We start from the raw sequence: 72,089 nt of genomic DNA, 5'->3' as shown, positions 1-72,089 counted from the left end.
CACACACACACACACACACACACAAAGTTTTACAGTCACCATGTCTGGGATTAGAACTCCTACCTAACTAGTACATCACACTACAGCATTACACAGTTATAGCACACACCACAGAGCTTACCGGCCTACTCCTTCCTCAAAGCTGTATTTCAAAGTGAATGACATCAGCAGGCTTGCCAAGGTTGGGCAATAGAAAGTGTAGGTCATAGGTTCATAGGTTTATAGGTTGGTTCTAGGCTATCGGCCCTACGGCCTATACATGCTAGCCATGACAATTCCCTGGCTATGTCTTCCCACAATATTTACTTCCCTGGACCCCTGTCTAGCAGGGCAACTGACGTGATCCCTGGGGTCAATTTCCTATCTCCCATCCAATTGTCAAGGCTCCTTTTGAAGAGGGCCAAAGTGGCACTCTGCTTGACATGTATGGGCAGTCTATTCCAGAATCTGGGGAGTCTCTGGGTCAGCAACATATCCCTCCAGCATCTTTTATTCATTGTGATGACAAGGTTTAGATCACTGGAGAGTGTGGCTGTGAGGGATTTGGATTTCATTAAGTGTAACATGTCCAACAGCTCTGGGTTTGGCATAGCATTGTATGTTAGGCAGTGATTGCCTCTGAGTACAGAATATGTGACAGAGTATAGCTGGAAGATTTTCAGAAGGTCAACGTAGAGCATCTGGTTTAGGCCTGTGATTCTTTTAGTGAGGTATGTCTGCAGCCTTTCTAGTTGCTGCAGATGTGTTGTGAGGAACATACCAAATGGGGTGCTGTCTGTACTGGGTCTACTGAGAGATGACTACAGTGGGACAATGACCTCCTTTTTCCTGGATGAAAAGCCCTTAATGATGAGGTGTACCACATAAGGTGGATTTCCTAACTGTTGTGGCGATGTGGTTATCAAAGGTAAGACCACTGTCCACCTGTGTCCCTAAGTCTCTTATCATACTTTAGGTGTTTAGTGTACTGCCACTTCATGGGTACATGTCCCTTCCAAAAGGGGATAACTAAAAATTTTTTGGCATTGAGCTTAAGGCCATGGCTCAGGCACTAAGCATATATTTCTGTTCGGTCCTTCTGTAGAATATCCACATCATGTGAGGATTCAATATTGTCTTCCAGTTTGCAGTCATCTGCGACCTTTGCTACCCAGAGTCCCTTAGTGTTGCCTGTACTTCAGAGCAGTAGATGACAAACAAGAGTGGTCCCAGGACTGAAACCTGAGGTACTCCAAATGTCACTTGTCTGGGGCTGGATTTGGAATCACCTACTTTTATAGTGTGGGTTCTGTCAGTACAGCAGTTGACAACCCATTGGGTGATGTAGAGATTAATGGCCAGCTTTGTACATTTATTTATGATTCCAGACTGGGTGATAGTGTTGAAGGCCTTGACAAGGTCTGAATAGGCTGTGTGAACTGCCTTTCCCTCATCCACAGCTCTGGAGACCGATTCAAAGATGTCATTCAGTTTCAGGAGACATGATCAGCCCTTCACAAACCCAACCTGGGTGGGATCCAATGTTTAAGGTTGCCAATGTCTTTGTTTATAAGTTCCATGATAATACATTCCATAGCCTTGCAGATCAGGCACGTCATACTGCTGGGGTGGTAGTTCCCAGGATCCAAGGTGGATCTTCCCTTGTGGACTGGGATAAATGTATCTGTGTGCCATGCAGTGGGCATGAAGCCTGAGGTGTGGCTATGATTAGATATGGCATTTAGGTGAGGTGCCAGTTCATTTTGCAGTCCTACGGATTCTGTTTTCTTAGCTCTGGAGAGTGTGGTATTTACCTGTGTGGCCATTATTATCAGAATCTGGCAATCTTTCAGTATTGAGATTGGTCCTTTAGAGGGTGGAAGGGGGTTGCAGTTAGCACTGAATCAATCTGCCAGGATATTGGCAATATCCTTGGAATCAGTATATTTAATGCTATCCTCTTGTAGCTCAGAGCAGATCTGAGCATTGCCATTTAGATTCCTGACATAGCTATGGAACGGCTTGCAGTTGTTGTCTTTGGCATCTTTGGCTATATTATGTTTGTAACTAGCTTTGGAGGATTTTATGAGGGATCTCAGCTTCTCACTGAAACTATTATGTTTGTAACTAGCTTTGGAGGATTTTATTAGGGATCTCAGCTTCTCACTGAGGCTGGTAAGGGTGTATTTTGCATCCTGGAAATTCCCTTATTTCTGCAACAGTTTTTTCTTTTTGTTGTACAGTTTGTTTATGGCAGGGGACCACCACATTGGCTTCCTTTTCTTGGTGGGGTGCATCTTGGTTCTATTTGGGATGGCCCAATTCATGCATGAGTGGATGTGCTCGTACAGTGCCTTAGTGTAGGATTCAGCAGTCATCCCTTTAGTTTCCTTCTGCAAGGGTGTCATGACGTTAGTCATGTCTGACATATGTAGCATGAAGTTGGCTTTGGAGATGTGTGTTATGGAGGTTTCCTTACTGGGGTGTGGGGGAGTGATGTGGATGTTAAGGGTGATTAGCTTATGGGCAGACCTGACCACTGATTAGATGACCATAGGTGTGGAGCATTGATTTCTCATGTTGGTAATGACCAGGTCTAGGATATTGGAGCCCCTGGTGGGACTATGGGTTTCTTGATCCAGTGTATTGGGAATTATGATTTCCAATAACCGTTGGGCACACGTGTTGGTACACAAGTAGTTTTCCTAGTTAATGGCAGGGTGGTGTAAGTCACCCAGTATTAGGGTGTTTGGTTGTATCATAATATTTTCCAATATGTTTAGAAAGGTGTAGTGGGAATCTTGGGACATGGTGGGGGATTTGTAGGAAGCTAATCAATTTGGATTGCAGTCTTACCTAGTGTTAGTTGCACTGGGGGTATTTCAGATGCATTCTGTTGGGCAAGTAGCCTGGTGGTGTGAATATCTTTGGTGAATATGGACACTTCTTCACCTTTAGTGTTTTGGTCCTGGTTTGGTGGCTAACAGGTGTGGTAAGAGCTATACCTGGTATTGCAGGGGTGCTCTCTGGAGCTTTGGATCACGTCTCATTTACTGCACAGATATCAATGTTCTCCATTTTTAGGTATTCCTAGTGACTGTGAATGGCCACAAAAGCATTGATCCCTACACACACACAACCAAACACACACACACACACACACACACACACACACACACACACACACACACACACACACACACACACACACACACACACAGAGTTTCACAGATGCCATGTCTGGGATTAAAACTCCTAACTAGTATATCACACTACAGCAATACACAGTTATAGCACACGCCATGGAGATTACTGGGCTACTCCTTCCCCAAAGGTGTATTTCAAGGTGAATAACATCAGCAGGCTTGTCATAGTAGGGAAATGGAGAGTGCTGTGTGTGTGCATGGGCCATAAACCATTCATCTGGTAGCAGACACACAGCACTCAGGCACACATAGGTTTATATTTTACAGGTACATGTATACAACTGCTAGATGAATACTGACTTGCTCAGTCATGTTACACAGATATCACAAGCACCACAGACACTATAGTGCTGAAGGATACCAGAGGCAAATGTTTACAGTGATTAATATTTGCACATCATGTGGTTTTAGCCAATTGGATGTCTGGTGGGTGGGACAAGCCTCAAGATGGGAGGCTGTTTGTCACAGTCTGTCACTTTCTTCCCCACATCTATGTATGTGTAATGTTGACCTGTTATAGTGTGTTGTCCTTGGATATGTGTGTGTATTCCTATCCAATGTGTGTGTGCAAAACATGACTGATGTGCAATGTGGAGTGTGTGCACAAACATCTGTGACTGTCAGATATGTATAGTCCACTGTTGTTGCCAGACATGGGCTTCATTTGGGAGCATGCTCAGTATGACCTTTCAGTATTTTGCTGTCAGACATAGGCTTCATTTCTCTAAGTGTGAGGGCATGCCCAGTATGACCTTCTGTATTGAATGTGTGAATCCATTCCAGGTAAGTTGTACTCCAGTGCAGGCTTTTGTGTTCTACACCTACAGCTAGCAACCTGTTTCTGTGGGATTGGTTGACAATATGGGGTCAAAATGGGCAAAGGATAGTAGGTTACTGTAGGTAATTGTGTATGTGCTGCTTCTGCTTCAAGATTTTGGTATTAGCAGAGATAGTCAGACATATGTACTGTTTTACACTGTGATGTTTTATGTCAACTACTGTCAGGTATACATATTTGCTTGCAGTAATTTCCTGGGGAGCACAACATGAATGCAGCTATTGTCATCTGCAGCCTACATATTCTTGCACAATCATGCCATTCTGGAGGGAAAGCTGCAGACACTTGCTGATGGGTCTGTGTAAATGGTTCAGCACCTTGGTGCAGTGGTGGCTGAAGATCCCATGCTTGTACATCCATCGATGTGACAGTATGGCCATATCCTGCTGTGGCCTTACCTCACAGCTGTACAGATTCACACAGGTTACCCAGAGGCAGGGGACATATTTCTGGTTATTACCCCTTCAAATTGTGGTGTGCAAGCAGGTTTGTAGCCACCCATTCCTGTGTTTTGCAGGCAGGGATACTATGTGCACATGGCTGAATTTCAGACTTCACATACTCCCATGCTCCTACCTCCCTCTCCCTTATTCTAGCCTCTTCCAAACAATATGCAAAAATTATCTGATAATTTCCCTATAGTGATCACTTCATCCCAGCCATAATTTGGTATTGGTCCACAGTTCATGCAGTAGAACATGGTGGACATGTTACTGGGATTTGTCGACATGGCCTTGCATTTGGGTTCTGTGGACTGTGTTATGTTGTTATTTGGGTGTCCATGACATAACATAAATTGGCAGTATGGGTGAGACACAGGCCTTTGGCAGGGAACTGTAGAGCATTTGGTAGTGATGCAGGCCAGCTGTAGCAGGCTGTTGAATTGTGTCACTCCTACAGTCCCAGACTGCAAGCCACTATATTCCCCTGGGGTGACAGGGTAGGTGTGCAAGGTGTTAATGTCAATAGTTTCTGTCATTATTGATCCAGTGGTGTGGATGCTGGCAGGGTGCTGCTTACAGCTAGGGGCAAACCTGCATGGGATACCTCTTCAGCATGCTGCATTCTGTGGCTATTTCCATACAGAGGTTGGGGTTATATTGTACTAATTCCCAACAGCAGGGATAAGACCTGTGAGGTACCTGTGGGTGATGGTGTGGTGAGCTTGGTGCATGTGTGCTATGGATGCTACTTGCATCTGATTCACAGATATATGTGGGGCATTCCACTTATGCTGGCTTGTGCAGGGACATCAGCAGTTTCTCAATACTTCTTACCTGTGACCTTTGTGGTCTGCCAGTGTTTGGCCAGATGACATTGGTATTCCATACTACAAATCCAGCTAATGTGCTGCTAACCTGTATGTACAATTCCAAAGGTGTGCCCATTTAACAGTAACATATTATACACTGTCTGTCTGGGGTGCTTCCACCTGTGTATTCTTTGTATGTCTGTGCCCACATTTATGCCATGTCCATCTTTCAGATGGTGGCAGATATTACATCCAAGCAATTACTCGGCTTACTGCTGGAATGTGTTTTGCTGGGATGCATTGTGTTTGGCACTGCAGTTGTGAGAACTTGGCCCTGTCATTGGCAGTACTGGCCAATGGCCACCAGGACAAACCTCTCCATGCCTACATGCTGACCACTCTCACACAATATACAACACACACCAACCTAACACACATAGCCCTGCATATTGTGCACGTGCTACAATCTATCCTGATACTTTGGCTGGCTCTGGTAATCTGTGCTTCACTGTTATCATACCTACAAAAACATGTTACTACATTTCTACATAGGATTGTGTGTGTGTGTGGGGGGGCACACCTGACAACTGTGCACATTTGCTATGACTGTACTGGTATCTCAGGTACTCCATTTCATTCAGTATTCTGACCTATCATGCAGACTAGAGGCATATCCATGTATTGCAGTTCTTGGTTTTATTGACCTACATTTCAGTTTCAGACTTTTTACCGTTCAGAACTAACATCCCACTGCCTGACCTATTGTAGTCTGTCTGTGTAGGTCTGGAGGGGGGCTGTTCTCCATAGCCATCAATCAGAGGCCTTAGCACAGCCTTTCTTTGTGTTAGTCTATGCATGTCCTGCTGGCTGAGACTGTTGTTGGGTATGTGAGCCTCCCTGACTAGCATGTGTGTGACCTCTGGACACACATTTGGCCAACCACATTTCCTGCAGTGGGTTTTGTCACCTTCTCTAGTACTGGCTACTATGGTGACATCAGTATTTGTTACAGATTTCATGCTGCCACTATAGGTGTCTACTATCTGCTGATATCCCATTCAGCCACCCAATTCCCTTGTATGCTTACATCCATACCATAGATACAAGTAACAAAACACATTACTCCATTCAGCAATTGATAGGGAGAGTGACTTACCTTGTGGCTGTGCCAGTATTGAGAATGGTGCTGGAGGGCTGACTATGTTGGATGCACATAGTACACTCCCTATACATGGTTAAATACAGGTAGTGTCATGTTTGGCATCCCTTTTACTGTGTGTGTGAGTCAGAGAGAGGTGTCATTCCCTGGGTTCCTAACGTGTCAGTGTATGTGCTATGTGTTACTTCTTTGCCAAGGCCTGGGCATACTGGACATGCCTCCTTCTGCCTACTGGGGCAAGCTCAGGTTATGCCTCCTCTGAGTCACTCTGTGCCTGTGCAAACCTTGTAAACGGTGGGGGCTGTGTGGCCCAGCCCTGTGCTGTTCCTGCTGCAGCTGTTTCTGCAGGATCATATTGTGTAGCATGGCACATACAATGACAATTTGGGCACATGTAGCTGGTGAGTACTGCAAGGCTCCACTGGATATGTCCAGGTACTGGAACCATGACTTGATCATCCCAAACACATGCTCTATTATGATTCTGGTCTGTTCTTGTGCCACATTATGGAGTTCTTGTTCGAGAATGTGTGCATTTATGATGGATGTCATCAGACACGGCTCCAGTGCATAATCAGCATCCCCCACTAAGTGGCCATAAGTGATGTCCCCATTGACAAATCTCTGGTACAGCTGTGTCATATGCCAGATGTGGGAGTTGTGATAACTTCCAGGGCAGCCAGCAAACACATTCATAATAATGCCCTGGGCATTGCACACAACCTAGCAGTTGATGGAGGGGAAGCCCTTGTGGTTGATGTAGACCCTACCCCGCTCACCGGGTGGTGCTTTGATGTGTATGTGCATGCAGTCTATAGCACCCACAACCTCAGGGTATTCTACTATTTGGTGGAAGAGACACATATTGCTGGTCAATGCCTCACAGGTGTTGTGGAAATATACGTGGTCACCAGCATGTGCTGACATGGCATCCAGGAACTGGTGCAGTACCCTGGATGCTGATGCCTGTGAGATCCCCAAGATATCCCCATTTGGCCTTTGGAAGGTACCTGTGGCTAGTATTCTTAGGCCTACACATACCTTGGTATCCACTGGGATGGGTTCCCCTCTGTTAGTTCTGTGTGTGAGGCGTGGCCTGCACAGCTCAACAATTTGCTGTAGGAGATCCCTGTCCACCCAATAGTGCTCCACTATCTCCAGTTCATGTAGCCCCTGGTAGGTTACCCTGGGTCTGTACACTCTTCTCCTTCTCCTCACTGTGGGTTGGTCATCAGCATTTTCATCCTCACCACCCTCAGCCTCTTCCACATGTTGATTTATGAGAGCTAATGCAGCCCCTATCATTTTGTTGCTTTTGTTAGGTAAAATTTCCCTGCTTGTGTACACCAGTGGTGTAAAGTTTGTGGGAAAACACAGAAGGAAAGGTGTTTGCATAGTTTATAGTAGTGTGCTTGGCTGGTTTGCTGCCTCTGTAATTGGCTGATACTGATACATTTTACCTGCCAGCTATGCTAGTTCTCCTTGATTACCTTCCTACTGCTGTTTTCTCTTCACATTGCCTTCCTGTTTAACTCCAGGGGTGTGCCATGCAAACAGAGTTCTCTGATGTGAACAGAGCTGCTATTTCCTGGTTTACTTTTTTTTTTTCATTTAAAACACAGTGCACGGTGCGCACACCCACTTAGGCAATGTAAAGAGTGCTTGGCACCTTCAGACACACTCCCTTGCTTAGCTCTGCTAAGCTAAGGGCAAACCCAAGCCACAGAGCTCCAATAAGCTCACAGTATGCCTGACACACCCCTCTATGATGTCAGCTAGCTCTTAGGCTTGCACCATGGTCTTCCTGCATCTACACGGTTAGGTGCAAGCTAGCCATGATGGGAAATCTGTGAATTCAGTATAATTCCCTCATTTGCATAGGATTGCCTGCTAATGCCTAGTCTCAAACTGAGCCTTCCCCCTTTGCAGCCACTATTCACTAGCCTTGTTGTCTTCTGCTTGCCATCGACTTTAATGGAAAAATTGTGATTTTGCAGGAAGGCTTTTTTCAGGGTTTTTCTGTTATTTTCTAGCCAATCCCATTTGTGCACCACTGCCCGACACTTAAACAGCCAAAATCGACCAAAAAAAGTTTTTTTTTTTTTTGCAGCTGTTTTCCATGCCACTGGCCATATATTTGGCCACTGGCATGCTTTACACATTACATATACCCTTTATCTGGATCTGTCATGGCTCCGTTTTGTAGTTTTCAGAAATGTACTCTGTTACTAACCAAGTACTTTTCTGCAGATTATACTAGTCCTGCACAGTCGGCTGCCAGCCTGCTGGATCACAAATTCACCCTCATTTGTGTGGTTTTCCACTCAAAATGGGGTAATTTGCATACAGGAGCAGTATCCATGCAGGAATAGTGCAGGAGCACTCGTGCACTTCCCGAGAGCTTGTTCCTGGATCTCTTGGCAACCATATTGCCTCCAGCAGCTCCTGCACTATTCCTGCATGCCATGCAGACTTGCTGAATCCCGGGGAATGTCTATGTTACATAGAAAGACAGGTTTGTTTTATTTCTTCTCTTGTATTTTTCCATTGAATTTTACTTACATCTTTATTCCCAAATTGTATAACTAACCCAGGAATTTCATTCATTGGAAAATATATACCCGCTATCTTTATTACATCATCTTAACCTTTACTTTTCCCTTTATTTAAAACCATTCCTATCACCTTTATACCCTAATTTGCGCAAATTATTATTTCTTTTATCTAAATTTTATTTTTTTTTAAACTATTATAATGTCATCTGCAGATGTTAACAGAACTGGAGTTCTTAACCCTTCAGATGTTTATATACCCTGCCTCCTAAATTTTATAATTTATTTCATGTACTATAATAAATGCAAAGAGTATGTAAGTCATTGGGCATCCCTGTTTTATACCACTCTTCATATGCACCTCTTGGCTTAACCAGCCATTTACAAGTATTTTTGCTTTATTATTATCTTATTCTGGCATATATAATTTCCTAACTTTCTCACTTTTATTCTTTCAGTATTACCTATACTAGTTCATGTCCAGTTGTAGCAAATGTCTTATTAAGGTTTGATATCAAGACTTTTGCTTTTTCTTTTCTATTTATATCCATAATTTCTCTGAATATTATTAATAATTCTTGACAACCTTTCCCCTTTATACTATATATACTATCTTCCATAATATTCCCCATTTTTGTTTCAAATCTCTTTGGCATTATTTTCATAAAGATCTTATAAGTATTATTATTCAATATCATTGAACTCACTGATCTCAAGTTTTAATTAGCATTATTATTCAATACTATTGAACTCATTGAACTCCAGTTTTTAATTGTCTTCTATCTTCCTTCTTCCATTTGAATTAAAGTATTCAATTGCACAATTCTTTACGCATAAAACCTTCATTTAACCATTCATTCAAAATCTTTATTTTTTTTTCCATTTCCTTACATTTGTATATATTTCATACACTATTCCATCTGGTCTGGCAGCCATATCTATATTTACTTGTTTTAGTACTTTATCTAGCTCATATTAAGAAATCTCCTTTTTGAACTTCTTGTTCTCCTTTTCTGTTAGCTTTTTTAATTTCCATGTTTTTTCATTATCTACATTTTTCTTTAATCATTTCTTGTACATATTATACTACATTATTCATATTTTTCCTGACTTCTTTCTATTTCTCCTTTTACATTTTTATTTCTATATTTCTCTCATTATACTACCATCTTCCTTTACTAATTTGCACAAGTAACTCAATACTTCTCTTTTTCCTTGAAAAAATATCTTTGCTTAAATAACAATTATTGTATTTTTTTGCTTTCTTTCATAGAATTATTTTTCTTTATCAAAGTACTTTTCTATCATTATGTTATAAATATTCCAATGCATTGTTATAAGTTCTATATTTTTATTTCTCTACTTTTTTCACATCACATTACCACTATAAAAATTATATTTTTTCCATAAATATCATCTATCATTCAAACCAAGTTTATAAAATGTTCTCATAATAATATGATTTTTGTTTTCATAATAATATGATCTTTCCATAACTATATTACTAATCGCTTTCCTTCTTCATTTCATGCTTTCTCATTAATCATTTTTATTCCTTTGCCTATTTTTATATATTTTTGCTTTTCTTTATCTGTTGTCATATTGCAAGATGATCAGAAAATCCTGTTTCAACTGCCTCCCCTTCTCCTATAACTAAACATTTTGAAACTATAAAATAGTCTATTTCAGTTCTATACATACCCCTTTTTAAATCCATGAATTTTTGTCCAATAGTTTTTAACTTATCACAACTTATCACTTCTAGTATTATTCTCATATAATTTTCTTTCTTTTTATGCTTGCCCTGTAAATCATAATTATGCTATTATAATATTCATATTTCTCACTACATCATCTCAAATCATATTAAATAAGCTTTCTATTTCTTTACAATTAGTATAAACATATAATGTTATAATTCTATATACTTGTTCTTTCCATTTTAAATCTACAATGGTTAGACTTCCCATTTTTGCTAAAGTTATATGAAATATCTTTATTGTATTTCTACAGAATATGGCTATTCCAAAACATCTCTAATTTTCCATATTCCAGATTATCTTTCCTCCCCATAATTTCTCTGTTTGCAATCTTTCTTAATTTGTTAAAACTCTTGTGTCTTCTAATATAATTACATTGATTATGTGCATCACACCTCCCCAGAATCCCTATTTTTCTTACTGTATTCTTAATAATATTCACATTTACAGAAAGCTAGCTGCCTTAATTGGTCATTCTAAGCCTACCCGGTTTTCATTCCCAAAAGGTGAGAATCAATAACTGTATCTTGTGTCTGTGAGTCAAACCCTTAACCATTATATCAACACCCAATCATTAGCTGTATATATTCATTTGCATCCATTTCATTTCTGTTTTTCTTTTATACTTGTATCTTTAAAGTTTCTTTTTCTGTATTTTCCCCTTTATCAACAGGAATCTTTTTTTTTCCTTTTACTATTTTCCAATTTATGTCTCCTTCATCCCTTATTTCAGAGCCTTCTTCTTTGTCGTCTTTATTTTTTTCCTCATCTATTTTTTTCTATTTATAGTGCTTTTATTTCTTCTCTTTGTTCATTTTCTTCTCTTTCTTTTACTTTTTCATTACTCTTATTTTCATCTTTACAATCCATCCATAAATGTCCAATTTTGTTACATCTATATCATTTCAATTTTATTTTTTTTCATCATGTCCCATTTCCCCACACATAAAACATTTTCTATTATCACAGTTACTTGTCAAACATCCTTTTCCACAAAACAAATGTTGTTCTGGGTTGTTTCCAGTATTTTACAACACCCTTATTCCCTCCATATTTATCATGCTTGGTATATGCATATTTTCTTTCTCTTTCTGTTTTTAACACAATATTACAATTCCCATCTGCCAGTCTTCAAACTCCTTTTTATTTATTTATTTATTTATTTATTTACATTTGTTGACTGGGAGTGTCCAACTGGACTGGACAAACTCCTTTTGTCATAAACTTTTTCAGTACCCAGTACTTCTTTATATAAAGTTTTCACATGTCTTTTGAAAGTCTCTTTCTACTTCTGTTCAAAATTGTACATATTTTTCTGTGTTAAATGCTTTTACCACATACAGATTCCATGAGTTACAGTCCTTCTTTTTTTCATATTCTCCAAGAAAATTTTCTGCTGAAAACAAAAAAAAAAACATCTCAAATATGTCACAAAATGTATTTTTGTTAATAAAAATAAATACTCTTACATCATGTGGTTTTACACCCAAAGAAGCTATTAAATTGTCCTACACTTCATACCTTCCCATTTCTTTGTCTGTTTGACTTTGAATCCTTATCACATTCATCTATTTTACATTTTTTTCTTTTTTTTTTGTTTTTATGCTACTTCTCTTTTGCCTTCTTTTCATATGTTATCTTTTCCATCTGATCATTATTCTTCAGGATTGTCTCTATAACCTTCGTTTGTATTTTTTCCCATAATATCCCCCAAGAAACATCTCTTTCATTTTTCTTGCTCACTCTGCATCATCATTTCTTTAAATAAATCCCCCTCCTGATTGAAGGGTTGCAAATATATTTTTATCACTTGTAAACTCATCTCCATCAAACAGTTTTTTTTAAAACATCTCCTCAGAATCCTGCGTGCATTCTCTGGTCTTGCTATTGGATTTCTTCTCCATTTCTCTCACCACTCCATTATCTCCTTCTGCATCCATCTGCCTCCTTGTTTCTCTAGGATGCATCTGCTGGAAGAGTTCATGCAAAATGGGTCCCATTCACAACAATGATGAGTAAGGAAAGTTCCCTGATGGCTGGCCAACGTTTCCCTAGTAAAAAAATACCACCTCTGGTCTTCTGTGAAAAGAGGCTATTAGCTTAGTAGGATTAACCCAGTCAACAAAGGAGAAAGAAAGAAAGAAAGAAAGAAAGAAAGAAAGAAAGAAAGAAAGAAAGGTAGGTTTCTCCTGAAAAACTTAAGCCTGTGAATTATTGCATACATTTATAAATACTTTTTCAGTCAGGCAAACTATACACAGTGGACCAAATGTTATAACTGCTACTGCTATTAACTCATTTTCTACAACTTATTAACTCTTATTCAGCATAAACTATACCCTCTCAAAAGTAAATAATAAATAAAATAAAAAAATAAAATAAAATAAAATAAACTAAGACTGCAAGACAGAAACACTTTGTGACTTACTGGTGCTATCAGACAACTTATAAAGCAAAAGAATCATGCATGGCTTGAATAGAAAAACATTCCAGCTGCTACTCCTAAATGTACTGTCTATCATCAACTAATGCAAGTCACTAGAAAGTGTATTAATCTGGCTAAAACTGAATATTGAATGGAGCTTTAAACCACTCACTTAAGCAATGAGAAACAATGCTGAAAAGCAGTAAAACAACTAGGCACTATACAACTTCTTCCAAAATCCAGTGATGGAAAGTATCTCAGTTGCACATTAAATGACAAACTAAAAGAAAAAAGTACAAAGTCTCTGTTCAACAGTTCCCCCAATTATAAAGCGTACCACCCTGCTTTACAAATTCCTTCAATACATGATTTTATTTCAAAGCAATTTAACAAGGTAGAACATTTTCTTAAAGACACACAGAATAAATACAACTGTAACTTCCTTGGTATCCTTCCTAAGATATTGAAATTAGGCAGCAGGATTACCTGCAAGCTTCTAGTGTGCCTTTTTAATCTCACTGTACAACCAATAGTTTACCACCCAGTTTCCAACAAGTGATCAGCTTACCTCTGCCAAAAGTATCTCTCCCTACCACTGCAAACAGCTTTCACCCAACTGATAGCCTTTGTCCTCAAACAAAATTTTGAGGAAAATTATCTATGCACGTATACTAAAATACACAGTAAAATACTGTTTACTTGGATGCAGACAACATGTTTTCCCCAACTATAGCATCCTCTCAGTTATCTGAAACTTGACTGAACATATCTATACTCACATGGAGCAAGGTACTCTTACTGGTGCAGTCTTTCTGGACCACAAAAAAAGGCTTTCAATCAGTTAACCACTCCATGTTCCTCCAAAATTTAGCTGACCTTGGGCTCTGTAATTATGTTAAACAATGGTTGAAGAGCTACCTTTCTGACCATGCTTTAAGATTATTCAGCCCTGACAAATGCTTTTAAATGACCTCCCTAGGGATCTGACCATATGTGTTCTCTATGCTAATGATACCCTCATTACAAAGGCACCTCTTCTGTATGCCCTGATCTATAGGATGACTTTAAAGCTATATAAAACTGGATTCAGACAAGCAAACTCATATTCAATAGAAGCAAAACTACTGTGATAGTTTGGTAAATTTAAGAAATGTATTAGTGTCCTAGTATCATTATTAAAGATCCTCCAGAAAACACTGAGGCATCATACTGGAACTGAATCTGCCATTTACGATTCACACAAAGTCTCTAGGGAATAAAGTTTTAAATCAACTAAAACTGTCTTTAAAAATCTCAAACATACAGCAAATGCCAGATGTACTTTATCAAACAAAAAAAATCCTTCTGCCAAGGCTAGAATCATCATCTTCTTTTGGCTGTTCCCATTAGGGGTCGCCACAGCAGATCACCTGTTTCCATTTCTTCCTGTCCTCTGTATCTTGCTCTGTCACACCAACCACCTGCATGTCCTCTCTCACCACATCCATAAACCTTATCTTAGGCCTTCCTCTTTTCCTGTTACCTGGTAGCTTCATCCTTAGCATCTTTATCCCAATATACTCAGCATCCCTCCTCAGCACATGTCCAAACCAATGTAATCATGCCTCTCTGGCTTTGTCTCCAAACCTTCTAACCTGGGCTGACCCTCTAATATACTTATTCCTAATCCTGTCCACCCTCGTCACACCCAGTGCAAATCTTAACATCTTTAATTCTGCCACATCCAGCTCAAACTCCTGCCTTTTTGTCAATGCCACTGTCTCCAACCCATATAACATAGATGGTCTCACTACCCTCTTGCAGACCTTCCCTTTCACTCTTACAGGTACTCGTCTGTCACAAATCACTCCTGACACTCTTCTCCACCCACTCCTTCCTGCCTATACTCTCTTCTTCACCTCTCTTCCACACTCACCGTTACTCTGAAATATTGACCCCAAGTATTTAAACTCATCCACCTTTTCCACCTCTACTCCTTGCATCCTCACCATTCCTCTATCCTCCCTCTCATTCACACACATATATTCTGTCTTAGTCCTGCTGACCTTCATTCCTCTTCTCTCTAGAGCATAGCTCCATCTCTCCAGGGTCTCCTCCATCTGTTCCCTACTCTCACTACAGATCACAATGTCATCTGCAAACATCATAGTCCACGGGGACTCCTGCCTGATCTCATCTGTCAACCTGTCCATCACCATTGCAAATAAGAAAGGGCTCAGAGCTGATCCTTGATGTAACCCCACCTCCACCTTAAATGCATCCGTCACTCCCACCGCAGACCTCACCGCTGTCACACTACCCTCGTACATATCCTGTACCACTCTTACATACTTTTCTGACACTCCTGACTTCCTCATACAATACCACAACTCCTCTCTAGGCACCCTGTCATATGCTTTCTCTAAGTCTACAAAACACAATGCAACTCCTTCTGACTTTCTCTGTACTTCTCCATCAACACTCTCAGAGCAAAGATCGCATCTGTAGTGCTCTTTCCTGGCATGAAACCATACTGCTGATCACTAATCATCACGTCCCTTCTTAATCTTGCTTCCACTACTCTTTCCCATAACTTCATGCTGTGATTGATCAATTTTATCCCTCTGTAGTTACTACAGCTCTGCACATCACCCTTATTCTTAAAAATCGGTACCAAAACACTTTTTCTCCATTCCTCAGGCATCCTCTCACTTTCCAAGATTTCATTAAACAATCTGGTTAAAAACTCGACTGCCATTTCACCTAAACACCTCCATGCTTCCACAGGTATGTCATCTGGGCCAACAGCCTTTCCATTCTTCATTCTCTTCATAGCTATCCTTACTTCCTCCTTGCTAATCCATTGCACTTCATGATTTACTATCCCTACATCATCCAACCTTCTCTCCTTCTCATTCTCTTCATTCATCAACCCCTCACAAGTTTCAAAATACTGACCTCGGCTCAGCCCAAAATACCTTAGTGCTTCAATCTGCTGTAAACATAATTCTCAAATTTGTAAATCTAGTTACCAAGACACCAGAAATTAAACTTATTCTCTTAGGAATATGAAATCTAATCAGATAGTAAGCCTATCATTTTAAAGGACATTCTCCAAAATAGTACATGCTAGCTGGAATAAAATCATTTATCAGTTTAGGAAAATCAGTTAATTTCAATCACACAGATTAGTAGATTCAGTTACTATCAATCAATCAAAAAGTGTCTAATGTCTGTCCTTATAAAAGAAAGCAGATGAAACTGCTTTAGAGACACTGCCTGAGAGCTATATTGACTGTACCAGTCACACTCGCCAATGTCTAATATACTCTACTGCAACACGGAAGACTAAAAAAACATTAGCAATCATAGCAGTGAAACTTGCAAACAGAAAATAATAGAAAATAATTTTCAGTCTGTATAATATCAGCAAATACAAGCCCACCTATAATTTGTGAGGAGGAAACCAACGGTTTGGTTCAACAACTTATCATTTTACAAGCCTATACCATATTTAACTTTAACAGTGTATTCTGTAAGTCTTTGGGTTAAGTATGGATAAAAAGTGAGAACAGATAGGGAGAAAAGTTATTTCTGATGTTTATGTCTTATTAACTTACTGCCATTTCCATTAAAAAACAAAGTACAGATACACCTCTAATATTCTGTTTTTAGTCCTATGACTTATGTCTACAATTAGGGAGAAAGGAGAAAAAAAGCAATCACTGATACAAACACCAGTAAAGGGAGTGAAGTAGTTATTCAGGAAGTTGGTAGACTAAAGCAATCTGAATTAACATGCATTTAGTGGAAATAATCTCCTGAAATTATATTTGTCACTATTTGTCCACGGTAATCCTACTTTTTATTGCAGTATTGCATATTTTAAGATGGTTTAGAAATATTTTGAGGAAAAAAAAAAACTACATAGTCCTTAAAATCACAGAGACTTGAAAGATTTATACATCTGGATGGTCCAAAGGACTTTCATTGAGTAGGTGTGTGGATGAAGAAGCATGAATATTTTTACAGTGCTCAAAAATTAGGATGCCTTTTTTAAGAGTTTTGCCAAGAGTCTGTGTGCTTTTGATAAAAACGTATTTTTACGAGTAATTACAGGTATGGACTTTTACCTGTGACCTGAGAAATGGATCAGCAAATATCACATTCAAATGTTGCCTTCATTCCAAGAAATCTAGCAACAGCAGCTGACTTCAGCTCTGCAGTCTCAGAATCTGAGGAGAAGAAATGTATAGAGACAATGAATCTAGATTTACTTATGTGACTACACTAACTACATTGATCTTAATGTTACCTAGTATGGCAGGTTCTTGTGCCTTTTACAAAACTGGTGATCGACCTTGATGATTTTTCTTTTAATCTTCATTGGCATACGGTGTGAAAATGACTGATCAGTTTATGCTGGTAAGGGTAACAGCACAACAGATCTCAATTTCAATGCTTAAAGGTGTATCCACAAGATTTTAATATCATAAGCTATCTCATCCTGTAAAGTAGTAGTCCATGAAGAGAAGACAAAAGTTGCATTGCTTATTGAAATTGCTACAACCAGTGATTACAGTGTCTTATGTACAGAGAGACCCAAAGTCATAAAATATCAGGATCTGCAGGTAGAAATGAGGGCAGTGTGGAGGAAGGATACCCAGACAGTTCCAACAGTAGTAGGAGTAAAGGGTCTGATAAAAATTAATTTACAAAGACATGCATGAAAGGGCGTACCTTCGTTGAAGATTGTGTGTCAGGGCTGGTAACTCGGCACATAAAAATCAACTACCAATCATTAGCGGACCGGAGTTCCACTCTGGCAACCCCTAACCAGGAAAAGCCGAAAGAAACAACAACAACTTAGATATGTTACCAATGCATATAACTCCATATTAATTGCAGAAGGAGTCAATACTGGGCACATTGCGGGTGCTGTGAAGAGCAGTTCCGGCTGACATCAAAAACTGAAACAATACTAATTTCATGAACTTTAATCATACTTTGACTTAGGAATGGAGTCCATTCTTATTATGTATTAGACACCCAAAAGACTTGGAGAAATTAAAAAGAGAGTAATAAGCATGGAAAGCTGAGCTGCATAAATTTGATGTCAACAAGCTTAATTGAACTGATCATATGACTGCATGCTTCTGGTACATTTTCAGTGGATTGTTCAGAGCTCATGCTCAGTGGTTACTACATGCTTTACGAGATGTGGCATCTGGTTTACATAAAATTACTTTTTCCCTTTCCTCTAAAATCTTCTACTTTTGCAGATACTAAAGCAGACCATGTTCCAAGAATTATTGTACAAGTTATAAAGTAAAATCGGGTTTATTAATATACTGAGACTGCCAATCAATTTGTACTCATTAGTTAAAATCTTTATTAAAACTTTGATTTAATAGGTTGCTGCCATGATGATGTCCTCTGTCACTAGTGAATCATACGCTGTCCTTTCCAAAATGGTGATACCCATTAAAACATGGTGAAAAAGTGACAGTATTACAGAGGACTAGGGTGTAATACCTTCTTACTGGAGATAAAGCTGTGAAGAAGAATTATGCACATGCTTGAAAAGGAGCAAACTCGGGGGAAGCTGCTGCTGAAATTTATAATCAAGTCAATCAAACTAACCAGCTATGTAAACTCAGTGCAGAAAACCATTTACCTGTAAACATTGTGCTGCTGCTTTTTGTATGTAACCTGCTCTTTGATTAAAAATCACCCTAAAATCGTAACAGTCCCATGAATATATGGAGTACACAGCAAGCAAACAAGAGTAATGCCATCAAAAATAAACCAGAATACTGTTTACTGCCAGTAACTTGTGGAGATTGAATTAATTAAAAAAGTGCAGGTTTGACCCCCACTGAAATGGCATCCTTTAGAAACAAACTATCTTTTGCTCTGAGTATCATCATTACAGGCATGCATTCAGTGAGTACTTTAGATTAATAGTCAAAACACAGTGCATGCTGGTACACACTGAAAATATTGCTTAAGGACCCAAACTGTCTTGCTGTCAATGATACTCTCATGGACATGGATTCACTGACCATTTCAGATTAACACCCGCATCACAGTTTATGCCTTTTCACACTGAAATCACAGCTTTGAGACACAAATTAATTTTTACTCTCTCGTATTAGCTCAATCAGAAAAGAAGGCAGTTTTTGATATGGATATGACTGGGGAAAAGGCATTTTCACTGTGACTGCAATTAAGTTGTAATGCAGCTCATAGATAATGGGATGAACGTTGATGTCTTTAATGCAGTACAAAAGCCCCATGACTTACTGATGTGTGGCTATAAAATACCATTTATACTCAGAAATGACACTGATAAAATCACCAATCTGATAAAATGCGTGCCTGTCAGCACATATCAAGCTGTATCCTCTTACCAGTACCCTTATAAGTGTTTGCCCCCATTATTACTACTTACAATTTCAAATGAATGGGCTTTCCTCAAAAAATAGCTTTTATTTTTTTTGAACTGCTCAGTCCTTTGCCCATGCTTTTCTAAATGGAGTTATTCTCAATGAATATGATGTGTTACAAGTATAACTTCAGTTAGATTTATATTTAACTACATGGATTAAAAAACACCATTACCATCAAAGTAAACTGGGCAATGTTTCAGTACATTATTTACCAGTATTGTTAAAACTGTATCCATGAACTGTCCTTCACATATGACATAAACTGTCACATTTCCCTGGTCAACCTTCACAGTCCTATTTTTTATAAAAATTGAGCAATAAGCACAGAAATCGGTTCAGTACAGAACGGTGTCTGACCAATTAACTCCTTCTTCATCACTAACTGTAGGTGACAATGTCATGGTAGACACCTTAAAATCCTACCATCCACCACCATATAATGAGATGAGCAGCATCAGTATGGCTCTGTATCCACACCACTGCAAAATGTGTTAATATGTGAAGGGTAATTGGACTTATGTTTATGGTAAATATACAGTGTTGCCTCAGATAACACAACACTTGCCACACCCAAAGAAGCTTTACACAATCAGCTGCAAATCAAAATAATAAATCCTTAATTCTCTAGGATTTCACCCACCATAAACTGAACTCAATGCCTTCTAGCACAGAGTTACCAAAAGCAACTGAAACATATCCAGAATCATGGTGCACACATGCTGACACACACACACACACTTTTATCTGCTCTTTTGCATATAATACTGTATTTAATTTATTTATTTGTGTTTTTCACTGAATATTAACTCAACTGAAGTTGTGGCTGTCTCTCAGCAGAGTACTTTTTACAATTTCTGTATAGCCATTGATAGCAGTGGAGGGTAGTTTCACCTCATCACTGACATTCTGTCTTGCCTTATATAAGTGGTACATTTTGAGTTATCTCTGCTTAATATCAGAGCTTGGGCCGGGTAACATCTACCTGAAATCAGCTGGATGTATAAGTGAATTTAATAGGTTCATAGGTTCATATAGGTAGTTCAGGGTTCTAGGTTCATAGGTTGCTATCTGCCCGAGGGCATTTACAAGCCTAGCCCATAGTTTTAATGGCTTAGCCCCCCCCTTAGTATGGGGACTATATTCATTATTTTGCTGTGCCTCTGTTGAGAGCAGACACTGAAGGTAATCCTGGGGGTATATCCGATCATCCATCCATTGGTTTATATTTATCTTGAACAAACAAGGTGCTGCTCCTCCTCTATACGGGATTTTATTCATCCACAGCATCAGCATGGGTGATTGATCTATCTATCCCTCCAGTCCTATTAATAGCCCTATAAGTCGTGGTTAGTCTCCCCGCCCTGTGACTCCTGCAGAATCAGATTTTTTTTTTTTGAAGCATATTCATCAAATCTGGGTCATCAATGTATGTATGTTAGGCAAAAGCAACCTCTGCAGCGGTGGCGACTGAACTGAATAGAGCTGGAGTTCTTTTCTTTCAGCGCATAGGCATAGGGGAGCAGAGACCCTTTTTTTTTTGTTTTTTTTTTTTGGTGGCCTCTCCAGCTGCTGCCTGCTGGTCAGGGGTCAGATACGAATAATGGGGCATTGTCAATCATGGTGGTGGTGTGATGAGTGATGTGGAGACTATGACCTCTCCCAGTCTAGAGATAGAATCCCTTCATGATAAGGTGGGCAATGTAGAAGGTCTTCCTAACTACTTTAGCTACATGGGTGTCGAATGACAGACTTAAGTACACTTTTATCTGCTCTTTTGCATATAGTACTGTATTTAATTTATTTACTTGTATTTTTCACAGAATATTAACTCAGCTGAAGTTGTGGCTGTCTCTCTACAGTTAGTTCCCCACCCACCTTCCCTGTTTTAGTTTTGGTGTTAATGTTGGTGGCTTTGAAATTGCCAGCCCCTCTTGTAGATTTGTATTTGGATACTCCTTCTGGGCCCATCTCATTTGCTCACTCAACTGAGTGCAGTGAGATCATATTCTGATTTTAGGCACTCCTACTGTGTACAAAGAAAGCATTTGGGAAGGACAAACCCTGAAGCCTCTTAATCCTGCTCTGTTCCCTCCCTCAATAAAAAAAAAAATATATATATATATATATATATATATATATATTTTTTTTTTTATTCAGGTCTATATTAGAACATCGAAGTTTCAAAACTTCGAATGTTCTAATATCAACCCCTATTCAGTGAAAGCTGAAAAAATCGAACATACAGAATAGCAAATTTGTTCCTATGGAAAAGATTTGCTGTTCCAAAACACATACACACAACACAAGCACACCAAACAAACAGCAATCCACACACATACACCAAAAATCTTACACCTAACCCTACACTAAACTATACACACACCACTAACTATCCACTTACCTTAACCCAAACCCTAACCCTAAGGCCCGTCACTATCACACACTCACCTCACCTGTGCCCTACCCCTCATGTCCACACAATCGCACACATACCTAACCCGCACCCTAACCCTAACTAAACTAACCCGCAAACTCTGTCGCACACTTACCTGAACCCGACCGGTAACTTTCCATCACAGTGCTGAAAATACTGAAGCAAATGAAATGGACAACCGAATACTTTCCCTAGGAAAAAACTCATTTTTCTGTTGCTTTGATATTTTCAGCTTTTGCTGAATAGGGGTCGATATTAGAACATTCGAAGTTTTGAAACTTCGATATTCTAATATAGACCTATTTATTCAGCTGCTCTTACTGTAACTGTCTTAGTTGCTCTTCTGCGTGCTATCATCTGTTCAGTCGTTACTGCTTGTTAGTAGCCTTCTAATTTACTGCCTTCTGCACTTGTGTTTTAGACATTTGTTAATTTAATTGCATTTATTTGAACTGTATTTGCCGTAGTGTTGCTACACACCTGGGTATGCTGGCCTGCACTACAATTTGAATTTACTGCTGTTTTGGCTGCTTTTCTGTAACAAAAAAAAAATTCTAAGCTTGTTTCCTGCCTTTCCTGTAACTAGTCAAGTCTAGATACAGACTTGCTGTATCCAGGGCTGTTGGTAAGCTTCTGAGACCCCAAGCCTTTCTGTGTTAGAGGGAAGCCTTCTAGCTTATCAGTGGGAGTGGTAAGCACTAGGTAGTCTATCTACCAATGGAAAAGTGGGTTTTGGCCCTGAAACTGTAGTTCATTGGCCGTTTGGGCAGTTTTTCCATCTCTTTCTACTTTCTGGTTAAAAGCCGTTTTGCGTTTGGTCTCTGCCTTTCTTGTAACTAGTCTAGTCCAGGTACAGATTTGCTGTATCCAGTACTGTTGGTAAGTGTCTGTGTCCCCCAAACCTTTCTGTGTTGGAGGGAAGCCTTCTAGCTTATCAGTGGGAGTGGTAAGCATCAGGTAGCCTATCTACCACAAGAGGAGTGGTCCCCGGCCCAGAAATTGTAGCTATTGGCTGTTTGAGCAGTTTTTTCCCATCTCTTTCAACGTTCTGGTTTGAAAGCCACACTTGTGCCTGTTTCCCACCTTTCCTATAACTAGCCTAGACCGGTTACAGAGTTGCTGCATCCAGAATTGTTAGTAAGCTTCTGAGCCCCCCCCCCCAAGCCTTTCTGTGTTGGAAGAAAGCATTCTAGCTTATCAGTGGGAGTGGTAAGCACTAGGTAGCCTATCCTCCATGGGAAGAGTGAGTTTTGTCTCAGAAATTGTAGTTTATTTGGCTGTTTGGGCAGTTTTCCATCTCTTTCAACTTGCTGGCTTAAAAGCCTACGTTTGTACTTGTTCCCCACCTTTCCTGTAACTAGTCTAGTCCAGGTACAGATTTGCTGTATCCAGGACTCTTTGTAAGCTTCTGAGCCCCCAAGCCTTTCTGTGTTGGAGGGAAGCCTTCTAGCTTATCAGTGGGAGTGGTAAGCAATAGGTAGCCTATCTACCACAAGAGAAGTGGTTCCTGGACCAGAAATTGTAGCTATTGGCCATTTGGGCAGTTTTTTCATCTCTTTCAATGTTCTGGTTTAAAAGCCACACTTGCGCTTGTTTCCCACCTTTCCTGTAACTAGCCTAGTCCAGATACAGAGTTGCTGTAGCCAGGACTGTTGGTAAACTTCTGAGCCCCGCAAGCCTTTCTGTGTTGGAGGAAAGCTAACTAGCTTATCAGTGGGAGTGGTAAGCACTAGGTAGCCTGTCTACCATGAGAGGAGAGGTTCTTGGCCCAGAAATTGTAGTTTATTGACCATTTGGACAGTCTGTCTGTCTCTTTCAACTTTCTTGTTTAAAAGACCACATCTGCGCTTGTTTCCCATAACTAACCTACTAGGTAGCACTATAAAGCCTTAAACTGATACAAGCCTTCTAGCTCAGAAGAGAGACTTTGGAGTGATTAAGTATCAGTTTTTTGTACTTTCTTGCTGTACTTAACTGTTTCCACCTAAACACAGATTTTCCAGTGTTTATTGTAATTTAAAAGCTTGTTTTTTTCACATATTGTACTTATTTGACTGCCTGCACTTTTAAAAAGTTTTTTTTGTTTAAATAATTTAACTGTAGTAGGCTACACACTAAAGAGTGATAGCCTTTTCTGATCATTTGTAGTAATTTAAAGCTGTTTTAAGTGTATTTTTTACTGTTTTTGCCTTATCTTTTAAAAAAAAAAAACAAAAAAAAATCCTTGTTTCCTGCCTTTCTAAGCTAGTATAGTCCAGTTTTCAGGTTAGTGCTGAATTCACGGCTGTGATGCTAGTTTCTGAGTTGCCCAAACCTTACTTGGATAGAAGGAAGTTTCTCTGTTCACCTGTGAGAGAGGGGAGCTTTGAGCAACCTATCTGTCCCAACTGCCTCATGTGCACAGACAACCCTCTCCTCCTACCACAAAACACTAACATATGCGAGAGATGCAATTATACAACCAAACTGGAAGCTAAGCTGTCTCCATCCAAGACTGGAACAGACAGTCAAGAGGAGAAGGTTAACACTTGCACCACAACTCCAGCCACACACAGACCTACTAAAACAGCACTGGCAAAAAATACACATAAATACACAAAATCATACTCGGAGGCTCTAAATAAAAACCTGCAAAATCATCAGAGACCTCCAAAGCAGACAACCAAACAACCTACACTTCCCGTCACAAACCAGACAACACATAAAACACAAAATCTGTGTGCCACACAATCACAGCCCTTAAGGTGAAATAACATACCTAAAACACTAGTAATAGGTGACTATAGTCAGGCACACTGACACCCCACTCGATAGGCTGGACAAGCAGAAGGTTACTGTTAGCTGCCTGTCGGGAGACAGAATCCACCACATAACACAAGCACTCAAGTCACTCCAGAACAAGTACAAATATGACTCTGTCATTGTTCATGTTGGTGTGAATGACCTGAGGCGTAACTCCCTGGACTACATGAAAAGAGACATGGAAGAGCTCTCTGATCATGTAGCCCAGGCTGGTATGACCCTGACCCTGAGTAGTATCCTGCCCTCACCAAGAATGGTACCTCAGTATAAAGAAAAAATGATCAAGTTCAACAATTGGCTAAGCTTCTGGTGTCATTGAAAGGGGATCCAGTGTCTGCCAGCCTGGAATGACATGCTCGACAAGCCACGTTGCTTCACAAGAGATGGCTTTCACCTGTCACCCTTAGGCTTTTGAATACTGGCCAAGGCTCTTGCTGCCCCCATAGTGCCTTTTTCAGACAAGGATCAAAAGTCAAACCCACCTCTGTAAACAGCACAATTAACAAAAAAACCGAGGGTTATGCTACTCAATGCCAGGAGTTTAAATCTCAAGATGCAGGCATTCGAAGCACTCCTCAGTATGGAGAACGTTGACATCTGTGCAGTAACTGAAACCTGGTTCAAGGCTCCAGACAGCACCCCAGCACTACTGGGATACAACTCATACCACACGTTTCAGCCACAGAACATGGACCGAAACAGAAAAGGAGAGGGTGTATACATATTCAGCAAGGATACCTACCCCTCCAGGTTAGTGGTGCAGCATGATACCTCTGAGATCATCCATGTGCAACTAACATTAGGCAAATCTGCAATGCAAATTGTGGCCTGCTACAGATCACCCTCCATGACCCAGGACCACCACTCCTCCTTTCTGGAGATACTGGAAAACATGAAGGTCCTACTGAACACCCTGATATTGGGTGATTTCAATTACCCTACCATTCACTGGGAAAACTACTCGAGTACAAATTCCCAAATCCAGCGCTTCCTGGAATTCATCAACTCAAATGCCCTGGATCAGCTGGAAAACTCCCCTACCAGAGGTAAAAACATATCGGACCTGGTCATCACCAACATCGGCAACAGGTGTTCCACACCGGAGGTCAACCTGCCACTGGTTAGATCAGACCATAACCTAATCACTCTGGATGTCCACACCCCACCACCACCCCAACTAAGGAAACCACAGTAAAAACCTTTCTAAAGCAAACTTCACCTTACTTAAAACAGATGTGTAAGTTTCACAGCCCGCACGGTAAAGGATAACACTGCCCAAGATGCAGAAACCTTTACAAATGCACTCTATGAGTACCTACAAGGATGCATGGATCATGCCATCCTTAGCAAAACCAAGACTCACTCCTCTAAGAGAAGGAAACCAGTTTAGTGGACCCCTGCAATAAACAGACTATACAATAAAAGGAGGAAACTAGTTGAGAAAAAAAGCAAATCCCAAGAAGGAAAGACATCCCTGATCAGTATCAGTAAGAAACTAAGGTCCCTCATGAAATCATCCAAGGCTAACTTCGAAAGAAAAATAGCCAAGGATTCAAAAGATAACCACAAAGCCTTCTTTAGCTATGTTAAGAATCTAAGTGGCAACTCACAGATATGCACTGAACTAATGCAAAATAGCACAAAATATACTGAACCTACTGATATTGCCAACATCCTGGCAGAGAGATTCAGTGCAAACTTCACACCCCTCTCACCTCCAAAAGGGCCCACAACAATACTGGAAAAGTGTAGTGTCCCAAAAATCACAGACACGCAGGTGAAAACAGCCCTTTCAAAAGCCAAAAACACAACATCATTGGGACCAGATGGTGTCCTAGGCTGCGTCTTGCATGAACTACTGAACAAACTCACCCCCACCTAAACACGCTGTTCAACCTCAGCCTTTCCCCAGGCTACATGCCCATAGAATGGTGCACAGCAACGGTTATTCCTCTCAACAAAGGAGGAGCCACAACTGACCCTGGTAACTATCATCCCATAAGTCTGACTAGCCTGGTCTGCAAGGCTATGGAGTGTATCATCATGGAACTCATTAACAAAGACATTAGGAACCTCCAAACACTTGACTCAACCCAGTTCGGCTTTGTTAAGGGCAGATCATTCCTACTAAACCTGGTTGACTTCTTCGAGACAGTCACTAAGGCCATAGATGAGGGAAAGGTGGTTCACACAGCCTACCTTGACCTCACCAAGGCTTTTGACACCATTCCCCACTCAGGTATTACAGAAAACCTCACCAGCCTTAACATAAACCCCTATGTCATGAGATGGGTTGCCAACTGGCTTACAGACAGAACTCACACGGTAAGAATAGCGGACTCCAGGTCCGACTCTAAACCATTCACAAGTGGTGTCCCACAAGGCTTGGTCCTGGGACCCCTACTGCTCGGCATATACTTCTTAGAAGTACAGACAAACACAGGAGGACTATGGCTAACCAAGTTCACTGATGACTGCAAACTGGGAGCCATAATTGACTCTCCGGCTGACAAGGACATCCTCCAAAAGGGCCTTACTGAGATGGACACCTGGTGTCAAAGTCATGTTCTCAAGCTAAATGCCAAAAAATGCATAGTCATCCCATTTGGGAAAAACAAAACACCCACAAATTACCACATAGGTGGCAGCCCCCTTAATACAGAAGAGGTAATAAGAGATCTGGGGACCCAGGTAGATAGTAATCTCTCCTTTGACAATCATATTGCCAAAGTAGTTAGGAAATCCTTCTATTGGCCCATCTAATTACTAAAGGGTTTGCATCTAGAAATAAAGAGGTTATAGTGCCCCTCTACTCATCATTCATTAGACCCATCATAGAGTACAATGCCCCATTTGGGATGTACCTCACAAGACACTTCCAAGAACTGGAAAGACCACAAAAGTACCTCACCAAGAGGATTACTGGTCTCAAGCATATGTCCTATGCAGCCTGACTGAAAAAACTCTGGCTGTACTCAGTGGCATATCGCTTACTCAGAGGTGATCTCTGCCTGACTTACAAAGCCATGTCCAACTCAGAATTGATGGACATGCTCCACCTAAAGAACTCCAAGTCACTGCAAGCCACGCTCTAGTGAGCTAAACCTCACCACAGAAATAAATAGAACATGCTGGAGGGATAGATTCCTGTCACAGAGACTCCCTGTGCTTTGGAACAAAATTCCAAATTACATCAGGCAGAGCCCTTCACTAACACTCTTCAAGAGAAACCTTGATGAGTGGATGGGTAACAGAAAATACACCCCTGGGATCACTTCATTGGCTCTGCTTGACAGAGGATCAGTTAATTAATCAATGGGGCAGTGAAAGCCGACACACTCTGGTTATGCTTATAAATGCCCTCGGGCAGATAGCCTAGTACCTACCTATGTACCTATGAACCTATATACCTTTAAGAAGACACACTTAAAAGTCCATGTCTCCCCTTTCAAGTACTTAATAGTGCTCACCTCCCAAATCGAGCAGGGATAACCATGACAATCCTTCTGTAAATGTATGTCTACTCATCCAATCATCAAGACTAAAGAAACTCAAAGTAGTAGGGTGAAGATTATTGTAATGGTTAAGGTCTTTACCTTAGAGATACACGGTACAGGGTTTGATTCTGCCCACTGGTTATTGGGTAGGCTTGTAATAGTGGGCAGGTAGATAGCCTAGTATTTACCCATGAACCTATAAACTGGGAATATGTTGAGTTAGGAACCTATCTCTCAAGTCAGTCTTGTTAATTTGTTGGTGCAGATTTAAGTCCCTAGTGCAGGTATTTATAGAGCCACTAGTTTTGCAAAGAAAATAAAAGTCATATAAGGTTGGATCTTCCATGGCTCAAAAAACAAGACCCAGGTCACCTTGGAGCAGCCTTTAGACTATTGAGTATAATGAGATCTGTACTAATCTGTAGGAATTGTTAAAATATTTAAGGCCTTTGAATTTCTTAGTAAGTATCTTTTGGGCCTTTCTAGTTGAGCAATATACTTTAAATTTATTTATACCAAAGAGAACATTATATTCGATGATGGTTCTGATAAGGGACGAGTACAGTGACAGGATGATGTCTTTGGATCTGAAAGGCATTCTCTTGGAAATTAAGTGGTCTCAAAACAAGGATTTCTTGACTATGGTTAAAACATGATGATCAAATGAGAGATGGTTGCCCATATAAGTACTCAAGTCTCTTTATAAATGTGTCAGTCTGAAGGGGAGTAGCATTTAGAATATATGATACAGGAACATTTTTTTTTACCGAATGCTTTTTCACTCCACTTTTTTGCATTTAAATTGTGACCATTATTTTTGTACCAGACTATGTGCATATTCCAGCCTATGCTATAGGTGTTTAGTATCAATGGATGAGTGGATAGAAAGGCCAGCTTGCAGTTGTCAGCAATAAATGACAAACAGAAGATATTTCAGCAGTGAGCCCTGTGGTGCCCCACTAGTTACAATTTTATGTAAAGAGAAGGTATCAGCAACTTTCACAACCTGAAATCTGTCAGATAGCCAATTTGCAATCCAATGGACAACATAGCGGTCTAAATTAAGTTTTTTAAATATTTCAACAATACCAGCATGGGGGATAGTGTCAAAAGCCTTGGACAGATTGAGATAAAATTTGTTTACTGACAGAAATTATATTTCACAGGAACACGTGCATTTAATTGAAAGCTTCAGTGTACATCCAATAATTATTTCAGATCATGCACCAGTAGCAACTAGGATAAAATGCAGGTTAATGCAGTAGAAATGAGACAGTGGTGCATCCCTACCTATATGTTAAAAATCAGAGGAAATTAAGGAATGGGTACTGGACATTATTTGAGCATTATTAGGAAAGAAGGATTTTTTTCGGAAGTTATAGCTAGTGAGTGGGATAAAATGAAGCTGGAGTTTAAAAACAGGGAAAAAATAAAGGGAGAGGAGATATGGTTAAGAAGTAAGAAGAATTATTTAGAAGGGCTGATAATGGTTGAAGTATTACAGAATAAGGGGGGCATCACAGAACAAGAAGAGGTGCAATTGCAGAGTGTTAAATAGAAAACAAGAGAGTATCTGAATAATATACATGAATTTAGAAAGATTGTTGCTAAGCATCTGTTTTTTGAAAATAACTCCAGAGCACAAAAACTTTTATCACCCTCACTTAGGCGACAGAAAGTAGAAAGGGTTGTTGCCAAACTATGGGAGCCTATAAGAAGAAAAATAACTAGAGATCCTGTAGAGGAATTAGAGATATTTCAGAAATTTTATGAAAATTTGTATAAAGCAGCGGAACATGTAAATCAAAAAAAGCACTAACACAAGTATTTATTGAAGACTTAGGTAAGTCAATGTTAGAGATGGATAAGGCTCAGAAATTAACAGCTAAGATAGGAGGAGATGAGATAAAAACAATGACATTCAATTAATATGATGGAAAGTTCCCAGGAACAGATGGTATTCCTGTAGAAGTCTAGAAGCTAGGAGGGAAGAAGCTGATAAGGATCTGGAAGATTTTGTTTAACAGTATTTTAAAAGGAGGAGAAGCACCAACATCCTGGAAGAAAGTTGTGGTGGCTGTAATACCTAAAGATGATATAGACCATCAGATCTAGTTTCATATAGACCCATTTAAATTTTTAATCATAATTATAAAGTGTTTATGTTTATAATAGCTAAAAGATTGTAAAGTGTTGCCAAACTCAAAGATATGGATTAATGTGTTGGATCAATGATGGTGTAGAAGGAAGCAGAATCTAAGAAAATACTGCTGTTGTTGGTAGATCTTAAGGAAACCACAGTAAAACATTTCTCCAAAGCCAACTTCATGCTTCTTAAGACAGAAGTGGTGAACTTCATGACATCCATGCAGATGGACAATACAGTTACAACTGCTGAATCCTACACAAATGCACTCTATAAGCACTTACACAAGTGCATGAATCATGCTATCCCAAACAGAACCAAGATGCTATCCTCCAAAAATAGCAGCCAATCTGGTGGTCCCCTGCCATAAACAAACTGTACAACAGAAGGAAGAAACTGTTGCAAAAGAGAGTAAAATCCCATGAGTGGAGGAGCTCCCTGGTCAGCCTCAGTAAGAAGCTGACATCCCTTATAAGATCCTCCAAAGTTAGCCACGAAAACAAAATTGCCACTAAATCGAAGGACAACCACAAAGCATTCTATAGCTATGTCAAGAATCTAGATGGCAACACCCAGATCTGCTCTGAGTTACAGCACAAAGGCACAGAAATTACAGAACCAACTGATATTGCCAACATCCTGGCAGATAGGTTCAGTGCTAACTTTACCTCCCTCTCACTCCCTAAAGGGCCCATATGTATACAGGAAGAATGCAGTGTCCCTGTAATCACAACTAAGCAGGTAAAAGCTGCACTCTCTAAAGTCAAAAACACAGCATCAATGGGACCGGACAACATTCCAGGCTGCGCTTTACACGAATTTCAGAATGAACTGGCTCCCCACTTAAGCACCAAGTTCAATAATAGCCTCGCATCAGGCTTTGTGCCCACTGAATGTCACACAGCAATAGTTATCCCACTCCACAAAGGGGGAGCCACCACTGATCCCGGGAACTATCGACCTATTAGCCTGATGAGCCTGGTCTGCAAGGCCATGGAACGTATCATCATGGAACTCATAAACAAAGACATTGGTAACCTCCAAACTCTGGATCTCACCAAGATTGGGATTGTGAAAGGCAGATCATGCCTCCTGAACTTGAATGACTTCTTTGAGGCAGTAACCAAAGCCGTGGATGGTGGTAAGGTGGTTCACACAGCCTATCTTGACCTCACCAAGGCTTTCAACACCATCCCCCATTCTGGAATTATAGCTAAACTCACTAAACTAGGTATAAATCCCTACGTCACAAGATGGGTTGCCAATTGGCTCACTGAGAGAACCCACACTGTGACTTCAAAGATGGTTGCCGTTCTATAAGCACTGCAGTATTTCAGCTCTTCAAATACCTGAGAAAAAAATCAACCCTGTGGAGTTATACTTAGAGTTAAGATACTAATTGACAGCAATTACTAATCTACCAGAAGTCACTTTTGTTTCTGAGGAAGGAAAATCAGAAAAAATATTTGCTAATAGCAGGATTGGATCTGATTGTCAGGTTGACTCTGAACAGAGCACTGAACAAAGGACTGACTTATCTCACTGATGTAACTTTTCCTTGGGAAATAAATCTACTTGCAGAATTTCGAAATGTCAAAAGAGGACAAAAATATGGAAACTACAACTACCAAAACTAAGTTGTCAGCTTTGCAATCGCCAGAGAAAGAATCTTTCTATAAGAGACAGAAAACTTTTAAACAAGAAGAGACTGCAAAAACAGGAGCAGCAACAAAATCTGATCAACAGGTCACAATGGAAGAAATCAAATCAGCATTGCTACCTATACAGGATGCTTTAAATGAGCTAACAGCTCAAACGCTTACATTTAGTGACACATCCAACCGGATTCTCGAAAGAATGGAGAAAGCAGAAACTAGAATAGCTGCAAATGAAGACAACATAATAATGCTTACTAAAAGAACAGAGATGCATGGGGCAGACATTCAATCGATGCAAAACAAAATTCTGGACTTGGAAGCAAGATCTAGACGCAACAATATAATAATCAAAGGGATTCCTGAATCCATTCAATATAATGATCTGATCACTTCTATTACACAAATAGTCGAAATTCTGCTCAAGGACTCTGAAGAGGTTAAACAGATGGTCATAGAAAGGGCTCATAGAGCATACAGAGAATCTCAAGCTTCAAATATACCCAGACCTGTTTATGTTAAAATATTGAACTACCAAGACGTAAGCAAAATACTGTTAACTATAAAAAAAACTGGTGGATTTATAATGTGGCAAAACAATAAAATCTCCATATCACAGGATTTACCAACACAAATAAGGCAATCTAGACAAATGCTGGCTCCATATTGTAAGTTTCTGATTGACAAAAATATCAGATTTCAAATGAAATATCCCAATAACTTAATTTTTACTGTGGATGGCATTAAATACTCTGTAAGCACAAAAAAAGAAGCAAAACCTACTTTTTTGAAGCTTTTTAAGGCTCTGCCATCTTCAGAAATGTAAACAGTCCATCTGGCTTTCTGCAACATCAGGGAGAATGGGATTCTCCATTTACGACGATCCGAGGCTTCAAAATCCTTTGTCTGCTCTGTTTCTTGTACCAGGCCTGATGATTCATCTTCTTATCTTCTTATTTCGTAGTTCCAGTTGCAACACGAAGTTCCCACGAAGTTTTATGGCTGTAGTGAGTGCTTGTAATCCACGAGGCAACAGGAAATGCATTGGAGGAAGCAGAGGGACCGTTTTTACTGTGGCACAACCAGGAGGTCCGTTCGTGAATTCAGTACCCCGTCGCGAGCGCGAAGGAAAGGACTTAGACTGTTTTTACAGTTTTACTACCTGGGAAGAAAGAAGATCTGCTGGAAAGGCTAAACGAAACCTTTTGGACTTAATTTGAAGAAAAAAGGACTGTAAGATATTGGGTGAAGTTAGAGTGTTGCAGGTAAATGCTGTGGAAATGTACTGAGTATTAGAGAAGGAGACTGTAATGTGTAATGGCAGAATAAGGTACTGTGGTTTCTTATTTTTTTCTTTTTTTTTTCTTTCCTTTTTTCTCTTTCTGTCTCCCTTTTCTTTTATCTCTTTCCTCTTTTCTCTTAGATAGGGAATATCATTTCTAAATGTAAAATGGTATAAAAATGATTAGATTAACAGGTTAAAACAATGTGCAGTTAATAATAAAAGATTATATAGGTAGTTGCTTTTAAATGTGTAATATAAAGCATTTTCCTTTCTTGTTCTCCTTTCTGCTATGCTCCTTTTATGCTTTCTTTTTCAACCCTTTTGTTCCTCTCTCTTATATAAATGCTTACCACAAGTGAAAATGTCATTTTTGCTTTACTGTGAACTGCATTGAATTTTATTATTAACATGTTAGTATGTGAGTTGGCATGGGAAGAACAAAGTAGATTAAAATAGTTAGATCATTTAATTCAGTAGATGCAGGGTGTTGAGAAATGTTAAATAATTATGTGCTTTCTATGTTAACTAATATTTAATTCTGTTTAGATCAACAAAACAAAATGTTATATGATATTGCTGCTTATAAAGTTAGAGTGAACTGAAGTACATTAGAATTTCATGGTGCAATTAGTTCATTTGAATATCCAAAATATGATCAGAGCTGTAGTTACTTATAGTAGTGTTTAGTAGGGAATGTCAGAATTAGACGTAGTTGTAGTTGTTGTAGGTTTTTTGCATGGGGTTTCATTGTTAAATAATAGAATTAGTACGTTAGTTACTCAGATGGTTTCCAGTAATGTGAAAAACCTATGTTCATCCTGGTCAAGAGGAATAGTGGTTAGGCACTGGGTAGGGATGGGATGGCAGTTTTGCTTCCAAACATTTGTCGATATGCCAACTTATGTTATTCTAAGGTTGCTTAAAAAGATTAGACATCGATGTACATTTCTAAGGAATTTTAAATGTGGATAATAGAATCTTGGAATGTCAAAGGACTCCAGAACATGAAAAAAAGAAAGCTGTTCTTTCATTTGTTCCTCAAATCATCAGCAGGTTGTATTTTATTACAAGAAACACATATGACTAATGACCAGTGGGAGTCAGTGAAAGATAAGAAATGGGTTAGGAAGATTGTGACGGCGGAAGGAACAACGAACAGTGCAGGAGTGGCAATTATAATTAAGAATCACTTTCAGGGAGATATTTTGGATATAAAAACGGATCAGGAGGGTAGATGGTGTTTGGTACTTCTCACATCCAAATGGTATGATAAACCTATAGTACTAGTTTGTATATATGCCCCCAGTGTTAACCAGCATCATTTCATAACTTCAATTTATTCCATTTTACAGTCATATAATAATTGCTATATAGTGATGGGTGGTGACTGGAACTCTTATCAAGATCCGAAATTAGACAAGTTAGGTGCTTCTAAAGCGTTCAATAAACAGGCAATGGTAGCATTGAACGAATTGAAAATTGATTTCAAACTGTTTGACCCTTTTAAACACAAACACTCACAAGGGAAAGCAGAAAATTTTACGTTTTACTCAACCTGCCATAAAATGTGGTCGAGAATTGACTTTTTCCTAATTTCAGAGGTACTGATCTCAGCTGACCCTAGTGTTTCTAATCAAGTCAGACAACTCTCAGACCATTCAAAGATAACCTTAACCTTAACCAGCAATAATATGAATACTAAGAGGCTTCAAGGGTATAATTGGTCCTTGAATCCATACTTATTAACCAAGGAGGATATATTAATGGAAGTTAAGGAGATTCTTAAACAATTACTATACAATACTTCCCAAAACAGACACCCGATAGATATAGAATGGGTTACAATTAAAACGCAGCTAAGAGGACTATTTATTCAAAAAGCTACTTATTATAAAAAATTGCAAAATAAGTCTCAATTGGATTTAGAAACTAAAATTCAAGTATTGGATCAAGATCTGATGAGGAACTATAATGAACAGACAGAAACTGAGTTATTAAGGTGTCAGAAAGAACTGTTTCTACTTCATAATAGAAAACTGTCACTTTATGAACAAAGAAATTTAGTAAAATATGCAAATCATATTCAACCCCCTTCGAAAGCTTTAGCTCGTATTATCAACCAGACAAAATCAACACGGTTAATTTCTGAAATACTCTATAACAATACTACATATACTGACAAGGCAGATATCATGAAGACCTTTGAAAAAATGTTTAATCAGATTTACGGAGAGCAGCAGATGCTCTTGCAAGATATAGAAAGGAAAGATTTTCTACAGAAAATCACTTTCCCTAATATTGATAAGGATTTCCATAGAGATTTAATCAAACCGATTGAAGTCGAGGAGGTGTTAGAGACAATCAAGAAATTAAAGCCTCATAAAGCCCCAGGGCCAGATGGTTTAACATCGGAATTTTACAAATCCTTTAGTGAGATTCTGAGCAATGTATTGTCACAGACTTTTAATTATATTATGCGAAATGGAATTAATGATCCTCATTTTAATGCCTCAAGGACAGTTCTCATATTGAAGGAGAAAGGTGATCCCAAAAATCCTGATAATTACAGGCCCATATCTCTTTTGAATATCGACATGAAAATCATGACATCCATTCTGGCGAGTAGACTGAAAAAGTTAATGAATTTAATAATATCAGAGGAACAGGCGGGGTTTATGGATGGGAGACAGACCACGGACAATACCTTAACGCTTCATACCTTAATCTCTTATGCGAAACACAAAAACCTGAATTTGTATGCCCTAATAATTGATGCTCAGAAGGCATTTGATAGGGTTAATTTGGTTTATTTATTTGATATATTACCATATTTTAATATACCCCAGGAGTTTGTTTCAATGTTAAGGATACTATACAATAATGCATATACAAATTTATTTATAAATTGCGAATGCGCGAATAGGATACAAATCAAAAATGGTACCCGTCAGGGCTGCCCATTATCTCCCATCTTATTTAATCTGTACTTGGAGCCCTTATTTTTACACCTTAAGCAAAATGTATTTTATAATTCTCCAGTTCTGTATGGGATAAAGGTTGGATTGGCTGCCTTTGCAGATGATTTAAACATATATTGCACCACACCTGTTTCCGATACTGAAAAAATATTAGCTGCAATAGGAATCTTTGAGAGAATTTCCAACTACAAGCTAAATTTAAAAAAATCTAAAATATTCCCGTTAAAGACACCCACACCTTTTTCAATGCTACCATTGATAGGACAAGTAACGACGGAAGAAAGGATAAAATATCTGGGGATTGCATTCTCAACGGAAAATAGCCCCCTCACAACTAATACTGATGGTAAATCTCCACTTGCCTTTAAACTTCATCCAATATCCACCTCCTATATTTGCTCCCTATTAAAGAAACTTAAACCATTCAGCTTATCGGCCGATAGACTCCCAGCTGAATACCTACAAATAGCATCAGATGCTATAGCCTATCCTATCTCCATTCTGATAAATAGAAGCATTACAGAGTCTAAAATCCCCACTATGTGGAAAATATCATATGTCATCCCACTTCACAAGGGTGGCGCCTCCACGGAAATATCAAATTTTAGACCTATAGCAATAATGTCCCCAATAGCAAAAATTATGGAAAGATGTGTTCATAAGCAACTCCTCCACTATCTAACTCTAAATAATCTTTTGTCTAACACGCTTCGCCCCCATCACAGTACAACCACTGCCCTCCTCTCCTTTGTTGACTCAGTCAACTGCAACCGAAATAATAAACTAATTACCTCTGCTCTCTTTCTGGACTTGTCAAAAGCTTTTGACATGGTTAATCACCAAGCACTGCTCCACACCCTGAAAACTTTTCACCTAGACTACTCAGCCCTAAGCTGGTTTGATGCCTATCTGTCAGGGAGACAACAAGCTGTTCAGTGGCAAAGCAAGCTATCTCAATTATTACCAAACACCATAGGAGTTCCCCAAGGCTCTATACTCGGTCCCCTTCTCTTTTCTGTATTTATAAATGATCTCTATTCAGTAATCCCTAATGCAACCTGCATTCAATATGCAGATGACTCCACTCTGATCTGCTCCGATGCCTCCCTCCATAATCTCCAAGTAATTACCCAAAACTGCTTTGCTGCAGTTGAAACATGGTTCATTGAGAAGAAACTTATCTTGAATCCAACAAAAACCAAGCTACTACTAATTTTCCCCACCTCAGCCTCTTCCTTAGCACAACATCCTACACTTACTAATAATAGGACCTTCCATGTCCAGTCCACAAATGGTACCATCATAGAGCCTGTCACTAGTGCCAAACTACTTGGAGTTACTATTGATTACAAGCTCAAATTTGATATGCACATCAGTCAAACTATAAAAACTGTAAACAAGAAACTAGGCTCTATGTATAGAATTAAAAACTTTCTAACCCCTACTACCAAACTAACCATTGCACGCACACACCTTCTCTCCACCCTACTGTACGCCTCCCCAGTATTCTCCTTCCTTAATAAAGCTGAACTCAACAAACTCTCTATGACTTATAATCATATTGCCAGATTCGTAACAGGCGAACCGTACCATACTCATCACTGCCTAAACCTAAAAAAACTAGCCTGGTTAGAACTCCCCAATCTTCTTAAACTTAATCAACTTACTGAAGCATTCAAAATAATCAAGGAACCACATAAAACCCCCTCAATAAACAAACTTTTCACCCCCTATTCTAATCTCAGCTGCCTTAGATCCTCCAATTGTGAACTAGTACAAACAATCAAAACTAATAACTTAGGTGGGGATGCTCTTTATGCTAATTCCATTGGAAAACTATGGAACTCCCTTCCTAGCGACCTAAGACTAACTACCTCCCTTAGCAAGTTCAAAAGTAACCTCAAATCTTTCCTAAAAGTGCATTGGCTATGTTCCTGTACCAAACCTGACTAGTCCTAAATATCCCTATGATATCCACGCTATCTCCCGATGCCATTTTTCTCTCTCTTATTGTACTACGGCCCTACTAAACTATAGTTCAGGATCTCTAGCTCACTGTAACACCCCCTATTTATGAATCCCTATGAGCATTATACTCGATATTTCTTTACCTATCTCTTGGAGCCTATAATATCATCTATAACAGTGTTCAAGAATCCAATGTATTCATTAATCCACTTATCTTATGAATTTACTTAAGTTATAGCTAATTTTTAACTTGATGTCTCTTCTGACTATGATATCTAAAAACTGTTACTATGTAATGCAAACCTAAACCTTGTCTCAATTACGAATATGTTTTTCTTTTTTTCCTTGAACTTTCTTGTAACTGTTATGCTTAAACTTTTTGATTACCTTACCAGGTTATTTTGAAACTGTTTGAAATGTAACTCAAAACCTTTTGTACTGTGGAGCTTTTCTCCCCGGGTCTCTGCTGAAAAGGGATATGTATCCAGTTGGACTAACCCGGTAAACAAATGTAAAATAAAATAAATAAAATAAATAAATAAATAAACAATGTAAAGTCAACTGCAGATCAAATAACATTGGATCAGAAAGATGGAGTAAATTGAAGTTACCATTGATGGCAAGAGCAGCAATTATAAGAATGAATGTTCTTCCCAGAATGTTATATATTTTTAGAGCTGCACAACTCAGAATTACGAAAACATTTTTTAAACGGTTTCATATAGGATTGGGGAGATTTCTGTGGGAACCCAAGAAGATGAGAATATCATATGAAAAATTGATGATTCCAAAAAATAAGGGGGGGCTGGAGTTACCGGATTTTGAAATTTACTATTTAGTGATTCAGGCCAATAGGATCTTCAAGACGTCATACTTCGACAGTGATAGTAGAAAATGGACACCCAAATGGGTGCTCCTAACGTATAAGTATATAAGTGAAGTGGGTGTCAATGTTAAAGCTTTACCCTTTCTAAATGATCGAACAATGAGTAAATATAAGTTAATGGAACACATAAAGAGCTATGTAACGGCAATTCAAACTCGTTTTGCTTCCTTAAACTTACTAAAATATATGATGGTATTCCAACCATTTCATGGGAACCCTAACTTAACAATTGGTAGCCAATTGATAGATTTAAAGAAATTCCCCTTAATTAAGGAGTTAACTGTACTTGATTTATACCCTTTTCTAGGGGTAGTAGTACATGATATTCTAAAAGAAATGGAACTTCCTATTTCCTATTTAATCATAGTAAGACAGTTGAAAGATTTAGCTATAAACTATTTTAATAACTTTGAAATGAAAGAGGAGGACTTAATCACTTCTCGTAATCTGTGGGAAGTGCTGTTGCAGGATAGAAAATATATAACCGCTGCATATAAATTGATAAAAGAGAGGAAGTACAACAAATACATTCTTTTATCGGGTTACTGGAGGGAGAAATTGATATTGTCAGATGACAATAAGATATTGGAGGCATTTAGCACAACATTAAAGTCTTTATCCCTTCAAAAATTGATTTTTACGCAGCTGATGATTTTCAACAACGCATATTATACTCGTCTCACTCTTCACAAATTTGATCCGAAGAATTCACCCAAATGCCCACATTGTTTAGATCAAACAGCGGATTTGCTTCACATGTTCTGGAGTTGCAAGTGTATTTATAAATTGTGGAATTCACTTAAATTACAGTTACAAAAAATGGGCTACCAAAACTCAACACTCTCTTGGGAGTTTATGATTCTTCATATTCCCCTGGAGAATTTAGGAAAATCAAAAAGGATTGTAATTATGAATATTTGTTTATTAATGAAATTATATATAGCCAAAAATTGGTTGAACCCAGACCAGACATCGTGGGAAAATTTCAGATTGTTGGCTATACAACATATCTTAGCGCATAAACTGTTAATTAGCGACCACAAGAAAAATATCAACAATATAAAAATATGGGAGCAAATTTTCAATATTATGTTGGTGTAGAGGTGCCTATCCACGTTTTCTTGGGAAATGTAAAATCAATCTTAGATTAGATAGAGGAGGTAGAGACAATACAGTTTGTTGGCTTGATTTCTTATTGTGGGTTTTCTTTTTTTCTTTCTCTTTCTTTTCTTTTGATTATTAGTACTGTACTTATGATCAATATATGAGGTTGACATATAATGTGAAGTTAACCTATGGAAGCATCTTGTAAATATTGTACATAGTGTGTGAATTTGTAATATGGTTGTGAAAAACAATAAAAATGTTTATTGAAAAAAAAAAAGAGATAACCCACACTGTAAAAGTTGCAGACTCCAAATCTGACCTCAAAGCAGTGACAAGTGGTGTACCACAGGGTTCCGTTCTGGGACCTCTTCTGTTTGGTATTTACTTCTCTGAAGTACAGGCTAACACAGAAGGCCTCTGGCTAATGAAGTTCCCAGATGACTGCAAACTAGGAGCCATAGTCAAGTCCCCAAATGATGTGGATATCCTACAGAAGGGCCTCACTGAGACAGATGCCTGGTGTCAGAGCCATGGCCTCAAGCTCAATGCCAAAAAGTGCAGTGTCATCCCCTTTGGTAAAAACTCTGTACCCATGAACTACCACATAGGCAGCAATCTACTTAACACCGAATACGTGATAAGAGACCTTGGGACCCAGGTGGACAGTAGTCTCTCCTTTGATAGTCACATCACCACAGTAGTCAGCAAGTCCTTCTACATGGCACACCTCATCACAAAAGGGTTCTCATCCAGGAAAAAAGAGGTCATTGTTCCCCTGTACTCATCACTCATTAGACCCATTATAAAGTACAATGCCCCTTTTGGAATGTACCTCCCAAGACATCTGCAGCAGCTGGAAAGGCCACAGAAGTACCACACAAAGAGGATTACTGGCCTCAAATAAATGCCCTACACTGACCGCCTCAAAAAACTCCAGGTTTACTCCGTAGAATATCGCCTACTCCGAGGTGATCTCTGCCCAACATATAAAGCTATGTCAAACCCAGAGCTGTTGGACATGCTACACCTAAAAACATCCCAATCCCTCTGAGCTACATGCTCTAGGGACCTAAACCTTGTCACCACGTCCCAGAGACTTCCTATACTCTGGAACAAGCTACCCATCCATGTCAAGCAAAGTTCTTCATTAACACTCTTCAAGAAAAATATTGATGAGGGGATGGGAAATAGGAAATACACCCCAGGGATCACTTCTGTGTCTCTGCTGGACAGTGGCACAGGAAAATAAATTTCTTGGGTGGCATAAGCTATGGAACCTTGCTGGCTAGGCTTACGTAGGCTCTTGGGCTGATAGCCTAGTACCTACCTATGAACCTATGAAAAGGCATTTAGGTTCATAGGTTCATATCTGGCAGACTAAGCTGGGATTTTATGGGTAGAGCAATGGAAGCATTTCCATTCTCTGATACAATAATAAGGTTAATTAGGAGGATATATGAGGGATCAGAGAAAAATCCAGGTTTTCAATAAACTCTGCATAGGCTTTGCATGAAACCTATACAGAGATTACGTGTTAGCAAGATGAACAGCATCACTAATCGCATATTAATACTGCTCCTCACACTTTCACAAATATAAGCAACATTTTGTGACCAGCAGCAGTGTTGCTGGCCCGCACACCATGCAGAGCAGCAGAAATGCAGAAAGAAGATGCATACAAGTTTGCCAAAGGGTAGATTTCTTGACCAGCCACAATGACTATCAGGGGTGAAAATATAGCAATAATGTCACTATTAATGAATTAAAGAAAAGTGTACTCAATGCAATGTACACTACAACAATTATTTGCAGAATGAATTGATAGATGAGGAGGTCACTGGCAAGGACAAATACAATGAAACATACACTAGGCAGGGAAAGTGTGCTGATGAAAATGGACCCAGACATGATTGATAGGAATGAGGGAAGAGGAAGAGGTTTGGTAAGTATGGCAATGTAACAAGACAATATACGTCAAGGTATGTACACTTCCACGACAAGTCAGTAACATAACATTAAGCACATATGTATATAAGAATGTATGTACTGCTGTTTACGCCTCCTGTAAGTGTATATTTATATCATCTCACAGGATAGCATATGTATGTGACGGCCACACAAGTTTACATATTAATGGAGATGAATGGTTGTGATATGAACATCACTGACATGCTCAGCAGAGAGGACATTTAGCAAGGACAATATATACAATAGGGGAATGTGCATATTGGGAAGTTATGTAGAATGACTTGCTTGAATATGACTGCAAACCTTTCAAACAGTCATAGACACATAGCGATAGACTCATGGACAACTGTAGACAGAAGCAGGCAAAGTCAGGGACAATTTTAAAATATTAACACCATTAATCTATGAGATTGACAGAATATGTGAGTTTAAGTTATTATATGTGTTCTGCTTGAACAGATGTGCACAACTGTAATGATTGTCAGTATTCTATAAGGAGAATTCACCACCCCTTCCCCCAAATTTACCAATTTTTGGAGGGATTAAGAGAGACAGTGTTAAACCCTGGAGTTGAAATAAGGGGCAATCCTGGCCAGTTGAGAGGTTTGCATCACACATAAGCCACAAAACCCATCTGAAAGAATCAAACTCATGCCATCAATGTTGTTAATGAGTTGTGTTTTTAATGGGTGCAACACAGAAAGACATATTACACATGCATCTTGTAGAATACCTTGACAGGAAGTATGAGCTGTCAAATCCTAATGGGTATGCATTCCAAAAAAATCATTCTATATGGCAGACAAGATGTGTGGGAGTTCATTCTGACAAATGTAATATACTTGACTAAAGCGACCTTGGCTGACATAGGTATTGGCCATAAGGACAACACTTGCAAGCAACACACTATTATGTTTGGATTCCCTACACACAGCTGTATATTGCATGCACCTCCCACATGTAATGTCAATGGATATTGTCAGAAGCATATGCATCTGTTGTGTGAATTAAGAAGTGATCCAGTATTATGAATGGTAAAGGAGTAAGTGAGACTGATGGCAATGCATCAACTATGCCCATATGCACAGAAAGTACAGCAGTGCAAAGTCTAGCATTAATGAGCAAGGAAGGTGTCACTGTAATATTGTTCACTTACAAAACAATAACTGTAGCACATGTGATAAGCACATGCCATACCTCAAGACGTGCCACACAAATCACTGTCCCCCTGATATTGCCAGTGAAAATGTTATACTGCCATGAAATCCTAACATGCATGCATATGCATTCATGCAAAATTTCAAGTGGTAATACTTATGTGATGTACTGGTATGTCCATGAAGCTGAACGGTCACATTATAACTGTACCTAGGCTAAAATTGGCCTTCATAAGTTCATAATTTCATAGGAGACTACTAGGCTAATGTTTCAAGATCCTGTAAAAGCCTAACCATGTTTAACATGAGGTTCATAATTTTCAATGGCTGTCTGAATGACGTTCACACAGGTATGAGCCTATGCTATGTTAGCTAAGACCAACTGCCTCTATCCATGAGGGACATGGGTACGACACCTAGAGTACAAGTACGATTATCCATCCATTGGTCTAGGTTGCACTTGAAGAGGGTCAGGAAAGGAGGTTTATTTACATGAATAGGAAGGTTGTTCCAGAGAAGGGGTAGCATTTGGCAGATTTATCTCTCTCTCCAGCATTATTTGTTATATCAGAGGCTAGATAAACAACCTTGGAATGAGTGACCCTCGTGCATTTTGCTTTATCAATGTGTAACATTTCTATTGTGGCCATATTGGAGACTGTCCTGTAGACCAGACACAGATCATCCCTTAGTTGTCTGTAGGAGACAGAATACAGTGATAGGGCTTTCTATCTTTCCACATAGGACTTGTTTTTTGCACCCTGTATTTTTCTTGTGCAGAAACTCTGGGTTTGCTCCAGCTATTGGAGATATCTGTTGAGGTACATGCAAAAGGGCACATTGTACTCAATTATTGGTGTGATGAGGGCCAAGTAAAATGTAATTTTAACATCCTTTGATCTGGATGCAATGCCAATACTTATGAGTTGTGCGACATAGAAGTGATTTGTCACCACTGTGGTCAAACTTCCGAATTACTATCTACCTGACTACCCAGATCACTTACCACTGGGTATACTCATAGGGCTAGGCCGTCTATATTGTAATTAGCTTGTGTATTTGCTTTGCAAAAGGGAATAATAATGTTCTATTGGACATTAAGTGTGTCTCCATGGCTTTGGTAGCAATCATTTCTGTGCGTTTTTACTTTGTGCAGCATATCAATAGTATTAGTGGATTCAAGGATAGTCCACAATTTGCAGTCACTTACAAAACTGGTCAGAAAAAGGCTATGTTTGCCTTGACTTCTGGGAATTAAATACCAAACAGGAAAGAGCCTGGTACAGACACCTATGGTACTGCTTTAGTAACTGGCCTCTTGCTAGAGGTGAATTGACATACTTTACAGTATGTGTGCTGTCAGTAAGCTATGTGGTTACCCACTTGGTAATGTAGGGGGTTATGCCCAATTGAGACTTTTTCTCTGTAATACCTGAGTTTGGAATTATGTTAAATGCCTTGGCCAGGTCTAGTTAGGTGGAATGCACAGTGTTTCCATCACCAATGGCCTTGGTGACCTCGAAGAAGTCAACCAGATTTAACTGACATTATTTAGCCTTAACTAATCAAAAATGTGTTTGATTCACAGTCAGGATATTACCTGTGCTCTTGTTGATAAGGTCCATGATGATTCCTTCCATTTCCTCACAGATGAGGCTAGTCAGGCTTATTTATCTATAATTTTCTGTGTCAGGTAATGGTCGACCTTTCTTCATGTGGATGATTGCTGCTGTCCACCATTCTGCCAGGACATAACACATGTGGAGGCTGTGGTTAAGTAGGGATGCAACTATGTCTGCTAGGTCAGGTGTTCTGTTAGTGAAAAGGCAACCTCAGATGTTGTTTGGGCTCATTGATATCATGATTTTAGGCTTGCAGAGCACGCAAATGAGCTGATCTCTTGAGAAAATAAGCTGAGTAATGTTTGTATGTATACTTTAGGGTGACGACCAGCAAGTACAAGGTGATGAAGTTTGATCAAAAACTGTTAGCTATCATGTTGTCTATTGCCTACAGTTGAGTATGTGTGGTGCCATTCTGAACCATTTATGTGCATAGCTTGTATTCTCCCTAAGATTTTGTATTTAGTTAAAATATGATTTGTGACAACACCTCCAAATACAACCTTGGGTATGACACCTCCAAATACAACTTTGCCACACAGTGGAACTGTTAATACATTCATACAACTCTACCTATTTCACATCATGACATTAATGGCACAACATATACCTATAGGTGTATCACTGGAAAAGTGTGTGTGATATCCCTGATACCATATACGGGCACATTATAAATGAGGTGGATGTGATTCATGCACAACAGTTAATGACACAAATGCTGACTGTTACACAGTGCTACTGAGGAACAGCTGAATATTCCTTGTGAAGAGCAACAATATTGTGCATACAATGAATTCCACATGGTTGCAAGTGAATCTGATTTGTTATATGTTTGTGTATATAACAACATTACAGCATGCTGATAAAACAAGGCATATGTGCCCATGTATTCAGTATGATGTAATATTGTTGTATGTCACATAGCATTTCATGATGGTAGGTATACACATGCACACCGCTACCATACTGCAATTGACACTATAATGGTTGAATGAGAACTGTGTAGAATGTAAATATACTCCACTACAATAACACTTGCCTTACTAAGGCAACGATATACATCATCCCATGTCAACAATCGTCAGGAGGTATATTACTACAGCTGTTAGCTGTTATGGAAGGAACATGAAATCAAAAGGCAGCAGTGGCCATCAATACATTACCTCAAGTCACAGATTAGAATACACTGTTTTAAATTTATCATACTCATACATCCACACCTCAAAATAGCACATGTGGATGACAGCAATATTGACATTTGCAATGTTCAGTGTTATAAGATGTTACTAGGCCACCATCACATAAAATCATAGCCATTATTATACCATTTGAACCAAAATCACTTTATCTATATGATGGGACATAGTAGTGGTATGTGAAATGTGTGTATGTGTTTGATTGTATTACATACTGGCTCTGTCCATCTGTGATGGACAGAGCCAGTATGTAATACAATCAAACACATACACACATTTCACATACCACTACTATGTATGTGTTGATTGTATTACATACTGGATCTGTCCATCTGTGATGTACACCACCCTATGACAGAATTAGCAATCACACATCCAGTGGTCTGGAGATGGCTTGCAGAGGATCATGGAAGAGCTCTGCTTTGTAATGTGTGTATGCATCTTTGAGATGATGACATCCTCCAGTAATCTGTGGAAAGGATTTTATGTGGACAGAGGGGGAAAAGGGAATGTTGGATTCATGGGGCTATATTAAAGGTTCTCCTCAGTGGGATTCAAAAGAAAAGAGATTCAAAGGATCATATAATGATTGTAATATAACATCAACCACAAATACAGCAGTTGACTGAGGTCAAATTTAAACATCAATCATGTTGAGGTATACAAGCTAAATTCCATTCATTGTATGACTAGCACCACCAGAGATGTCTGACTTTCACAGTGTCACAATGCACTTTATAGAGGATGACAGCATCATTGTATACTGAGAAGCAGATGTCAGCAGGAGTGTCTGATCTAGGTGTGGAGTCACATCTCTGTGTAAACTTGTCTCCACACTATCATTTGAATGAACACACACACAAGTTGTTGGCTGTGAGATAGAACTCCAACCTATCCAGTTACACAGGATAGAGAACACAGTACTTAATGCTAGCACCATGGTATACTTTTTAGCAGATGACAGCATCAGTGTACAGTGAGAAGAAGATGGTGGTAGGAGTGTCTCCATAGCTGTGTACTCCCATGCTACTCTAAAACTCTCTTCTGACTGATAGTTAACTGAGCACAACCACAAGTTGGCAACAGGAAGATTAGAACTTCTACCTCCCTAGTTACCCAAACAAGGGACCACAGTACTTATCTAGTGCCACAGCCCAAATATGGCTTTTATAGCATCAGAGTACACTTTATAGCATTTGACAGCATTAATGTATGGTGGAAAGAAGATGTTGACAAGAGTGTCTCCCAAAGACGTGTCCTCACATGCTGCTATAAAACTGTCTCCTGACTGATAGGTGACTAAATGCACACACACATAAATTAACTGTTGTGAGATTAGAACCCCTACCTACCTAGTTACACAAACTAGAAATCTTAACACTAGCACCATGGCAGAAATCTGCTTTTCACAGCATCAGAGTACACTTTATAGCAGATGACATCATCAGTGTATGGTGAGAAGAAGATGTTTGTAGAAGTGTCAATCAAACTGCTCTAAAATTTCTCCTGACTTACTACACAGACAAGTTGACTGCTGTAAGATTAGAACACCTACCTATTTAGTTAGACAAGCTGGAGGATACAGTATTTAATGCTAGCACCACAGCACAAACCTGTGGTGCTAGCATTAAACTTTGGTACAAAAAGGAAAAGCTGACATGTTGATTGGTTTTTAGTGTGTATACCATTTTAAAATTGAGTGACATGTTAATTAGTGTAATAATTTGTTAATTGTATTTATTATAAAATGGGTTTGTTCTTTTATTGATTTTATCTGATAAAGTCTGTACAGGAGATGAAAGCACTTATGAGAGTTTTGTGATTTTTTATATTAAATTCAATTTTTCCCGTGCTTGAGTCCAGTCCTTGGATATTGTTTTTACTAGTTTTTCTCTTTACCACTGGCTTGGTTTTGTTCATGTTTGTAGAGGTGTCAAACAAACTGCTCTAAAATTTCTCCTGACTGAACACACAGACAAGTTGACTGCTGTAAGATTTAGAACACCTACCTAGCTAGTTACACATGCTGGAGGATACAGTCCGTAATGCTAGCACCACAGCACAAACCTGACTTTAGCTGTGTGAGAGCACACTTTATAGAGGATGACATCATCCATGTATCTTGAAAAGAGGATGTTGGGAGGGCTGAATGAAATTTCTGTGTAGTCATGTACCACTCTAAACATTTGTTCTGAATTATACTTGAGTGAAGACATTAGGATACAGATTCATACACTTCTAAGTGTACACACACAGTTAGACATACAGGCACACACAAGTTTGACTGCTGTACCATTCAACCCTTACCTAACTAGTTATTTCAGCTGGAGAACACAGTACCTAGCATTCACACCATCACAGAAGTCTGATACTATCATTGTCATAGTGTTCTTCTATTCAACCCCCTACCTAATTTCAGCTGTAGAACACAGTACATACCATTCTCACTATCACAGAAGTCTGATATTAACATTGTCTAGTGGTCTTTATAGAGGATGGCATCAGCAGAATGTCGCTGGTAACATAAAGCATAATGTCACAGGAAACATATACTGTTAAGAGACCTGTGTGCAAAGGCTGGACTTTAGATTTGATTTTGTGATTGCAATGTGCAAAAATACATATAAACAAATCCTGACAATATCAATGTGATATGATCATAGATGATCAATGTCCAGTCCACCAAATGTAACATTGCAGTTGTGCTCTTTATTTCTGTAGTGTCTTTGACTGTAAACCAATTACTGATATATCATTTGCAAGCGCATTGCTGGAGGACACACATGACTCTGTGTAAGTATGTCTTCAGTGAAGCACACGGCCCTACCCTTCTCGTGCGTTTATGAATGCCTTTCTATGTGATGGAATATAACTGGCCAATAACTATACTAAGACATGCTAAACAAATCTTTACATAGTACATCGGCAAGAAACTCATTTGCATGGATGATAGCAAAGTGTTCATGCATGTGTGACGACCAGTTCATGAATTCAACTTGAACTTGTGAAGTAGTTAGAAAGATATGTTATGGGACAAATAGCTGACAAATATTATGCTGTTCCTACTTTAGTTTATGGTCGAAATGTGTCATAAGTTTTATTACATAAATAACTGCTGATGTTACCTTCCCATTTGCAAGTAGTTAAACAATGAGCAATCATGGTTCTTTGATTAAATGACAAAATGGTAATATGTCAATTGTTCCATCTCACTCTGTGCAAACAGGCTAAGTATCAATGCAGAAACCAACAAAATGGCTCAAGATAAGGAAAGGTGCAAAATGAGGAGAACTGTAGAACAAAAAAAATGCACCAGTCTTGCACTAACAAACTTGTATTTATTTATAGAATAAGATAAAAAATAAAAAATGTAAGCGCTTTCATGATAATTCCTATCGCTTCATCAGACAACTAAACAACTAAAAGTTACAGTTCATGTAACATGTTACATGAACTGTAACTTTTAGTTGTTTAGTTGTCTTATTCTACAAATAAATACAAGTTTGTTAGTGCAAGACTGGTGCATTTTGTTTGTTCTAAGTATCAATGCACTGCTGTTAGCACTCTGGATAGTACTGCATGTGGAAAATACACCTGCTCTATAGCATTTCCTGTGGCACTATGTGTAAGAACAGAAGGTTCTTGGTTAGAGCACATATAAGAACAGGGTTTAAATCCAGATCCTTCTTTTTTTTACAAATATTTTCATGATGTCATTAGCTAAGTAAATGGGATCAGGACTGCAAATGTGACAATCAATGACTACGGTAAAGTATGTGTCTTCCACAAATTTGTATCAGTAATGCCTACCTCAGTACTGTTGTACAACCATTAGTTGTCTTGCAGGCCTCACTGGAAATCATAATTTAATTGTGTTTACAGCTTTCTAGAAATGACAAGGGGTGTTACATCTTTTGCAGTTATTATTATGACTCAACAGATATCTAACTATTTGTGTATGTCCAGATATCCTGAAAAGTGTGCACAATATGCTTTTGACATAGTAAAGGCAGTTTCCACATCACATTAGATGAATATTTCAACTGTAATCACCTGAACATGACACAAACAGAGTCCTACAGATGATTTTTAAAACAATGCACAGTACAGGAGAACTGATAAATTATTGCATTATGGTAACATGCTTATATTATCCAGCAGCGCATTCAAGACAGTCTGCAGTCACCATCCATCAACCTAACAGATATACACACACATAAAAAGGGGTTTGAGTGATGGGATGAATGCTGCGAATGATGAACATACACCTAACAGTGTTTTGTTTAATGGCACATTAATGATAATTTTTTCGTCTGCTGTCATTACTAACCATACATGATGTGTAGCATGGAGTTACTGACATAAGCATAAGGAAGGCTTAGGAGAGAGGGCATAGGCTTTATGATAAGCAGAACAAGATTAGCTAAATATGTGAAAGCAGTGGGGATGAATATAATTTCAGATACTCATTTTTGGGCAGTAATCAATACGTCTCCGTGAAAAACCATAGCTGTGGCAAATTTTAATATGTGGGTGACTAAATATAGCATACAAATACATTGTCACTTTAAGAAATGATGAGATATGCATCTGGAATCAAACCCTTGAAGCTATTGTCCAAATAAATCTTTAGTCAAGTGATTTATGTCAGCACTCCAGATAGGACATTGCATTTTGTTACATTCAGCAGTCTAAATAAGTGGCAGAGTAATTGTTTCAAAGTAGTGACTTTACTCTTTTTTAACTCTGTGTTCCTTTTGTGCAGCAGGTTTAAGCAGCATTGTGTGGAGATAATGGAACTAGTGCACTGGATGGCAAAAACCCACCCAGTTTTACCATAGGACATGAAGAGCCATTCATCGCTGCTTGGCTTTGGTACACAATGCCAAACTTAATGGAACTAGTGCACTAGATGGCAAAAACCCACCCAGTTTTACCATAGGACATGAAGAGCCATTCATCGCTGCTTGGCTTTGGTACACAATGCCAAACTTAATGGAACTAGTGCACTGGATGGCAAAAACCCACCCAGTTTTACCATAGGACATGAAGAGCCATTCATCGCTGCTTGGCTTTGGTACACAATGCCAAACTTAATGGAACTAGTGCACTGGATGGCAAAAACCCACCCAGTTTTACCATAGGACATGAAAAGCCATTCATCGCTGCTTGGCTTTGGTAGACAATGCCAAACTTAATGGAACTAGTGCACTGGATGGCAAAAACCCACCCAGTTTTACCATAGGACATGAAGAGCCATTCATCGCTGCTTGGCTTTGGTACACAATGCCAAACTTAATGGAACTAGTGCACTGGATGGCAAAAACCCACCCAGTTTTACCATAGGACATGAAGAGCCATTCATCGCTGCTTGGCTTTGGTACACAATGCCAAACTTAATGGAACTAGTGCACTGGATGGCAAAAACCCACCCAGTTTTACCATAGGACATGAAGAGCCATTTATCGCTGCTTGGCTTTGGTACACAATGCCAAACTTAATGGAACTAGTGCACTGGATGGCAAAACCCACCCAGTTTTACCATAGGACATGAAGAGCCATTCATCGCTGCTTGGCTTTGGTACACAATGCCAAACTTAATGGAACTAGTGCACTGGATGGCAAAAACCCACACAGTTTTACCATAGGACATGAAGAGCCATTCATCGCTGCTTGGCTTTGGTACACAATGCCAAACTTAATGGAACTAGTGCACTGGATGGCAAAAACCCACCCAGTTTTACCATAGGACATGAAGAGCCATTCATCGCTGCTTGGCTTTGGTACACAATGCCAAACTTAATGGAACTAGTGCACTGGATGGCAAAAACCCACCCAGTTTTACCATAGGACATGAAGAGCCATTCATCGCTGCTTGGCTTTGGTACACAATGCAAAACTTAATGGAACTAGTGCACTGGATGGCAAAAACCCACCCAGTTTTACCATAGGACATGAAGAGCCATTCATCGCTGCTTGGCTTTGGGGCACAATGCCAAACTCTGTCCAAATACAGAGGACAAAAACTGAAGGCTTTATTAGGGGTGATTTCTGGCAATGTGTGTGGTGTGCCATTCTATTTTTTGACCAGAATAAAGTTGGGAAAATGGGACAAATAGGAAAATGGTGAAATGGGGGCAAGCAGGAGAAGAACAAAGGGGAACAAATTAAGGAATCTGCATGAGGGAGTTAGGAAAGAATTATAGCTATCCAGTTCTTTAACACTATAATGTGGGCACATATAGAAAATTGGGTGAATTTGAGCTGTCACCACAACACAGATGGGTAACAACAATGCAATCATATTGTATAGCCAATTGGAACAAAGAAAGTGTTGTTGCAAAGATACATATGTGAAGAAGAAAGCTATGCATGGGATACATCTTTTTTTGGTGGGACAGGTGTCCATTTTTTTTGTACATTTCAAAAAGAGAGGGAGAGAGGGATGCTGGGGAAGGGACATAGGAATGTGAGAGTCAACTAGGTAGGGTAGGTGAGGAAGCAGATGCAGACAAACAGGACAAAAATGACAGACACAGTGATGCTGATGGACACAAAAAGTTAGGGGGTACCATGATTAGGGAAAGGGGGGGAACATCAGAGGCAAATGTCCTTCAAACATGGGAACAGTAAGAATCTAGTCCTTATCCTCAGAACTGTTATCACTGTCCCCTTCCTTCATTCCCTGTGAGATTGCTTGATGGAGTGGTCTTTTTTTTCTGCATTCTAAGGAGAAATCTTTCCAGATGGCTGAGGTGAACACCAATGGCAGTTTCTATTGCATCATGCACCATCCCTGATAGTTCCTGGACAGTGATGTAATCACTTCCTCCACCAATACTCACAGAAGGTGTCAATGTACCAGCAGCCAGGGCAATGTTACCTGAATATGGATCAGCCAGTTAGTGTAGGGGCTGTAGAAGCAGTACTACCAGGTCGCATGCCAGAGGTACTGGGTGTTGGTGTGGCAGCCAGCAAAGGGTTGTCAGGCTGAGCCACAGTGGCTGGCCTACCTCCCTGTGCTGAAAAGCATTTTGTTTGTTGGTAGAAAAGTATGACATCAGAATGGTGTGTTCCTATTTAAAAAAAGTGATAAGGGGTGAGGTGAGTCAAAAAAGAAAACAGATGATTAGAACTACTATATGTTACATTCAAATGCTTTATGACAATAAATATACTTTTATTTTTATATTAGCTATACAGCTTTCACAATCCAAAAGTAGACTATGAATTGTAACAAGTACTCCTTGCAATATGCAGATATTGCATATATGCTTTTAAATATAGTACCAGTTAAGTTAACAACATAGTATTAAGGCCAATCTTATATTTTTGTAATTTTAATGTATTTGCTACTTGTGGGAACTGAACCCACCAAATCTGAATGCACTATTATACTTGCCTAATTCAGTTGCCAAGAGCTGGAGAAGAAAGCATGCATGCTTGCTTTTACAGTTAAGATTTGCATGCTTAAGCTGCTAACAATGTATAAAAGAGCAATAATGTTAAAACAATCATGTTCATTTGTGTTGCGTATATACCCCTTGCCTCTCTAAGTCATTCCAATCTTTCGGGATGTGCCTCCCTTTTCAATGAATTTTCATGAGCAGCTGTAAAATAAAGAAGGAGAGAAAAAGAGACATGAAAACATGCATACCAGTCTTGGCTATCTACAACTTTCCCTAATAGTTAAGTTGCTTTATCTGTATACTTACACAATTGTGGGATATCAGCAGTTCTAAACTCACCCCAACACTGGTTGAGTTGTGCCTGCTTGCACCATTTCAGGTCATTATAATGGTGCCTGCACTGCTTCCCAGTGCATGGCATGCTAGTTGCACTGGAAACAGCCTTAGCTAGACTCTTCCAAGCCTCAGCCTTATACTAAGACCTGGTATAGTCCCCCCTGCAGCAGCCTGTGGCTGTAGTGCTTTACGAGTGGTACATCAAATATTTTTAACATCTCCACACCGCACCTTTCTGCCCAACACTGGGCACCATCCTTCCTATCTCCTGCCATGCACAGGTCCTCCAACAACAGTAAAAGTATTTTCATGGCAATTTTTGATATTGTGTTTTATGGCCAGTGTGCAAACCCACACAACCATGCCAACAACATTTGCATGATGTTACACAGAGAGAAATATTACCAAACAGAGAGGAAGGCAGTTTGTGAAATAGGAAAGATAATGTGACATTTGGCATTAATTTATGGCATGTGTGCTGCTATGCCTGACAACAGTTTGTCCAATGGTCAACACTGATATGTTAAATTACTTGGCTTTTAAGACATGAATTTGGGGAGATCAGTGGTATGACTTGACACATATTTTGTGGGACCTTACACATTGTTAAAAGTAATTTGTATTATATGGGATTCAAACCTATGTAAAAAAAGAGAATACATATATTTCCAGATAGGTAATTTTCCTCATTGCCAGGGAAGAAGTGTTTGCCAAACATGGCCATTACTAATATACACTTTAAAAAAGTGAGTGGTGCTATACTTCAATTAAGCAGTATGTGTGTGCCGTGACAAAGTCCTGGCTTGTGCATTCTCAGGTGTGATGCAGGCATAGTGTGTGTCAATATAGCGGAAATGCCTATACTTGTATTACTTTCAGAGTAGCTTTTTAGCTCTGATTCAGAGCACACAATACATTCTATTTTGCAGTTATAGTTGTGTTATTGGAGGTGTGTACATGACTGTCAGTAAACTACGAAGTCCATCCCAGGTCTGAAAATACATTTATAATTACATATTCATTATTGTTATGCTACAGCAGTTATACACATACTAGATATGATGCCATGTGTATGCTCAATCACCCTACTATACATAGTTATTGTTATGTATAATTATCTTTACATTCTACTTTTTGTGAAAAATTACAGTGGGACAACCTTAATAAAAAAAGGAGTGTGCTGGATTAGAACACTGGTTCACCTCGGTAGTGGCCATGAGCTTACATCTTGTGTCACAGGCAAAGCTAGACAGCAGGTGTATTTTGTACACTCTGTACTGTCCAGAGTGCTGATGGCCACAGATCGTTGCTTAGCCATCAGCACATCAGGAAGGTGAACCAAATAAAATGTTTCATTTTTTTCCTTAAGTGGTGAATCATGTTTGTCCACAGATGAGCAACATGAAATGCAACAGGCAATAGAAAACATGTACCCCTTCTGATAATATTTATTATGGTCCTTTCTCAGTTAAAATAATTATTGTTGAATTCAAACCATGTTTTACCTAGCTTATCTATTGTGTACCTCAACATACATTGCACTACACACACAGCTGGATCACAGGTGTAATTTCTGCTGTCATTGCCATCCAAGTTGCTGACTGCTGCACAATGCTGCTAAGCATATTTGTGGTTCTTAATTCAACTGACAGTAAATTTTAAATTGGTTTGCATTTCACTGGGTTTGCACTAAGCCATATGCCACGCAAATGTTAAATACACAGAAAATTTTAAAGTTAAATATTAAACAATTAAACATCTTTAGATATGAATGATCACACTAATGAAATTGCAAAACACAGTTGGAGTGTGTTATCTCTGTTTACCACAGACATAGGTTCAAATCATATGCTACAAGCAATTCACATTTCCTCTGTAATATTATCAGGTCATTCACTTGGACATTCTCATATGGTTGCATGTGTGTTGCTAACATATTTAGTGCAATGAGTGCTCACATAACCAGATATGAATATGTTTGCAGAAAGGTAGCTTTGTCTTCTCTTTGCATTCTAGACATTCTCCCTTATCTCTGCTGTAATATCAGACATGCAGTCCATAGTGCATTTCCTAACATTTCTCCTTCAACATATGATATAAATACATAATAGTGAGCAACAAATTTCAGCAAAGGCAGGCGAGATTTGCTATTATGTATAAAAATTATAAATGTGTGGTGTTTTGCTTTATTTAAAAGCTCACTGAAGTTATTTCCACACTTTATAAGTGTATCCTCACTAGCACACACAGTAAAGAGTGTCTGAATTGCTGTTTTTTATTTTCCTTCTCTCATGCTAACCATTCACATTTGCAAGCTATTAGTGCCTAACATGGAGTAGAGCCTACACTATGTTTACATCTGATACACAAAGTCAAACGTTTGGTATTTAGCAATTGTAATGAGGTCACACCCCATTTGCATCCTCACAGTGCTCAGAGGGTTGTATAGCCAGGGAACCTGAAGGTGAGGAGACTTGTATATTTGGACAAAATATAATATTGGTATTACTTTGAAGGTGATTTCTCTACAGAGAAGGATTAATTTTGCTAAGGTATGCATGTATTATTCAAGGACATTCTACATTTTCTAAAATTTTACAAATGTATTTACATATCCAAGTGAAAATGGAACTTTTATCTGTATGCACTTCTTACAATTCACTGTTGGCAAATATAGTTTTGGCAGGCATTTAAATTTGTGAGACAGACAGGTTATACTTTCAGCACAACCATATTCTTAACATTTGGTTTTTTAATGTCCTATAGTATTGGAGAGAACTGTAGTATACATGTTACTGACACTGGTGTTATGCTTCTGAGATGGCCCAAGGCAGCCTCCACAGGAGTGGTGGGCACAACGAGAAGTGACTAGCATTCATAAATTGACTTTTCTTTTGAAAAAGTGTAGATATCCTGTGTGGAGAGCATATATATATTACTTATGCAGTATTTTTTGGTTTGTACACCTTTTGTTTGTGTGCGTCAGGGAGCCACCTAACCTTCAGTGGTCCAAAAAGAGAAGGGCATTTCAAATGCTTTTCTGTTGAAAATGACTCCACTGGTTCACATTGCACTCTAGTGGTTTCAATCCTACCTGTAGGGCAGGCAACAGGGAGTCCTATGGCAGGACAAGCTATCATTTCACCTACCCATCACATTATGAGTCCACCCAGGGCTTGATACTAGGACCCCTTCTTTTCTCCATCTTTATCAACGACCTTCATTCAGTCATCCCAGTTGCTACCTGCATTCAATATGTGGATGACTCCACCTTGATTTGTTCTGACACCTCACCAGCTACTTTATTCACATTAACCCAAAATACCTTCAATACAGTGGAAAATGGCTCTCCAATCAACATCTAATCCTAAATCCCAAAAAAACTAAGTTGCTTCTCTTCTCCCCCACATGCAGGAGCCCCCTGCCATCCTTCAGCATAACTGCTAACAATGGCATCATCATCTCCCCTGAAGCCCAAATTAAACTGCTGGGTGTCATAGTTGATAACAACCTGAAGTTTGATGCACATATCAATCAAACTATAAAAACTATTAATAAAAAAACTTGGCTCTCTTTACAGAATCAAACCTTTCCTTACCCCACTTTCTAGAACTGCAATTGCCCGTTCCCATCTGTTATCAACTGTTATCTCCACCTCACCTCTGTTCTCCAACTTAAAACAGATCTTAATTAACAATCATCCTGCTATAACCACATTGCCAGATTTGCTACTGGTACAGCCTATCGGATACACCATCTGTCACAACCTAAATTGCCTAGGATGGCTTGAACTGCCAAGCCTACTGCAGTTCAACCAGCTAATAGTGGCACATAAAGTCCTTTACCAACCAGAAAATACACCTGCACTGAAAAATATTATCAGCCCCTACAGCAGCACCCAGCCACTGCGATCATCCACTAGACTCCTAGTTCAAACATACAAATCCAACTACTCAGCTGGGGATTCTCTGTTTGGTAACTCTGTTAGAAAAATATGGAACAGACTCCCAGCTGACTTGACCCTAGAACCCTCACTAACTCAATTTAAAAACAAACTCAAGAAATACTTCAAAACTCATTGGTTATGTCCTTGCACTAATCCAACTAGTAACCACTCTATTTCTTAGGTGCCTTACCTTCAACTACTTCTAAATTTTTCTACCACTCCATTTCAGGAACAATCAATTGTATAACTGCTGCTCAGTGTGTCTTAAACCTGAATGTAATGTTATGCATGTTTAACTTTGAAAATAATGTTATGTTTTGTAAAGTGTTTTATAATAAGTTAGTACTATATGTGCTAAATGCTGGTATTGCTTATGACTGTAATCTGCTTGAAACTAGCATTTACTAAATGTTCAGTGTAAATTATTATCCTGGAGCTTTTCTCCCCGGGCCTCTGCTGAAAACTGACATGTATCCAGTCGGACTATCCCGGTCAACAAATGTAAAATAAATGAATTAATAAAATAAATAAATGAGTAGGAATCCTGATATTTGTGTGGAAAACACATGCATATCTATCTATCTATATATATATATATATATATATATATATATATATATATATATATATATATATATATATATATATAAAATATATATTACTTATATGTCATTCCTTGGTTTGTACAAACTTTTGTTTGTGTGGGATGGAGAGGTGGGGCAACCTCCTAACATTCAGCTGTACTAAATGAAAAGTTTGTTTCAAGTACTTAATGTTGACAAAGGGAACACAGACTGGTTGTATTTTTTGTAATAAATGCATTACTTATGTGATGTTTATCTGTTTTATCATTCTCAGTTTTATGTCAGATGGGATTATGACACCCAAGCCTACAAATCCATGAAATACCCATTTCAATGACTCAGAAAATGAGGTCATAATAAGAGATCTGAGGATATGGCTGCCAGAAAGTAGATTTGGACCTTCTAACCAATGATGTCAACTCAGTGGTTGCAGCTGCAAATTATGATTAGGTGCAACATTGGGCCACTGATATGATTTCATCAGGCTGGAGGAGGACAGCTGCAGTTGCCCAAGAACAGTTGGCTACATGGGGTTGGTCTTGCTACCCTGCCACCACTGACACCAAATGTGGAGTTCATGTCACTGTCAGAAATCCAACAGCTTGGTAGAGACTGTGCACCATATGCTTGATGTCGGTGCTGATGTGGGTGGGAGGACAAGTGTGTCCCAAGAACAACTTACAGTTAAGCTTACATACCCCAACATTTGTATTTGCTTGTAGAAAAAAATATATAATTTGACTGCTACTTCCATTGATACATTTTTTCTGTCTGTACTGTATTGATAAGTAATGGAGTTATACAAGAGAGTTGTTCAGTACATGTGAATGTGGGTGAATGTCTGAACTATTTCTTACAGGACATATAGGGAATTGTGTATTCACTGTCCCCATTGCCTTCCTTTCCTTGCTTCATTTCTTCTAGGACCATCTTTCTTGCAAAGTGTGGAGACATCTGCACATGGTAAGCAAAGCACATTTTTGTTTGCTTATTAGAAAGCATTAGTTAGATATATAATTAGTTGTATGTGTGAGGAGGGTGTAATGAGGGTCTGTATTGCTTTATCATCTGTGATTGTGTGACCAGTGTTACTTTTTGATTATCTATGTTGGTTTAATATTTACTAATTTAATTCCTGTGTCTGTTGCTTATTATCTTAGGTGATCATGGCAGTGGAAGTGTTAGAATCCTACCACCTGATTTTGGAATATTGGTCGGCTCTGATGATGATGGTGGCCAAACAGAGGCAATGGCAGGGGGTACAGTGGTTGAATATGACACTGAGGTTGTGACTCATACATCCCCTGCATTTCCTTCAGACACAGTCAGTATGCCTATGCATTTCCCATTGCACAGAGCCCTCAGATGTGGACAGGTTGATGTGACACAGCTGATCAGGGTAGTGTGGTTAATGCTACTTCAGTGCCAGTTAACTTTGGCCAGGGCCAAAGTTTGGGTAAGGTCCCATGCTGGAGAACTGGAGGCGTTTTATCCACCCTCACCTTAATCCTGTTGTGTCACTATGTGCCACTCGACATATGTTTTGGGCATAGTTTATCAGTGTAGGGTGTACCTTATACATTTTTAAGCATTCTTTTTTCCATGAATGTGGGATACTGTCAAATACTTTTTTGTAGTTAATCCATGCCGTACTTAGATTCTTCCCCTTTTTACAGTTCTTCACTAATACTTTATTTAACAACAAATGATCCTTTGTTCTGGGTCTATATCATAACATCGAAGTTTCAGAACATCGAATGTTATAATATCGAATCCAAAACCTCGAAGACTGACAGCAGTGAAGCCGCGGAACATCGAATTCTTTCCCCAGGAAAGAATTTGGTGGGCCATTTCCACAGCTTTGCTATTTCCTCCACTGTGGTGAGATCTCAGAGTTGGTATATTTAAGTAGAGGGGGTGTGGGGGACACAGCCCCCCACATTGGGGGGTGTGGGGGTGAAGCCCCCCCCCCCACATTAAAAATTGTAGTGTTTGTGTGTTTCATGTTTTGTGCTGGAACAGCGATTTTTTTTTCTCAAGGAAAAAAAATCACTGTTCTCAGTCTTCGGGGTTTTTAGCTTTCATGGTTTTGGGTTCAATATTATAACATTCGAAGTTTTGTAACTTCGATATTATGATATAGACCCTTTGTTCCACATGACTTTCTCTTATTGTCCTTTTATTCTGCTGCCATAATTGAGTTCTCTTCTAAATGACTATAAACTCTGTCAGCATCAATTCTAGTGTATAATTTATAGATTGTCAGCGGGCACGTTATTAGTCTATAATTTTTAGAGTAGCTTTCAAGTTCATTCTTAAGTAGGAACATTGTTTTTCCTGTTGTTAGCCAGGTTGGTGTTTGTTCGGGGTCCGCATATAAATAGTTCTTACTCATAGCTACATCTTCCTGCAAAGATGTTAATACTTTTGCCAGAAGTTAGGTACAGCATCTGGGCCTGGGGTTTTCAATTAGAGGCTTTTTATAACTTTGTTTCAATCTCTCTAGCTGTTACTTCATTCCATTTCATATCCGGTACCTTTGAACTTCTTAGTCTTTCTTTTACTTATTTTCTCCATTAAGCATCTTTGTTATGTTCCATGGGATCTTCATAAATACTTCTCCAAAATGTATCTATTTCTTCTATTTTTGGTGGTCTTTCAATTCCTTTTACCTTGTTTTCCAATTCTCTATAAAACTTTTTTGGATCATCAACAGAGTGCTGATTTTGCACTTTTCCTTTATATTTATCTTTGTATCTTCTTAACTTTATCTGCCTGTGCTGATATTTTTAGTTTATTATTTGTGTTAGTGCATGATAAATCCTGATCAGTTATAATACTGCACATTGCTTTTATCACGTATATCTTTCTGACTGTTTTTGTTGATCCGTTCCCTCTTCTATACTTTTCTAACTGTGACACTTCTTGCCTTAATTGCTTTATAGTTTGATGCCGATTGAATGGATCAGATGAATGACACAATGGAACAGGCAGTGTCTGTGATGGCTAATCTGCTAGGAGGGGGACAGTATCCATGTTACAGTAGGCCTGGAATATCAACTGCTGTTACCAATGTGGATGTGCTTGATCTTGCTGCCATAGTGGCACTACCTTCACTACTCCATCAGTAGTTGAGGTGTCCACACCCAGATGTAGTAGGCCAAGGGGTTGTGGACCTGAGCATAGTCATGAGGGGAGCTCATCCAGCAGACATTGTTCACATTCAGGTAGCACCAGCACATCTGACCATGGGCATGGACATGTCAGTGCAACTTCTGACAGAGGCAGGTCTCATGACTAGAGGCAATGAAAATGAACTGATACCACTACCATGCACAGCTCTCAACTGTCCAATATGCCAGGATGTGGAGCTAACACAGGACTTGGCTGTGTTCATGCAGACTTCACACACACATTCACATCAAGTGCCCACAGAGACACAGACACAGCAGGTACATGAGGTGTTCATGAGAGATGCAGGTCATTCTTTCTCAGTCCCCGTTTGATAATTATCTAAATTTCTGCCTTCCTGTATTTCTTAATGTCATGCACTCACTACCTTTTGTGTCAGTCTTGGCCTCCTGTCCCCATACAACATCCTGTGCAAATGATAACTGTGCCATATCCTTGTTTCTATCTTTTGGATTCGGGGATACATATGTATTTTGTCTCATACACAGGGTGTATAGCTAACTGAGTGCTTGGTATATGTATTGGTGATGTTATTTTGAAACTTTTGCTGATTTATTACATCATTTTTACTGTTGTGATTACTACCCTGAAATCATTAATACATCAGTGATGTTTATTGCTCCACTTGTGAGAATGTAGGGATAATTAGGCTTTGGACTGCTTTTTCTATTATGAGTATATTAGATGCAGGAGGCATGCTAGCTGATAAATGGCAGAAATATGTCTACATAAGTCATTCCTGTCAAATACTGATGTCCTTGCTGGACAACTCACACACATTCTACTTAGGTACATTTTCAAGTAGCAGTATGCAAGTATGTGTCAACCAATCATGTTCTTAGCCATTAATTTTCCTGTTCCAGGTTCAACACTTGCCTTGATAGTTCTGCAGTTAATCTGTTGTAATTCAGGGATGACTCTCTGATGCTAGCAGTCCACATCCATTATATGGGTAAGTAAAGGGTATGAGGAATGTCTGGCATCAATTTTACTTTATGCATGTACATTGGATGAAAGTTGCATCCTTTAGGTGGTCAGCATGTGTGCTATCCTTTGCCTTTTGTCCAGGTGAAGGCATATTCAGCATACCTACACTCACAGCAGCTGGTGCTTCCCCCTCTGACTCCATACCTGTATACAGCTATGGTGATGTTGCCAGTGATGGTGGAATGTTTGCTTCTTCCGCTTGGTGTTCTTGTTGCAGCTGTTTTCTTAGGCTAATATTACATAGCATAATACAGACAGTGATAATTTTGGCATATGTTCTAGGATTATACTGCAGGGCACCCCCTGATATATCTAGACACCAACACCATGACTTCAGCAGCCCAAGCACATGCTCTTGTTTGAGTGTGGGCCTCATTATAGAGTTCCTCTGTGGTTGTGTGTGCACTTCTGATGAGTATCATCGGCCATGGTTCGACTGTATTCCCTGCATCCTCCAGTAAATGGCCTTGTGGAATATCACCCCAGGAATACCTCTGGAAGAGCTGTACGTTGCGCAGGGTAAGGGAGTCATGGTAACTCCTGGGGTTGCCAGCACACACATTCAGGATGATTTCCTTACAAATGACCTGGCAGTTAATGAAGTGAAACCCCTTTCTGTTAATGTAGACCCTTCCCTGTTCACCTGGTGGTGCTCTGATCTCAATACAGTCAATGACTCCCAAGACTTAAGGAAGTGTGCTATGAAGTAGAAATCTTGCATAGTTGTAGATCTGTCCTTGGGGATACAGGGAAGATAAACATAGTCACTGGCATGCTCTAGCATATGCCTCTGACACCCCCAGTATGTCACTTTTTGGTCTCTGGAAGGTTCCTTTAGCTAAATACTTTGGTGTCCACAGGTATTGGTTCCTCTTGGCTTGCCTTTGCTCTCAGTTGAGGAAAACAAAGGTTGCAGAGTTCCTGGACTGTGTCTTTATCCATCCTGTAGTGGTTTACTATTCCCACCTCATACAGACTATTAAAAGTTAAATGGGGTCTAAACACCCTTCTCCTTCTTGAGTGAGGGTTGTCAGCAGCAGCAGCAGTAGCATAGACTTGAGCCCATTGCACATACACATGCAGAAGAGCAGCAGTAGCCCCTAACATTCTTTTCCTTTAGTGTAGTTTCCATGGCTGTATTCAAATATGTTCTACAATACATGGCAAAAACCTGTACTAAGTGTACACGATTGCATTATAACTAGTTGAATAGCTCTGCCATCTTGGATTGGTTGATTAGCATACAGTTCACTGACTTATGCTGTAATTAGCATGCCACAATGTTTACCATTTTTGTGGAGCTCTACACATCATGTAGCGCCACTTACTTAATACAAATCACTATGCTATCACACAGTTGCAACAAGCTGTGTAGGGTTTATTGACTACTACCCCAAAATTAAATTGGGAAGGTTTCTCTCTGATACGTTGTATCTGAACAGAGGAATCAGGCATGGATGTCCTTTTTCCTCCTTGTTATTTGCATTATACTTAGAACCACTGGCAAAGAAAATAAAGGACTCAGAAATTCAAGGACATAATTGGCATAGTAGTAAAAAAGTTGGCTTTATTTGCAGACAATATTATTTTGTACCTGATAAAAAACAGAAAAGGATATATCAGTGTTGTGGAATATTCTAAGACAGTTTTTTTCAGGATATAAATTTAATGAAGACAAAACAAAGACTTTAGCTGTAAACTATGTACCTACATATGAATTTGTTCTGTAATAGTCATATTTATGGGGGGATGATAAAATGAAGTCTTTAGAAGTATGGGTTAGAAAGCATTCTGTTATGGCAGCTAGGGATATATGGGAAGAAACACTGAGAAACGTTAAGTTCTTATTTCTGGATTTGGATAGTAAGATACAAGCAGTGAAAATGTTTTTAGTCTCTTTAGTTTTGTATACAATTCAGGAATATTGTTAGCAACCAGAGGAGAAGCTGGAGACAGTAATTAATAAAGAGTTGAAGGATTTTATTTTAGTTATAGTAAGGAACAAATGGGATAAGTTGCTCCATCCAATAGAATAAAGTAGTTTAGGATTACCTGATTTGAAGAGATAGTAAAGAACTACACAGTTAAGGCTCACACACACACACACACACACACACACACACGCATGTGTGTGTGTGTGTGCGTGTGTGTGTGTGTGTGTGTGTGTGTGTGTGTGTGTAAAACACAAGTGAAAACTATGATTCAAAGTAGAAAAGGATGATGCTGAACCAGGGGGTGAAATTCAAGAAATAAGGAGAGAGCGGGACTTTGGGTGTAGATCCTTAAGGAGAATAACAACAGCCAGTTAGAATATTATATTCATAAAGTAGCAGAACATGTTGTATGAACTAATCCAACAAGAGAATGAAAAAAGGGGATTCTGTTGATAGGGATGACTGCAATTAGAGGTACAGAGAGTAGACAAGAGGGGGCTTGAATCTACTGGAGAAAACTGGTACAGGTACCAAAGTATTGGGAGCAAATAACTAGAGAGGAAAAGTTAATAGAATGAGAAGAGGTCAAGAAGATATTTGAATTGTAGTTTAGAGCCTGCCTCCCTTATCAGGGATTGATATCAAAGTATGGGCAAAGAAATGAATATGGGGATCCTAAGTGAAACACTTGCTCTGGCAGAATATTTAGCTGAATCGTTAACAGAAGCTGCTGTTAAAAAATGGATAATTAGCAGAGCATATAAAATATTGCATGATAACTATAGGAATCAATCAGAGGGGTTAGAAAAGATTGGGAAGAGAGATTGGATAAGTAATTCACAAAGAAACAATGGCATGACATATGTATGACTCACAAATATTCAACTAAGTATAGAAGATTTACAAGTTTTGTTTGGAAGTGTTTTCATAAAAAATTTTATACCCCAAGCAGAGTCTAAAGAATTTTTCTTGAGGCAGATGGTAAATGCTGAAGGTGTGATGGGGAAGAAATAAATAATTGGGAACATATGTTTTAGCAGTGTAATGAGTTCGCAATCTTTTAAAATTCCATATAGAGTACTCTGTCAGAAATATTGAGTGATCCAATAGGTGTAATTAAGGAAATTATTTACTGAGCTGGGATACAGGATTTGAACTGCCTAGATATAGTAAGACCTTGTTAAGTTTAATTCTGGTGGCTGCCAAAAAAGCACTTACCAGAAAATGGAAATCAAAGTCTAAGTCAGCTGTATTTGAAGTAGTGAATATTGTAACAAAGAGAAAAGAACTGGAAGTCAGATATTTAAAAAAGGATAGGAGCAAATTATATAGAGAAAAAAGGAAAAATGGAAATTATGGGAAAAATACATGTAGAATAATCTTTTGGAGGAGGAGGAGTGAGGCTTAGGCAAAGGCAATGTTGGATTGATGATAATTGTTTAAAAGAATATATGTGAGATATAACATCTGCAACTGTATACATATTAACATGGATTGTTTTATTTTCTATAAATGTATGTTTGTCTATGTCTTAAATGATAATTCAGTGAAGGAGTTTAAAAATGTGCGCACTATGAGATTACAGTCCACATGCTTTATAACCTTTTCAAAGAAATTTACTAGGTTCACCAGATCTTTTTATGAAAGACGTGGAGAAGTGTGAAAAGTCCTGAACTGTATCAAGCTTTTCATCAAAAAGGAAAGAAAGAAAAAAAGTAATTTCTGTATGCATGTTGCACTTATAATGATCTGTGTGCTGATACTTCTTTGTACATTTTTGCGTTTCTCCATGTTTGTTTGCATTTTTAGTTTGTTCTCGGGCCTTAGTTTTGCAGCTTAACTTGTGGATGTGGGCAAATGTTTTTATATTATACTGCACTTCTATCTCCAAAAGTAGAATTACTTGTAGAAGCTGTCCATTTGTATTTTAAACCCTGCTGGGCCTTGTAGTTTTATTCAGAGTTGTGGCAGATCTGTGGACTACTGCCAGATATGAGTCTTATTTAGTCATTTATTACTGCATATTTCCATAAATAGTGTTACTGGTAAATTTCTGCATAGTCTGGTACCTCCAACTGTAATAGAATTTAATAGTGAGAGATTTCTTGTTCTAGGATTTGTGCTTCATTGCTTTTACAGTTGTTGATATCCCTGCTTTGATTCCACAGGTTTATATTCTGATTATCATTTACCTGTTGCATTCTAGTGAATTTCTGTTGTCCTGTTTTTTGTGTCTGACACATCAAGATTTTGAAACAGCTCCAACATTGGCTTTATTTCATTGATTAGCTCTCTAGCAAGCCTGCTTCTTCCTTGAATTTTCTACCAAATTTCCCACCCTTTTCCTGTTGCGGTTTTAAAAGGCCATGTCCCTGGCCTCCACCCATTATGGTATTCTGATTTCCAAAGTCTCTCCCTCCACACTTACATTGCTTTGTCTGCTGTATAAGTTGCTCTTACCACCCATTGTTTTACATAGATCCATCCTAGAAAGCAAAATTTCCCTACAGAATGGTCCATAATATTGTACCCTGTAAAGCAATAAATATAGAGCAAATACCTTGTGTGCTAAAAAACCTAGAGCAGCTAGTTGAGCATCAAATGGCAATACCTACAAATTTAGTAGAATTCAGTATTGTATAAACTTTAAAGTTAGCAGAATTTAGTACTATTGAGCATGATCTGCCCCATTAAAGCACCCTTAGTATTATGTAAACTTTAAACAACCCTTTAATCCTTAAAGAAACAGAGATAGCATGCAAAAGGTGTACTTAGCACAATGACAATGGAGGCTAATCTCTCCCATACAAGTGCACATGAGGTTGTCAAAACAATTCACACAACACCCACCTCAGATAGTACATACATTCATAAACTCATGTATGCTGAGGCATTTAAAAGCAACCTTCTTAAACAACAAGGATTGTTAGATCACCCATTGTCAAAGCTATGCCTCATCAAGCCCAAAGGCACAGAGAAGAAGAACATCTAACACCACACATACAGTCACACTCAATGGAGCTGCAAATAATAAGCCCCTAAGGCAAGCAAAAACATTTGTCAGGACTCTTGTTTTAGGGAACTCCATTGTAAGATATGCAGCTGCCCCTCTAACCAGACTGAAAAAGGAAAATATAATGATTAGTTGGTTATCTGGAGTCAGGATCTGCCAACTCATGCATGCGCTCAAGTCATTACACCACAGGTACCAGTATGATTCCATCATGTAGATGTGAATGACATAACTTCCTGGACCATACTTCTCAACCTCTTAGCAAAAGAAATCTGGACAAAGCAAAAAATAATTGGGGACAAAGTCCCCAAAATAGGAACAAATTTTAAATATTGCTCTTATAAACTTAGAAAGTTGCTAGAATAAAAAGATTTGTGTTAACATGCATTTTGTGAAAGATATAAAATCTGAAACTAAATGTCTGTCAATATTTAGAGAATGCAATCCACAGTGACATGCCAGAAAGCCAAAAATGTTATGAGGAATGATTCAAAGTATGAGGCAAAAATCTGGACATTTTGCGAAAATCTGGACAGTTGAGCGATACATGGACTACATGAAGAGAGACATTATGGAGCTCTCAGACTATGTGTCTCAAGCTGGTATGAGCCTACCATTGAGCATTAAATTAGCATCACTGAGGATAATGCCACAATATGAGCAAAGGGTGATTGATTTAATAACTGGCTGTCTTTCAGGTGTTATGATAAGGGGATAAAATATTTGTCATCTTGGGAGGACATGGTTAACAGATCGCATAGCTTTGCCAAGGATGTTCTGCAATTGTGTTCTCTAGGCTTTTGAATACTGGCTAAAACTATAGTGCATTTTTTAGGCAATGCTACATTGACAAACTTAACATAATCAAATCAACTCAATTAAACCTCTAAGTGTTAGTGTTCAATGCCATGAACATAAATAAAAAAATTACAATTCCTCCAACCCCTCCTCACACTCAAGAGTATAGACATTTGTGAAGTTACCAAAACATGGTTTAAAGTGAATGAGAGTGCACTGAAATCCAAGGTTTCAGTGCCTTCCACATTTTGAGACTAGTAGCTTCACAGACAATGGCTAAAGATGGAGGTATCTCAATATACATCAATAACAATAATATCTCTAGGTTGGTTAAAAAGATGACATGCTGGAGTTTCTCAATGTGCAGATCACCAATAGACAACACTCCTGTTCTAAAGCCTAGCCAGCTATATGTCACCTTCCATGTCCCAAGAAACTCACAATGCATACCTAGACATACTGCAGACACTTACCATCCAACGTAAAACCCCATTCATGGGAGATTTTAAGTAGGCCTCTATAGACTGGGAATTCTACACTGCCTCAAATCTACAGGCACAGACATTCCTGCACTTTGTAAGTGCAAACAGCCTTGATCAAATAGTGAAAATGCCCACTAGAGACTCTAACATACTGGACATCATACTCACAAATATATGAGACTGCTGCAAACCCTCCCCATGTCTTGTTCTCCCTGGTAAGATTCAATCATAAAGTTGTCTCCTTCAAAATTGAACTAAACCCTATAACCCCAGTGAAATCAGTAACAGAGTGGAACAATATCAAGGCAAACTACCTTTCATTAAGTGATGGTTTGTCAAAATTCAATGTCTCTCCACCCCGAGAATGCAGCAGTCTACACTGAATTGCTCTCAGAAACTCTGTACAACCTTGTCAATTGCTGCATAGAGGCTGTTGTACCTACCAGAAATAAGCGTAGGACTACCCCAAAAACAAAACATCCTGGTGGCATAGCAAATTAAACAGGATATGCAACAAAAGGATAAAATATGGCAAAAATCAGGAAGGATGATTCCCACAGAGATGTCTCTCATCAAACTAAATAGGCAATTAAAAGGGCTAATACAGTTTTGTGGTTAAGATAGCCTCGCAGGTGAAAGATAACTATTAGGCGTTCTTCAATTATATCAGAAACCTCAAGGCCAACACACAGCAATGTGCTGAACTGATAGATATGGTACCACATTCACTGAGACTGGTGATATAGTGAACCTGTTAATGGACAAATTCAGTTCCAACTTTACTCCCCCATCATACCCAACCATCTCCCAAGAAATACTCTCAAACATAACCACTCCAACTCTAACTAGGGAACATTTACTGGCTGCACTTACTAAAGGCAAGAACACAGCCTCAGTGGGCAGTGATAGCATCCTGGGATGCCTCCTGTTTGGCATCTACTTCTTTTAGGTCAAAGCCAATGTCAAAGGCCTCTGGCTGATCACGCTTGCAGATGATTGCAAATTGGGAGCAGTCATTGAATCCTCTCAAGATGAGAACATCCTACAGGAAGATCTAACACAGAGAAATACTTGGTGCCAAAGCTATGCCTTAAAACCCATTGCCAAGAAATATTATAGTACCTTCTGAGAAGCCAGCAATGCTGGGTAACTACATCAACAATAAGATACCACTAAAAGTTGATTCATTAATCAGAGATCTGGGTGCTCATGTAGATAGTAACATAGCATTCAATAAACGTGTGCCAAGGCAGTAAGAACATCATTCTACATTGCTCAACTTATAAGTAAGGGCATTGCATCTAGGTTCTGAGAGGTCATCATTCCTCTTTACTTGGCCCTCATCTGACCTATCATAGAGTATTATGCCCCACTTTGTTAAGTACCTGGAAAGATGCATGCAGCAAATGGATCATCCTGAAAGGTTCCTTACAAAAAGAATAACGCAAGAAAACAAAATGTCCAGTGCTGATCACTTCAAAGCCCTGTCTCTTTACTCTGTATCATATGAACCACTGAGATGTGATCTTTGTCTGGTGTACAAGACATCCTCATACCCTGATTTTATGAATCTTTACTACATTTGCAAAAATAACGCATCAGAGCTACTAGATCAAAATACATGCATTTTCCTTGCAACATAAATATTGGAGAAATTGGAGAAACAGATATATTTTTCAGAGATTTCCCATTTGATAGAATGGGCTCCCATCCATGTAAAGTAGAGTTCCTCCCTGATTCCTATCACTGGATGGGTAACGGAAAATTCACTGCTACTCTGGTGCCTATGTCTTTTATCTCTATACAGTGAGAAAATCATCCGCTTTATAAATCAAATTTATGGGACACACTTGGGTTGCATGTCTAATCTTATAAATGTCACAGTTTTGGTTAGCCTAGTATACACTTATGAACCTAATAAGCTGCCTGTATACATGAGTTCTGCTATTATACATTCCATAACTTAAAAAGTATAATAGTTTGCAAACTGTCATTAGCTGACAAACAGCAAACTCTATCAGGTATACTGTATTCTATTTGCCGCTGTTCTTTATGATAATGGTAGCATCTGAGAAGCTCATACATGTTGCGCTGTCTGTGTCTGCTTATGCTCCAACCAGAAAATCCTACAGCTTCCTAGTCAGTGCCATAGCATGGGTGACTCAAACAAAGCCACCTGACCCAGATGCCAACTTGTAGGGATTCCAGATATTTAAAATAGTTTTATAGTTTATTAGCTGTCATTTAAGTGATTGTTTAGCAGGCAGAATAAAAACTGTCAATGTGTAATTTATTAAGCAAGCAATAGTGTCTGGCAAGATGGGTGTTACAAGGAAATAATGGAATGCTCAGGGGTGTTGCAAGACTCCCTGTCCTTGTCCTGAGAGGTTCACTATTTTCATGGAGTGTCCACCTACCCACCATATAGAGGATTATTGCATTTAAACAAAGGGCTATTTAAGATATTATTTTGTATTTGTTTTGTTATTAGTATACACTTTTTTATTTTTCTAAGTAAAATAGATCCTTGTCCTAATGCTTCAAAGTTGGTGGTATAGGATATATAGTTATTACTGGAAGTAGTATTTTACATCCATTATATAAGTATTTAATAATGTCTGCAAACATACACACACACACACTTATGTAGAGTTAGGTATTTACATTGGTGCTCACAAACAGATGCAGCCCGACACAGTCTCTCACACATATACAGAAACTCAGATGCATACACATGCACATTCATACCACAAATACTTACATAGAACGTTACACACACACACACACACACACACACACACACACACACACACACACACACACACACACACACACACACACACATTCATACCACAAACACATAGAATGTTTTACACACACACACACACACACACACACACACACACACACACACACACACACACACACACACACACACACACACACAGACACACACACACACACACACACACACACACACACACACACACACACACACACACACACATATATGCATATTTATTTTGTTGATAGTAATATGTTTGTTGTTGTCTGATGCAGTGCAAATCTTTTTTGGCATGCACACATGTACATCCATGCAGCTAC

The sequence above is a fragment of the Protopterus annectens genome, chromosome 10.part0 (assembly GCF_019279795.1).
Source record: "Protopterus annectens isolate FY-2018-M chromosome 10.part0, PAN1.0, whole genome shotgun sequence".
Lineage (NCBI taxonomy): Eukaryota > Metazoa > Chordata > Ceratodontiformes > Protopteridae > Protopterus > Protopterus annectens.
Note: the sequence above shows the minus strand (reverse complement) of the source record.